General features: G+C 43.5%; 8 protein-coding genes across 9 annotated transcripts in view; 3 read left to right on the top strand and 5 right to left on the bottom strand.

Annotated features, from left to right (window-relative positions):
* Positions 1–3545, top strand: part of LOC309517381 (serine protease 27-like) — an 11268-nt gene extending 7723 nt beyond the window's left edge. Inside the window, exons 5-6 of the mRNA XM_082196606.1 lie at positions 221–402; positions 2029–3545. Coding sequence (XP_082052732.1) covers positions 221–402; positions 2029–2313 — 467 coding nt within the window. The 3' untranslated portion in view covers positions 2314–3545. The remainder of the gene's footprint in view (positions 1–220; positions 403–2028) is intronic.
* Positions 3546–5146: 1601 nt separating this feature from the next.
* Positions 5147–8383, bottom strand: LOC309516543 (olfactory receptor 10AG1-like; the record flags this gene model as incomplete). Its single annotated transcript, XM_082195308.1, has 2 exons — positions 8330–8383; positions 5147–6112 (listed from the first exon to the last, which is right to left on the bottom strand). Exon 2 carries the CDS (start codon positions 6110–6112, stop codon positions 5147–5149), a length of 966 nt encoding a protein of 321 aa, XP_082051434.1. The 5' UTR covers positions 8330–8383.
* Positions 8384–10230: 1847 nt separating this feature from the next.
* LOC309516542 (olfactory receptor 10AG1-like) lies at positions 10231–11190 on the bottom strand (the record flags this gene model as incomplete). The annotated part of the gene is made up of 1 exon (XM_082195307.1): positions 10231–11190. The coding sequence occupies one exon, from the start codon at positions 11188–11190 to the stop codon at positions 10231–10233; it is 960 nt and encodes a 319-aa protein (XP_082051433.1).
* A 5524-nt stretch (positions 11191–16714) lies between these two features.
* Positions 16715–17674, bottom strand: LOC309516541 (olfactory receptor 10AG1-like; the record flags this gene model as incomplete). The annotated part of the gene is made up of 1 exon (XM_082195306.1): positions 16715–17674. The coding sequence occupies one exon, from the start codon at positions 17672–17674 to the stop codon at positions 16715–16717; it is 960 nt and encodes a 319-aa protein (XP_082051432.1).
* A 4976-nt stretch (positions 17675–22650) lies between these two features.
* On the bottom strand, positions 22651–23586 carry LOC309516463 (olfactory receptor 10A7-like; the record flags this gene model as incomplete). Its single annotated transcript, XM_082195230.1, has 1 exon — positions 22651–23586. The coding sequence occupies one exon, from the start codon at positions 23584–23586 to the stop codon at positions 22651–22653; it is 936 nt and encodes a 311-aa protein (XP_082051356.1).
* A 5016-nt stretch (positions 23587–28602) lies between these two features.
* On the bottom strand, positions 28603–38487 carry LOC309516539 (vomeronasal type-2 receptor 26-like; the record flags this gene model as incomplete). The annotated part of the gene is made up of 7 exons (XM_082195300.1): positions 28603–28675; positions 28917–29713; positions 30905–31132; positions 34064–34897; positions 35889–36180; positions 37809–38021; positions 38483–38487. The coding sequence occupies 7 exons, from the start codon at positions 38485–38487 to the stop codon at positions 28603–28605; spliced, it is 2442 nt and encodes an 813-aa protein (XP_082051426.1).
* A 2777-nt stretch (positions 38488–41264) lies between these two features.
* On the top strand, positions 41265–47099 carry LOC309515939 (erythroblast NAD(P)(+)--arginine ADP-ribosyltransferase-like). Its single transcript, XM_082194258.1, has 4 exons — positions 41265–41497; positions 43118–43832; positions 44642–44677; positions 46182–47099. The coding sequence occupies exons 1-4, from the start codon at positions 41426–41428 to the stop codon at positions 46193–46195; spliced, it is 837 nt and encodes a 278-aa protein (XP_082050384.1). The 5' UTR covers positions 41265–41425; the 3' UTR covers positions 46196–47099.
* Positions 47100–52133: 5034 nt separating this feature from the next.
* On the top strand, positions 52134–69944 carry LOC309517183 (von Willebrand factor A domain-containing protein 5A-like). 2 transcript variants are annotated; one of them, XM_082196273.1, is made up of 18 exons: positions 52134–52365; positions 53831–53930; positions 55288–55490; positions 56553–56775; positions 58704–58876; positions 59203–59320; positions 60082–60254; positions 60750–60838; positions 62086–62230; positions 62770–62849; positions 63154–63268; positions 63921–64085; positions 64690–64793; positions 65445–65647; positions 66275–66502; positions 68666–68793; positions 68979–69102; positions 69376–69944. In XM_082196273.1, the coding sequence occupies exons 2-18, from the start codon at positions 53855–53857 to the stop codon at positions 69453–69455; spliced, it is 2427 nt and encodes an 808-aa protein (XP_082052399.1). In that variant the 5' UTR covers positions 52134–52365; positions 53831–53854; the 3' UTR covers positions 69456–69944. The 2 variants fall into 2 exon arrangements, with proteins under 2 accessions (XP_082052399.1, XP_082052398.1); XM_082196272.1 differs by having other exon boundaries at positions 52135–52365; positions 53821–53930.
* Positions 69945–70523: the final 579 nt, after the last annotated feature.

Genomic DNA, 70523 nt, shown 5'->3' with positions numbered 1-70523 from the left:
TCCCCACCTTGGGGTTCAGGGAGTCCTTCTGGTCAAACTGTTATATGTACTGAATCATTTAAGAACTCCTTGGAGAAGTGATGTCTCACTTGGGTTGTATCCAAGGGTGATCAGCTGGACAGAGCTGTGCTCCAAATCAGGTAATGAAGGGCGTCAGCAACATTGCTAATCTGGAAGTACTGTTGAGTATATGCCCAACATCTCACTTTTCTCCTACCAGCCCCCTTCCTCACTCGGATTCTGCAGGAGCTGGAGGTGCCAATCCTAGACGTTGACAAGTGTGACCAAATGTACCACAATGACTCCAGTTCTGATACTGACACTGTGCCAAAGGGCTACAAGCTGATCTATGATGACATGATCTGCGCTGGGTACCCAGAAGGAAAGAAGGACTCCTGCCAGGTAAGATTTGTAGAACAGGCAATGGATCAAGGGCAGAAGATCCCATATTTGTGTATTTTGATGGTGTGGTGGGTGGGTTTGTGTGTAAAAGAATGCTGTTAGTATGTGTTATGTTTGCTCTCAGGTCACCCCTCATTAAGCCAGTCCTTATTTATTTAAAGAATTGAGACCTCATCCTTTAGCCAAGTAGTAGGACAGTCCCCGCTCTCAGGATTAGAATCCAAAAGACATAACACACAAGGAAGAAGGGATGAGGAGGGTCGAGGGGAACTCTTATCAGATCTGGGAAGAGAGCAGGAAGACAATGTTAAGGCCAAGAGGACAGGGCTGCTCAGTTCTTCTTTCAGATAGGCAACTTGATGGCAGTTGGAATACTCTTATTTCTGGACAGGCTGACACTGCATTCCCCCTCTTTTAAATCCCATTTATTACATGTGTAACCAATCCCTTCTACCAGAAAGTTAATGCAGGCCTTGCTCCCTTTGTCCGTTGCACAAGACACCTGTCAGTTCAGGGGAGGGAGGAGAGGGAGGCAACTTGCCCAGTGTCAGCCAGGTAGCTGCAATGCTGAGCAGATCTTTGAACTTGAGTTGCCCTAGATAAATTCCAGCACACTAGCTCCACTGCAACACATTGGCTTTTATGCTTCAAATGACACCATTATTAATAATTTCCACCCCTCCTTTTCATTTTTTAGGATTAGTGTGCCTACCATCTTTGTTGTGGTAGGTTTTCATTACTAAGCTGCAAGACAGGCTGGAGCTGCTCCCCTTACAGTAATTAAGAAGCAGTAGGTTTTCTGTGCTGCCCTTGCAGGCCCAAGCAATACAGTAAAGTAGGGAGGGGACAAGTAGCCAACAGCCAAAAGCCAGATGTTGAGATAAATGAATGCCACAACTTTTTATTGGTTACAGAGAAATAAGTTTGGCATAAACATGAGGTAAGGATCTGTTACCTGCACAGCTCAAGTGCTGGTCAATGTGCCATCCATTTGACAGTGAGGGGTTCCCTCAGGTGCTGTGGAGGATGCTATCCTGTCACTAATGTTGAAGGAAGATTCAACTGCAAGTCCAGTTGGTTTCTGTAATGGAATGGGCACAAGGTGTTGTCTTGTCCTTCACCTCAGGTTAAAAATGTAGTTAGAACTGTAGAGTCGGAAGAGACCTCAAGGGTCATCAAGTTCCACCTCCTGCAATGCAGAAGTCTCAACTGAAGCATCCATGACAGATGCCCATCCAATCTCTACTTAGAAACCTCCAAGGAAGGAGTCCACAACCTCCTAGAGGGAGACCGTTCCACTGTCAAACAGCTCTTACTGTCAGAAAGTTCTTTTTCTGCTGTCTAATAGGAATTTCCATTCTTGTAACTTGAAGCTATTGGTTTGAGTCCCATCCTCCAGAGCAGAAGAAAACAAACTTGCTCCCTCTTCCATGTGGCAGCCCTTTAGATATTTGAAAATAGCTATCATATCGTCTCTCGGTCTCCTCTTCCCCAGGCTAAACATACTCAGCTCCTTTAACCGTTCCTCATAAGGCTCCTCATATGTGCAGCCCTGGCTTAACATATTTGAATGCTCGATTTTCTTCACTTGAGTGTCCCCATTTCCTAATGACTTTCTCCTTCCAGGGTGACTCTGGGGGGCCTCTGTCCTGCAAGCTGAATGACACTTGGTTCCTGGCTGGAGTGGTGAGCTTTGGGTTGGGTTGTTCGCAGCCCAACCGTCCTGGAGTCCATACCCGGGTCACCTCCTACATGGACTGGATTCAACGCACCATGGAAAAGAACACCCCCTCCAGTGGTGGTGCCCGTCTCTCAAGTGCCAACCCTGCTCTCCTCTTAACTCTCCTTCTCCTGGGCCCCTTTGCCCTGCTGAGGCACTGCTGTTCCGCTATCAGCTGGAGGTGCAATTAAAAATGGAGGTTCCACACGGCACTTAATATCATATTATATTCTCCCACTTAAACATTGCATTGCCTGGGCCCAAAGGCAAGCCCGTAAGGATGCTCACTCACCCCCATTCAGTACCTGTTCTTAAGAGGACACACTAATATTGCAGCCTGGTATTGATTTATCTAAATAATTAAAACCATCTGCCCTACTACTTTCCCATGCAAAATCCGCTCTTTTAATGATAGATCAGAATAAATGGCAATTTGGGTTAAACATGAATTGCTGTTTGCTCCAATTAAGTACTAAAGAGTGGCTTTACCCAGGAGGAAACTGAGACAAAAGGAAGTGTTGATAAGCTCTGAGATGGGAAACATGTAAAAGCTACACAACACCTATTTTAGCATTATACTCAATGATAGTTTTCTAGAAAAAGAGGTGCTGGAACTCACAATGAACACCTCCCTTGTTCTCTTATAATGGCACCCACCTGAGAGGTGCCAAAACTGAGTTCTGTCTGGGGGAAAAAGAGCCCTGATTAAAACTGCCGGGAGAGTTCTACAGATCTAGACTGAAGGGCTGGATATAAATTTTATAATAAAATAAATCTACTCCATTTCCCCCTTGCCACTATAGTCATGAAAATAGGAAAAAAGGGAAGGGTTTGCACCCTAAAATAAGCTTTTGGGCAGCACAAATGAACACGAAGCTTTGGTGTCTGTTTGTATGGGAATACATTATGTATTATTATTATTATTATTATTATTATTATTATTAGTAGTAGTAGTAGTAGTAGTAGGAGTAGTTGTCGTCAATGATGATGATGATAGCAAGTGATACATTTCCACACAACAGACACCCCAGCATTGTGATGAATCCTATGCTTCTTCTCCAGCTCCTCCAGTGATGTCCCTTATGTCAATCCATGCAGGCATAGCTATGAATGAATAAGAAGCAGGGAGATTTGAGCCCTTAAATGAGCTTTGAGCCACTAAACAGGTTTGCAAATTTGTAAGAGGACTGGAAAATACACTCGCCTACATGGGACCTGCAATGAAGCCAAAAAGGAATGAGGAGTGACGGAGCAGGGATGACTCTTCACTTCTTGTTACACAACAACAGCCGTGCCTGAGTCTATAAAAGGACTCCTGAAAGTGTCATCTTCCTTTTAGAAAAAATGTATGTTTATTAATTGTTGAAAATACAACTGTAAAAAGCCAATGAGATGTACAAATAAAAGCCAATGATGATGATAATAGCAACTGATATGTTTCCACACAGCAGACACCCCAGCATTGTGGTTAACCCTATGCTTCTTCTCCAGTTCCCCCAATTGTCCCTTATGCCAATTCATTCCTATTTATATGAATAAATAAGAAGCGGGGAGATTTGAGCCCTGTTTATCCAGAAGGACCTGAGATGCAATGGGGGAGAGTGTGCAAGGCAGCATTCTGCCCCAGACAAGTTCAGGATGCAACAGAACAAGGCAAGTTAGACTCTCTATGACATTAGTGTCTCACATCAAATATAACTAATCTGCACAAAGGACTCTGTGAACAGAATGCAGAGGTGATGTATGTACTTTTGGAACCCAAGGAAATCTTTAATAAAAACAATTAAACACAAAACAAGGCAGTTTAGGAATCTGGAGGGAATGAGGATACAGCCGGGTTCAATTTTTGCTCACGTGAGAAATAAAGGTGGTAGGTTTGAGAATGCAAAAGAGAGGGACTCAGCCAGGACCTTATCTTATGAAAGGATGTCCTTACTTGCAAGATAAGCTCCTTTCTCTTCTCTACGCTGAGCCAAGCTGAACTAATCGGAACAGAGTCTACAGTCATTTTCATTAATTTGGAGGAGACTCAAGGAATTCCACAAGGCAGCCCATTGCTCTCAGGAAGATCAGCTGATGATCCGAGAATGGCTTCTTAATCAGATAAACTGGTTTACAACGCCCCCTTGTGCTCAGAATGATTTTGGCACATTTTGAAAAGTTGTTACTCTAGGACTTGTCCACACTTGCGTTATTTCAGTATCTAAGAGGTTTTCCGCTTGTCCCATGCTTTAATTTCTCCCACCACTGAGTTAGAAAAAGTGTTAGGGCTTAGCCACACTTACCTTTTGCTCCACTCCGCAGATGGGGCCGCCTCTTCCCCCTCTGCGAGGCCCACTGAGGCGCTTTGGTGCATTCCTTTGAGATCACCAGGGTGCCTTCTTCTCAAAGGGACGCACTCCTTGGAGATCTGATGAGGGGCAATGGCTTTTGCTGGGTTGCAATATTAAAGCTTTCTGCCTCCACCCATTGTATGTGTAAATAAATCCACACCTTTATTGCTTTATTTAATTATTGCATCTACAGTCGTACCTTGGAAGTTGAACTGAATCCATTCAGGAAGTCTGTTTGACTTTCAAAATGTTCGGAAACCAAAGTGTGACTTCTGACTGGCTGCAGGAAGCTCCTGCAGCCAATCAGAAGCCGCGGAAGCCCTGTTGGATGTTCAGCTTCCAAAAGAACGCTCGAAAACCGGAACACTCACTTCTGAGTTTCACTCGTTCAGGAGCCAATTTGTTTGGGAGCCAAGGCATTCAACTTCCAAGGTATATCTTATTTATACCTATTGGGGCAAGGCTGGGAAACCTGTTGCCCTGCAGATGCTGCTGTACTGAAAAAGTAAAAGAAGAAAGCTATAACTGAGAAGCTGAGATGAGTGGAAAATGTTGTAAAATTGCATTTAAGAGCTTCCGCACACCTCCTGGGTGTGAAAACCCCAAAGATAATGAAGGGGTCATGACCAAAAAGATTATATAACAAATATCTGCCAGTTTTAGATAGACTGCAAGATATTCAGCTGATTTCTTAGCCGATCTCCATGCCTACTTTGAACTGCCATTTGCTGTTAAAGATCCTTTGGAGGGCAGCCTGCACCTCTCTGTTCCTCAGAGTGTAGATGAGAGGGTTGCAAAGGGGAATGATGACCGTGTAGAAAAGAGAGAGGAACTTGTCAATCTTCACAGAGTCAGGGGTCTTGGGGAGGAAGTACACAAGTGTTGCAGAGCCATAGAAGAGACAGACCACTGTTACATGAGATGAACAGGTGGAAAAGGCCTTCTGGCGTCCTGTGGCTGATGGCATGCGCAGTATAGCCCTGGTGATGTACACATAGGAAGCCAGGATGACTACAAATGGTCCCACAACAAAGACCACATCCTCAATATAGCTCGTCAACTCATTGGCATAGAGATCTGCACATGCCAGACTGAGTACTGGTGGGATGTCGCAGAAGAAGTGGTCCATCTCATTGGAACCGCAGAAAGGCAGGGAAAAGATGAGTCCAATTTGCACCAGTTGCATTGGGAGACTGAGGGCAAATGAGCCAATCACCAGCCCCACCCGGACTTTATGGCTCATGATTGTCATGTAGCGGAGAGGCAGGCAAATGGCAAGATAGCGGTCATAGGCCATGGCCGCCAGTAGGAAGCACTCGGTCCCACCCAGAAAAAGCAGGAAAAACATCTGTGAGGCACAGGCTGGAATGGAAATGGAGCGCTGCCCAGTGGCCAGACTGGCCATCATCTTGGGAAGAGTGACAGAGGTGTAACACAACTCTAGCCCCGATAAGCTTCTCAGAAAAAAGTACATTGGAGTTTGAAGGGCAGGGTCCCATGTTGTCACTGCCATGATCAGACCGTTGCCTAGTAGGATAGTCAGATAGACAGTCAAGAAGGTGAAGAAGAGGAGGGCAGGGTACTTATGGTATCCCAGCAAGACAAACTCAGTCACAGCGCTCTGGTTCCCCCAGTGTCTGGCCAGGTCAACATCCATCTACAGAAGAACAGAGGCAAGATATGTATGCTGGGAGGCTGCCGTATCCTGAAATGAGATGAAGATCTCACTCTGTCCAGGCTGTCTGTCATGCAAACACAGACCAACACATATGCTTGCCTAGAGTACGCCACTAACTGAATCTGACATGCCCTGGTGTCCTTCAGAGTCTCTCTTTACCCTGATGTGTCAAATGCCAATATAAAATGGCTTTAGGATTGCCTGAGCCTTGCCACTTGGATGCAAACCCTATCCTAAAATATGCCAACAACTTATAGCTGCTACCACTTACTGAATTAATAGAGCAGTAGGATCTTAATATTTCTGATGTTACAGAAAGACCATGGTCAAGTACTGAGACCTCACTCTGCCCAATCTGTCTTTCCTTTTTGAGGTGGTAAGAATATAGGAGGTTCAACCTTCCATAAACTCCAGTGTCCGCAATTTAATGGCTGGGTGAAACTTCTGGCTTCAGGATGTTTTCTAGTAGCAAGTGCTTGTATTTTAGAAAGAAGAAGAAGAAAGGCACATCTACTCACCACTGTGCCCTTCTTTGCTGACAGCTCAATTTAAATGAAAGAATTATGTCAGGGATGGGATGGAAAGAAACCACTCTCACATGATTAATTACTTCAACTGATCTCAGTTCCTCCCATTCCAAAGCACTTGGTTTTCTCCCATAAGAATGAACGATTCACAGGACAGTTGCATTTCTCACTGGCAAAGATGACCTCTAGATTCAGTGACCTGGATCTAGCTCTAGGTGTTCTTAATTTGGGATGACTGATGATGGATTGTGGGAAGAATCCTAAGATGGGGTGACTATAATTCTAACAAGAAAGGGGGTGAGTGATGCTCCATACTGAATGTTTCAGCTGGCAATGCAACACAACCAGCCCTTTATAAAACTATCCTATTTTTTCTTTATTGAAATCAGGAATTGGAATCCTGTGGCTAGAGATGGGTAAAACTGTCAAATTTTGTTTCTCACAGTTTCATTTTTCCAATCTTAAGTTCAGTTCTTATCTATCAATCATCTACCTATCATCTATCTATATCTATATCTATATCTATCTATCTATCTATCTATATCTATCTATCTATCTATCTATCTATCTATCTATCTATCTATCATCTATCTATCATCTATCTCTATCTATCTATCATCTATCTATCTATCTATCATCTCATGAAAACTCATCAGCATTTAATGGGAATTTTCACCAAACATGCACATTTTGTATTCAATTTTGCCTGATAGACACTTCTTCAAAGCTATCAGGTGTAATGGAATATAATTTTGTATGCTGGTTTCACTAATATATGGATTATTATGTACACTTTACCCCAGTATATAGATTTTTGTGTGTATTACTTTGGTAGAGGTCCACGTTGCAAAATTTGGAGAAGTGTGAATTTTGAAGGATAACTGTTTTGGCTCATGTGAGAAAGTGAGAATCATGTAGGTTTGCCCATAAATACAAACTGAATTGAATTCTGTCTCCCACCTCCGCCACCCACATCCCTTCCTGTGGCCCTTCAGATTTTGTTGGGCATCACATCAGACACAGCCAGCATGGGCAATGGTCAGAAATGTTGAGAACTGGTGTCCAGCAAGATATGGAGAGCCACAGGTTCCCCATCCCTAGGTTAGATGCCACAAGACAGGACTTCTTTGATAACATACGGAGTTGGTTCACCCAGTGAAAGTAATTGACAGTAGGTTCGCAAAGATAAGAGGCAGCTCTTCTTCACTCAAAATTAACTGATCTTGCTGGCAAAGTTTTAACTGATGAAATTGAGTGACAGGCTGAAGTTGCCAGAATGCCTTGAATCCCACCCACAAAACAGTGAAAGTGTCCTAAATTCCCAAACTCCCTAGAAGTAATCACTTCACCTTACCTCTTCACAATGCAAGGACAATTCGGATCCTGAAGAGCTGAATACTTTCAAAAGTGATCATATGTCAATGAGCAACATAAATTGTTTCAGGTAATGATTCATCAGTGCTGTGACTGCTTCACCTTTCCTGCAAAGCTCTCCTCCGCATTTCAACTTGTAGCTCAGCTAAAATTCAGGTCCACCATCTACTATCCTAGACTACATTTTCTATTTCCACATCCATTATTCTTACCAACCTGGTTTGGTTTATCTTCCCTAGAGGTCTGTTCCCTAACTAACCCAACTGAATTGGCACAGGGAAGGAAGAACATTTACCTGCTTTGCAGCTGAGGTGCTGCTGTGCTAAGCACTGGGTTAATTTCTCCTGCAAGAACCAGGGTAGGAAGCCTCTACCTGTGTCCTTGCCTAGCAACCACACTTTCCCAAGGTATATATAGAGTTGCCATTCATGTGCAGGATGGAAGAGGAAGGTGGCTGTGGGGAGTCCCAGAGGAGCAAATGTGCTAATCATGCTAAACATTGGAAATACAGTTTGTGTTGAGAACATGTAGGGATGTAAAAATCCTAGGTGTTTGGTCCCATGGTCCACAGGCTCCTCTAGCAGAATCACTATTCTGCGCCAACTTAGCATGAATCATAGTGTGATCATAGGTCTGGCTCTGTTGTTATGGAGAGTGGATGTCCCACCCAGGCCTCAAACGTGATGTTAAGATACTGGAAATGTGAATATCCCCAGAGGATTCCTGGCAGAATTGTTATAAGACAGGGTCACGTGTGCCCTGTACTGGTCCTAGGTATGGTGGAGGAGGGATCAGGAAGAAATTCATTCGAATGTGCCCAGTTCACACTTCCTGAACCAATACATGAACTGCAGAACTGCTACCCTTCAAAATCCGCACTTCTCTGAATTTTGCAATGCAGTTCTCCATCAACAACAAAATATTAAAAAGTGCTTTTTGGGGGAGTGTGTGCATATATAGTGCATATAATCTAGTGCATATAATTGTCAGCATTTCACTCATCTGTTGCTGGATATGTGATGGTTACAGCACATGCCTGTGTTTACTTTCCAGGCTTGGAAAGTGTGTGAACGGAAGTTAGTCCTATCTCTTCCGCTGTATTGTACTTGGAGAAGAAAGGAGAGACTTGCCATGATTGCTTTGTCCTGTATATATTGCTTAATAAATACTTAGAATGCACACACCAAAGTTCCACTTTGTTTCTGCTGTACTCTGCTGAGTAAGCATTCACATAGTCTTCTGATATGTGTCACTGGTGCGTGCCGGGGCTGAAGATTTATGGATGTCCCAGGGTGCGCTGCATTATGAAGATGCCTGGAGAGGTCTGTCTCATTTAGGGGGCTGTGTGTACCCCCCCGGGCGTGTTCTGACATTAATATGCATATATGGTGCATATAATGCACAAAAATGCACATTAGAGGAAATTGCTTGAAATATGTGTGAATTAGACAAAACCTCTTACAAAAATACATATATCAGAAATAAGCTGAAATATGTGTATGGATTTTCACTGGAATTTCTAAACAAAGAAAATTGCCAACTGACGTTGAAATTGAAATTGATTGGAAAAAGAAGAAACTGAGAGAAACTGAAATTGACAGATTTATGCACCCACACTGTGTGTGAGCATTCTCAGCAAGCCCTTATTCTTCGCCTTTGATCTGGGACCCCACAACAGTTTTCTAAACATGTAGTAGGCCAGATAGTTGGGTTCACACACTTATATTGGGAACGGAGTTTCCCAGTGCCCTCTACCTTTTCTAAAGCCCCGTCCGCAAATGTGCTATAGTCATATAGTGCAGTTATATCAGCATGATGTAGGGAGGAACCTCTGAACATCCTAGTGCAAATCCAAAATTAGTTTAATTAAAAAATCATTTATTCAGGGGAGCAGAGCAGAAGACAAAAGGAGCCAGGCATGTAGGTAAATAAGAGCTCCCTGAAACTTTAGTTATACGTTCTTGTTTTCTTCTTATAAAGAACAACACCCTTTTTGGTTGTAATAATTGTTAGTCCTTCTCAGAGGAGACATAATAAAATTGATGGAAATGACTTGGGTCTACTGATCTCAATGAGTCTACTCATAGTAGGACTTAGTTGGATACACCCAGGGAGACTTACAGGATCCTCTAAAAGGCAATTTAGTTTTGGGAGATAGGGATTATTTTAAAGGTTTAAGAAATGGATGAAAGTTGATTACCCTGTGCCCACCTCAAAAGCTCTTTTCCTACACAACAGTTTCGTGAGAGCAACCTTCACCTCCCTGTTCCTAAGAGTGTAGATAAGGGGATTGCAAAGGGGGATGATGACCGTGTAGAAAAGAGAGAGGAACTTGTCAACTTTCAGGGAGTCCTCTGTCTGTGGGTGCAAGTACACAAGCATCCCTGAGCCATAGAAGAGACTGACCACAATCAGGTGGGACGAGCAAGTGGAGAAGGCCTTCTGGCGTCCTGTGCCTGATGGCATGCACAGGATGGTTCTGGTGATGTGGGCATAGGAGGTCACTATGAGGAAAAAGGGGAGCACCACCACAAGGATGTTCTCTGCATACACAGCCAACTCGTTGGCATACAGGTCAGCACATGCCAGGCGAAGTATGGGTGGGATGTCACAGAAGAAGTGGTCAATCTCATTGGGCCCACAAAAAGGCAAGGAGAAGACAAACCCAATTTGCAGTAAGTGCACCACGAGGCTGATGGCAAAGGAACTGACCACCATCCCCACCCGCACCTTATGGCTCATGATGGTCATGTAATGGAGAGGCTGGCAGATGGCAAGATAGCGGTCGTAGGCCATGGCCACTAGCAGGAGGCATTCTGTGACACCGAGGAAGAGCATAAAGAACATTTGTGCGGCGCAGGCTATCAGTGAGATAGAGAGGTCCCCTAAGATAAGATTGGCCATCATTTTAGGAAGGGTGACTGAAGTGTAGCAGATCTCCAACCCTGAGAGGCTGCGCAAGAAGAAGTACATGGGGGTATGGAGAGCAGGGTCCAGCGTTGTCACCACCACAATAAGGCCATTGCCCAGTAATATGGCCAGGTAGATGGCCAGGAAGGCAGAAAAAAGGAGGGCAGGGTGTCCTTGGTATCCCAGCAAGATGAATTCCTTCACTGTGCTTTGGTTCTTCCAGCATCTGGCCTGCTCAGCATCCATCTGCAGAGGCAAGTGAGGCATTTGTGAGTCTCAGGTCCATTTTCTGGATCAGGATCAGGAGGACAGTGGTGGGTGACAAAGGGTAAAAGTGCCTGTCTCCTCCCACTAGAGACTGGATAGAGATCATCTGTCCTTTGCAGTGACAATTTATTGAGGAGAGGAGAAATAATCCAACAACCAAGGGCAAAACAATCCATTTACCCAAGAGTAAATGGTAAAGTTGACCAGAAGCAGACTTTGGTCATCTTTCACAACATGGTGCCCTTTGCAAGGCCAAAATCTGGTCCCCCAAAATGGATCTTCTCAATTATGGATCTCAATTTTGAGCACTCTTACTTCTGTGCCCTCTCTGTGTGTGTGTGTGTGTGTGTGTGTGTGGTGGGGAAACTGCCAAAATCACCCTAAATCTGACGCTGTAGGTGGGATTTAACCCAATGGAGCTTACTCCTGAGTAGACATGTACGATTGCACTGAGAGTGTGCGGCAGGGAGAATAGAAGAAATACAAAAAAGGGGGAGAGAAGAACAAAAGCAGAGAGGATGAGTGAAACAGAAAAAGAAGGTGGATATATGTGATTGAAGAAAGATTAAAAGTAGCTCATGCAATTGTTGCGGATTAGGGTTCAAGGTGATCCAGAGAAGAGTGGTCAGGTGCAAAAGAGGACAGGGCTTCTGCATCTGCATGTTTGACACTTATTTATTAATTATTTCAAATTCTAACTCACCCTTCCTCCCCAAAGAGAGCCCAGGGAAACTCACAACAATAAAAATGTTGTGTAACAGAATTCAAAGCAGCACTATAATCTATGGTCAGCTTCATAAAATTATTAGTCACAAGCCTGGATAATTAAAAAAAAATTTTTTTTACATGTTTCCTGAATGTAGGTTAAAAGGGGGAATGTCTGAGTTCCCTGCATTCCCCCAGTGTCTGGCCAGGTGAACATCCATCTACCGAAGAACATAGGCAAGAAATGTATGCTGGGAGGCTGCCGTATCCTTAAATGAGTTGAAGATCTCACTCTGTCCAGGCTGTCTGCCATGCAAACACAGACCAACACATATGCTTACCTAGAGTATGCCACTAGCTGAATCTGACATGCCCTGGTGTCCTTCAGAGTCTCTCTTTACACTGATGTGTCAAAAACCAATATAAAATGGCTTTAGGATTGCCTGAGCCTTACCACTTGGATGCAAACCCTATCCTAAAATATACCAACAACTTATAGTTGCTACCACTTACTGAATTAATAGAGCAGTATGATCTTAATATTTCTGATGTTACAGAAAGACCATGGTCAAGTACTGAGACCTCACTCTGCCCAATCTGTCTTTCCTATTTGAGGTGGTAAGAATATAGGAGGTTCAACCTTCCATAAACTCCAGTGTCTGCAATTTAATGGCCGGGTGAAACTTCTGGCTTCAGGATGTTTTCTAGTAACAAGTGCTTGTATTTTAGAAAGAAGAAGAAGAAAGGCACATCTACTCACACCTGTGCCCTTCTTTGCTGACAGCTCAATTTAAATGACAGAATTATGTCAGGGATGGGATGGAAAGAAACCACTCTCACATGATTAATTACTTCAACTGATCTCAGTTCCTCCCATTCCAATGCACTTAGTTTTCTCCCATAAGAATGAACGATTCACAGGACAGTTGCATTTCTCACTGGCAAAGATGACCTCAAGATTCAGTGACCTGGATCTAACTCTAGGTGTTCTTAATTTGGGATGACTGATGATGGATTGTGGGAAGAATCCTAAGATGGGGTGACTATAATTCTAACAAGAAAGGGGGTGAGTGATGCTCATACCAAATGTTTCAGCTGGCAATGCAACACAACCAGCCCTTTAAAAAACTATCCTATTTTTTCTTTATTGAAATCAGGAATAGGAATCCTGTGGCTAGAGATGGGTAAAACTGTCAAATTTTGTTTCTCACAGTTTCACTTTTCCAATCTTAAATTCAGTTCTTATCTATCTATCTATCTATCTATCATCTATCTATCTATCATCTCGATCTATCTATCTATCTATCTATCTATCTATCTATCTATCTATCTATCATCTATCTATATCTATCTATCATCTATCTATCTATCTATCATCTCTATCTATCTATCTATCTATCTATCTATCTATCTATCATCTATCATCTATCTATCTATCTATCTATCTATCTATCTATCTATCTATCTATCATCTATCTATCTATCTATCATCTATCTATCTATCTATCTATCTATCATCTATCTATCTATCATCTATCTATCTATCTATCTATCTATCTATCTATCTATCATCTATCATCTCTCTCTCTCTCTATCTATCTATCATCTATCATCTATCATCTATCATCTATCATCTATCTATCTATCTATCTATCTATCTATCTATCTATCATCTATCTATTATCTATCTATCTATCTATCTATCTATCTATCTATCTATCTATCATCTATCTATCTATCTATCTATCTATCTATCTATCTATCATCTATCTATCTATCTATCTATCATCTATCTATCATCTATCTATTATCTATCTATCTATCTATCTATCTATCTATCTATCTATCTATCTATCATCTCATGAAAACTCATCAGCATTTAATGGGAATTTTCACCAAACATGCACATTTTGTATTCAATTTTGCCTGATATACACTTCTTCAAAGCTATCAGGTGTAATGGAATATAATTTTGTATGCTGGTTTCACTAATATATGGATTATTATGTACACTTTACCCCAGTATATAGATTTTTGTGTGTATTACTTTGGTAGAGGACCACCTTGCAAAATTTGGAGAAGTGTGAATTTTGAAGGATAACTGTTTTGGCTCATGTATTGTTTGAGAAAGTGAGAATCATGTAGGTTTGCCCATAAATACAAACTGAATTGAATTCTGTCTCCCACCTCCGCCACCCACATCCCTTCCTGTGGCCCTTCAGATTTTGTTGGACATCACATCAGACACAGCCAGCATGGGCAATGGTCAGAAATGTTGAGAACTGGTGTCCAGCAAGATATGGAGAGCCACAGGTTCCCCATCCCTAGGTTAGATGCCACAAGACAGGACTTCTTTGATAACATACGGAGTTGGTTCACCCAGTGAAAGAGATTGACAGTAGGTTCGCAAAGATAAGAGGCAGCTCTTCTTCACTCAAAATTAACTGATCTTGCTGGCAAAGTTTTAACTGATGAAATTGAGTGACAGGCTGAAGTTGCCAGAATGCCTTGAATCCCACCCACAAAACAGTGAAAGTGTCCTAAATTCCCAAACTCCCTAGAAGTAATCACTTCACCTTACCTCTTCACAATGCAAGGACAATTCGGATCCTGAAGAGCTGAATACTTTCAAAAGTGATCATATGTCAATGAGCAACATAAATTGTTTCAGGTAATGATTCATCAGTGCTGTGACTGCTTCACCTTTCCTGCAAAGCTCTCCTCCGCATTTCAACTTGTAGCTCAGCTAAAATTCAGGTCCACCATCTACTATCCTAGACTACATTTTCTATTTCCACATCCATTATTCTTACCAACCTGGTTTGGTTTATCTTCCCTAGAGGTCTGTTCCCTAACTAACCCAACTGAATTGGCACAGGGAAGGAAGAACATTTACCTGCTTTGCAGCTGAGGTGCTGCTGTGCTAAGCACTGGGTTAATTTCTCCTGCAAGAACCAGGGTAGGAAGCCTCTACCTGTGTCCTTGCCTAGCAACCACACTTTCCCAAGGTATATATAGAGTTGCCATTCATGTGCAGGATGGAAGAGGAAGGTGGCTGTGGGGAGTCCCAGAGGAGCAAATGTGCTAATCATGCTAAACATTGGAAATACAGTTTGTGTTGAGAACATGTAGGGATGTAAAAATCCTAGGTGTTTGGTCCCATGGTCCACAGGCTCCTCTAGCAGAATCACTATTCTGCGCCAACTTAGCATGAATCATAGTGTGATCATAGGTCTGGCTCTGTTGTTATGGAGAGTGGATGTCCCACCCAGGCCTCAAACGTGATGTTAAGATACTGGAAATGTGAATATCCCCAGAGGATTCCTGGCAGAATTGTTATAAGACAGGGTCACGTGTGCCCTGTACTGGTCCTAGGTATGGTGGAGGAGGGATCAGGAAGAAATTCATTCGAATGTGCCCAGTTCACACTTCCTGAACCAATACATGAACTGCAGAACTGCTACCCTTCAAAATCCGCACTTCTCTGAATTTTGCAATGCAGTTCTCCATCAACAACAAAATATTAAAAAGTGCTTTTTGGGGGAGTGTGTGCATATATAGTGCATATAATCTAGTGCATATAATTGTCAGCATTTCACTCATCTGTTGCTGGATATGTGATGGTTACAGCACATGCCTGTGTTTACTTTCCAGGCTTGGAAAGTGTGTGAACGGAAGTTAGTCCTATCTCTTCCGCTGTATTGTACTTGGAGAAGAAAGGAGAGACTTGCCATGATTGCTTTGTCCTGTATATATTGCTTAATAAATACTTAGAATGCACACACCAAAGTTCCACTTTGTTTCTGCTGTACTCTGCTGAGTAAGCATTCACATAGTCTTCTGATATGTGTCACTGGTGCGTGCCGGGGCTGAAGATTTATGGATGTCCCAGGGTGCGCTGCATTATGAAGATGCCTGGAGAGGTCTGTCTCATTTAGGGGGCTGTGTGTACCCCCCCGGGCGTGTTCTGACATTAATATGCATATATGGTGCATATAATGCACAAAAATGCACATTAGAGGAAATTGCTTGAAATATGTGTGAATTAGACAAAACCTCTTACAAAAATACATATATCAGAAATAAGCTGAAATATGTGTATGGATTTTCACTGGAATTTCTAAACAAAGAAAATTGCCAACTGACGTTGAAATTGAAATTGATTGGAAAAAGAAGAAACTGAGAGAAACTGAAATTGACAGATTTATGCACCCACACTGTGTGTGAGCATTCTCAGCAAGCCCTTATTCTTCGCCTTTGATCTGGGACCCCACAACAGTTTTCTAAACATGTAGTAGGCCAGATAGTTGGGTTCACACACTTATATTGGGAACGGAGTTTCCCAGTGCCCTCTACCTTTTCTAAAGCCCCGTCCGCAAATGTGCTATAGTCATATAGTGCAGTTATATCAGCATGATGTAGGGAGGAACCTCTGAACATCCTAGTGCAAATCCAAAATTAGTTTAATTAAAAAATCATTTATTCAGGGGAGCAGAGCAGAAGACAAAAGGAGCCAGGCATGTAGGTAAGTAAGAGTTCCCTGAAAATTTAGTTATACGTTCTGGTTTTCTTCTTATAAAGAACAACACCCTTTTTGGTTGTAATAATTATTAGTCCTTCTCAGAGGAGACATAATAAAATTGATGGAAATGACTTGGGTCTACTGATCTCAATGAGTCTACTCATAGTAGGACTTAGTTGGATACACCCAGGGAGACTTACAGGATCCTCTAAAAGGCAATTTGAGTTTTGGGAGATAGGGATTATTTTAAAGGTTTAAGAAATGGATGAAAGTTGATTACCCTGTGCCCACCTCAAAAGCTCTTTTCCTACACAACAGTTTCGTGAGAGCAACCTTCACCTCCCTGTTCCTAAGAGTGTAGATAAGGGGATTGCAAAGGGGGATGATGACTGTGTAGAAAAGAGAGAGGAACTTGTCAACTTTCAGGGAGTCCTCTGTCTGTGGGTGCAAGTACACAAGCATCCCTGAGCCATAGAAGAGACTGACCACAATCAGGTGGGATGAGCAGGTGGAGAAGGCCTTCTGGCGTCCTGTGCCTGATGGCATGCACAGGATGGTTTTGGTAATGTGGGCATAGGAGCCCACTATGAGGGAAAAGGGGAGCACCACCAGGAGGATGTTCTCTGCATACACAGCCAACTCGTTGGCATACAGGTCGGCACATGCCAGGCGAAGTATGGGTGGGATGTCACAGAAGAAGTGGTCAATCTCATTGGGCCCACAAAAAGGCAAGGAGAAGACAAACCCAATTTGCAGTAAGTGCACCACGAGGCTGATGGCAAAGGAACTGACCACCATCCCCACCCGCACCTTATGGCTCATGATGGTCATGTAATGGAGAGGCTGGCAGATGGCAAGATAGCGGTCGTAGGCCATGGCCACTAGCAGGAGGCATTCTGTGGCACCGAGGAAGAGCATAAAGAACATTTGTGCGGCGCAGGCTATCAGTGAGATAGAGAGGTCCCCTAAGATAAGATTGGCCATCATTTTAGGAAGGGTGACTGAAGTGTAGCAGATCTCCAACCCTGAGAGGCTGCGCAAGAAGAAGTACATGGGGGTGTGGAGAGCAGGGTCCAGCGTTGTCACCACCACAATAAGGCCATTGCCCAGTAATATGGCCAGGTAGATGGCCAGGAAGGCAGAAAAAAGGAGGGCAGGGTGTCCTTGGTATCCCAGCAAGATGAATTCCTTCACTGTGCTTTGGTTCTTCCAGCATCTGGCCTGCTCAGCATCCATCTGCAGAGGCAAGTGAGGCATTTGTGAGTCTCAGGTCCATTTTCTGGATCAGGATCAGGAGGACAGTGGTGGGTGACAAAGGGTAAAAGTGCCTGTCTCCTCCCACTAGAGATCATCTGTCCTTTGCAGTGACAATTTATTGAGGAGAGGAGAAATAATCCAACAACCAAGGGCAAAACAATCCATTTACCCAAGAGTAAATGGTAAAGTTGACCAGAAGCAGACTTTGGTCATCTTTCACAACATGGTGCCCTTTGCAAGGCCAAAATCTGGTCCCCCAAAATGGATCTTCTCAATTATGGATCTCAATTTTGAGCACTCTTACTTCTGTGCCCTCGTGTGTGTGTGTGTGTGTGTGTGTGTGTGTGTGTGTGTGGTGGGGAAACTGCCAAAATCACCCTAAATCTGACGCTGTAGGTGGGATTTAACCCAATGGAGCTTACTCCTGAGTAGACATGTACGATTGCACTGAGAGTGTGCGGCAGGGAGAATAGAAGAAATACAAAAAAGGGGGAGAGAAGAACAAAAGCAGAGAGGATGAGTGAAACAGAAAAAGAAGGTGGATATATGTGATTGAAGAAAGATTAAAAGTAGCTCATGCAATTGTTGCGGATTAGGGTTCAAGGTGATCCAGAGAAGGGTGGTCAGGTGCAAAAGAGGACAGGGCTTCTGCATCTGCATGTTAGACACTTATTTATTAATTATTTCAAATTCTAACTCACCCTTCCTCCCCAAAGAGAGCCCAGGGTAACTCACAACAATAAAAATGTTGTGTAACAGAATTCAAAGCAGCACTATAATCTATGGTCAGCTTCATAAAATTATTAGTCACAAGCCTGGATAATTTTCAAATTTTTTTTTACATGTTTCCTGAATGTAGGTTAAAAGGGGGAATGTCTGATTTCCCTGAGTTCTTTCAGACGTCTTCTCAAAACTGTATTCTAGTGTATTCTAAGAAGACGGACTGGTTTGTTTGTTTTTAATCATGTTTAGCTGTGTGGACTCCGTAGCCTAAAATTCCCTGCTTTCTTTCCATTAATAGCACATATTTTTGTATCTTACCTTTCATTCAAAATTCATGCACATGAAATATGCGTTGATGCCATTATGTGAATTTTAGGCTCCTAATTAATAGCCCAGGCTTGTTGTGAGAATAAAATACAATAAAAATAAAATGAGAATGTCTGCAGAGGGAACTATGTACCTTAAAGCTTGCCTCCCCCAATAAATCATGAGTTCTATGATCAGTGGAGGGGGCCCTTTGATTACTTCAAAATTTATCCCACCTTACTTTGTTGGGGGGTGAGCAGCCCCTCCTCATTCTGTTGGGTGGCTTGGCAGAAAGGCAATACATAAATACAGCAAGTAAGTAAATTAATAAAATGCTGTAAAATAAACGTTGCCAACCAAGTCTTGCCCTGAAAGCAATACTGAGGATGTTTGCATTTTAGTAAAACAACAAACCTGTGAGGTAAACCCTACTTTGAGCAATAAGGACTGGTCCTAAGTCACCCAAGAAACTTTATGGATAGAAGGGAATTTCAACCCATGTCCCTTTGCTACCAACTCAACACTGTAGTCCTTATATTACACTGGCTTCATGAATCTGCTTTTCCCTCCTGCATGAAGAAGGAAGTACTAGTTCTGTGGTATGAGGATTTCCATTGCTCTGCAAGCTTCTGTCAGGCAGTCTGTGGTGCGCCCACATTAAAAACCCACATTGATTTTTCATTGTATTTTATTCTAATACTGTGTTTATCGGATTACAAAGAAAAGAGATAAAACGAATAACAAAAGTACAATTAAAGATCACACAAAGCATCTAGCGCAAAGCATCACAAATGCTATAAGGGGCAGGGGGGGGGGAAATTAAATGGCCCACCAAGACCCTCAGCAATTTTCAAGTGGTGCGGGGGGGGGGGGAGAGTTTGGGAACCGCAGAAACAGGACAAGCAAGAACAATGAAAAGTAGCTGAATTTTTGGGTGACAAGAGGCTGAAAGATAGAGAGCAAACAGACAGAGATACTATAGGTAAGTCAGATACCCAAGCGAACATTTCTACAACTGAATGATGTCCCTCCCCTAATTTATTGTTTTGGAGAAATTATTAGAGAATTATGGTACTCTTAAGCTATCTTAAGTGTTACCTTCTTTGCAGCTACGTTTCTGCTGTCCACAGCTCTTGCCAGGCTGCTGTATTTCCCTTGCTGGGGTCAGAGTAGGGGACTCTTAACACCCTTTAGCTTTAGCATGGGAAGCAGTGCTCTCCCAAATGCCTATTGCTGATGTGGGGAGTGTCAGAGAGCAGTTGGCTGCTAACTAACTTTGCCACCAAAGGTCATTGTTAGCCAACCCAAGATCAGCATCAACTGTAGCAGTGGTAAGATTCCAGTGGGAATAATATGCTCATTCCATTGGGTAAACAGCAGAGAAAGAAGTGCATTTTAAATCAAGAGCATCAGAAGAGCCCCACTGGATCAGTCCTAAGTCCCATCCAGCCCAGTCCAGCAGGATTTGAAGGCAATAATGGTTTCTCCCTGCAGCAACTGATTCACAGTGACTAGGTAAAGATAAGGTAAGGGACCCCTGGACGATAAAGCCCAGTCAAAGGTGACTATAGGGTTGTGGTGCTCATCTCACTTTCAGGCTGAGGGAGCCAGCGTTTGTCCGCAGACAGCTTTCTGGGTCATGTGGCCAGCAGGACTAAACCGCTTCTGGTGCAACAGAACACCGAGATGGAAACAAGAGTGCATGGAAACAACGTTTACCATCCCGCCACAGTGGTACCTATTTATCTACTTGCACTGGCATGCTTTTGAACTGCTAGGTTGGCAGGAGCTGGGACAGAGCAATGGGAGCTCACCCTGTCGTAGGGATTCAAACCGCCAACCTTCTGATCGGCAAGCCCAGGAGGCTCAGTGGTTTAGACCAGGCACAGGCAAACTCGGCCCTCCAGATGTTTTGAGACTACAATTCCCATTATCCCTGACCACTGGTCCTGTTAGCTAGGGATAATGGGAGATGTAGTCCGAAAACATAGGGAGGGCCGAGTTCGCCTATGCCTGGTTTAGTTCACAGCGTTACAGTGTTATGTCCATATATTCAATAGCCACTTAAAATATTGCCATCCATGAACTGATATAACTGCTTGTTAATGCCAGAGAAGCTAATAGCCCCCTCAATATCATGTGGTAGGGAGTTCCATAGATAATTTATGCAATGTGTGAAGGAGTGCTTTCTTTTGTCTGCCTTGTACCTGCTGTTTGAGACAATTTCATTCTCAAGCAATTTCATTGCTTTCCCTAACAATCCCTCACAAGCAATTTGCCATTCTCGTCTGTCACGAAACCCTGAATTGATGTTTCAATCCACCATGCCCTCTTTCTTGGTAAGTCACCACTAGTTCAGACCCCATTGCTGAATACGTAAAGTTGAATGATCTGCCTCAAATGTGCATTATTTTATACTTATTTTGCCATTTCATTGTGCATTTGTTCTGTTTGCAGGGATGGTTTTGGATAGGGCTATGTACCAGATTTGACTGCAACCCAAACCGAATCAAGCCAATTTGGGGAGTTCTGGACTTCAGCCATGTTAGGTTGAGATGACCATCACCCCTGTTGGCCATGCTTCCTGAGGCTGATGGAAAATAGAGTTCAGCAGCATCAGAGGGCCACAAATTAGGTATCCCTGGTTTCTAGGATCATCAGTATTCATAAGCTTGGCAACAATCACCCCCCCCACTAAGAGCAGGGCCCACTCTGAACCATGTCAGGCAGGTGCAGAGCTCAGGATACCCTAAAGCCCCTTCTGCTTCCTCCCTAGGGGTGGGGAGAGACCAACAATACCTCCTATTCACTAATAGACCACTGTAGAGTCGGAGTGGAGGAGGGCTGTGGAGAAGGAGGCAGATCTACTCTCCAAAGAGAGCTGTTGTTGCCATGGTGGCTGCTGTGGCAGCAGCAGGCAATGCATTCCCTGGAGGCCAGTTCTGCTGCCCCTGTAGATCCTGCTGCTTGAGGCAGTCACCTTACCTTGCCTCATGGGGGGGCCGGCCCTGTGTGTGTGTTGCATTGTGCAACTGACATATGTGATTGTTCCTAGCTTTCTCTTTTATGTGTGGGTGTTCTCTAGGTTTCCAGCAGTCTATATTTTTAGCCTTCCAAAGACCTGTTAACCCTTATGAGCAATAAAGTGACCAATAACCCGCCTCCAAGTTTTACAGTTCTGAAGGCAAATTTATAATTTTTGCAATAAAAAATACACTGAATAATAAGGAAGCAGACATTACAAATTTGTATTTTTTAAATCATAGATTTCTTTATTTCAGTTTCCATTTCAGTAGCAGACAGGCAATTACAAATCTGTTTTCAGTTCACCGAGGTCAAGGCTTATTACACACCTGCATTGCTCATTTCTTAAAACCAATATTAAAAAAAAACCAAATGAAAGAAACCCTTTTTTAAATTAAATAAATATTTGTCCACGAATATATATCTAAAATTGTTCTGCTGAAAATTCACAATGCTACCTCATCTAAATCTCATAATCTGTAGTAATTTATTCAAATTAACTTGCTTACAAAAATACGAACTTTCAAAATACGAACAAAAAAAATATGGGTTTATCAGGATAAATTCACACTAACATGCTGATAAATTTTCACAAGGATTCCTTAATATATATTTTTTGGGGGGGCAAATTGCTGCAGAAATTTAAGATAGGAAAAATGAGAACCTGAGAGAACTGAAATCAACAGATGTATCAACCCCAATCTATGAACTTACCATTTGTCTGTCTCTCTCTCAGCTTCTACCCCTCCAACCCACTCTTTTATAAGGGGAAAATAATACTCAATTCCTTTGTAGGGTTGTTGTAGACTAATGCATATGAAATCCTTTGAACAAGCAAGGAAATGCCAAATATTAGTATGGGTGAGATTTTGATGGTGGATTCAGTGGACGCCTGTGCCAACCTATTTCCTTCCTAATAGCTTCCTAATGGCTGCCTTCACTTCCCTGTTCCTCAGGGTGTAAATAAGAGGGTTGCAGAGGGGAATGATGACTGTGTAGAGCAGGGAAAGCAACTTGTCCACTTTCACAGAGTCGGGTGTCTTGGGCCTCAGGTATACGACTGTTGCAGAGCCATAAAAGAGAATGACCACAGTAAGGTGGGATGAGCAAGTGGAGAAAGCCTTCTGGCGTCCTGTGGCTGATGGCAAGTTTAGGATGGTTCTGGTGATGTGTATATAGGAGGCCAAAATGAGGAAAAAGGGGATTATAACAAAGAGAAAGTTATTGGTATACACAGTCAACTCGCTGGCATACAGGTCAGCACATGCCAGGCTGAGTATTGGTGGTATGTCGCAGAAGAAGTGGTCAATCTCATTGGGCCCACAAAAAGGCAAGGAGAAGATGAACCCAATTTGCAACATCTGCACAGGGAGGCTGATGGCAAAGGAGCCGACCACCATCCCCACCCGCATCTTCTGGCTCATGATGGTCATGTAGCGGAGAGGCAGGCAGATGGCAAGATAGCGGTCGTAGGCCATGGCCGCTAGCAAGAAGCACTCAGTTCCGCCAAGGAAGAGCAGGAAGAACATCTGTGAGGCACAGGCTAGTAGAGAGATGGAGAGGTTCCCTGAGATTAGATTGGCCATCATTTTAGGAAGGGTGACTGAGGTGTAGCACATCTCTAGTCCTGAGAGACTGCGCAGGAAGAAGTACATGGGGGTACGTAAGGCAGGGTCCAGTGTTGTAACCATCACAATAAGACCGTTGCCCAGTAATATTGCCATGTATATGGCCAGGAAGGCAATAAAGAGAACAGCAGGATACTCTTGGTATCCCAACAAGATGAACTCATTCACTGTGCTCTGGTTCTCCCAGTGCTTGGCCTGTCCAGCATCCATCTGTGGAGAAACAGAGGTACAGGGATGAATCATGGAACTCTAGATACTGATTTGGCAGCCACAGGATAAGATGAATGTTTATTTCCTCCAAATGTTGGTCTCAATAATAAACTAAATGTAATGAAAACTTCCTGCATCCACCTAATATAATGCACATAATTTATACATCTTTTCTAAATCAGGTTGTTAATATTTCCTTGATTTGGGACTTAAATTAAGCAGCACTTTCTGCAAATGTGCTTTTTGTCAGCATGTCATTGCTTCATTGTATATGATGCATTTTATTATTATTATTTGTGCACTAATTTGAGTTGTGTTTTTTTAAATAAAGCAATATGAACACACACACACACACACACACACACACACACACACTGTATATGTAGCACTGTGAAGGAAAATTGCCATCCATAAAGTGTCTGGCGTGCCTCTTAAGGGCCAACAATTGACGGAACACTATTCCTCATTGATTAACATGTGCATGCATGATTTTGAGCATGCCCACCTGGGTGAAACATGGCGCATCCCAAGATGGAGTTCAAAATCTGACTTGACCACTAGGACATTATATGGGAGAGATATAGCTAACCCCTAACTGGGGTGCTTGCAAATTTCTCCTTCGATTTAAGGTCACAGTAGTAACACTGTGGGTGAATAAGTTGCTATAATTTCATTTGCGCCTTTCTCCTCTTGCCCCTATTACCAACAGATAGAATATTTTTAAAAAGCCATCTTGACCCGCTTACATGCTTGATAGTATCAAGAATCGTTTTGTACTGTTTTGCATGCGTGCACTGATAAAACCCCTAACAAAGACCAAACCAAGATAATATTTTGTACTGGGCTTTAGTAATGTGCAGGGGCACATGTGTGTGTGTCAGCAGAACAGTGCACAAAGTAGCTCACAAAAAGAAAACAGAACATTAAAAAATAACAATTCCCTAATGTGCAGTAAAAGAGCACACAGAAATAATCTTGATACAAGTTTTAAAAAAGAACCTTGATACGTTCACATCAAGTTTGTTTGTTTTTGCTGTATTTTATCAATTGCCGCATGTACATTGAAAAAAGAAAGAGAGAGTTGCACATGAACTGAAGGAACTGAAATCAAACTGTACATGCTGTTAAGAATTGGCCGAAACCTGTTATACTAGCACACAAACTTCCCTTTGTATTGATGTTTGCCTTTCCCCGGAATTTTGATAATTTGCAATCACAGGATGATACTAGCCTGAAGAAATCTCTAGGTATCTGACTATATGGAACATACTGCTACAATAGGGACACATCTCCCATTAAGGCCAGCTTTAGAAATAATAATTCAGTATGAAGCTTTGGATCTACTTCCTCAGAACTCAAGAGGACAACAAATATGGACCCTTGGCTGCCCAAGAATGCCAGCTGCTGACTTGGGATGGGAGTGGAATTGGTTCCATTTGACATTTCAGTGCTAAAACTTCTTACTTTGGTGATGCCAAGGATCTTTTGCGTGTAAAATGTATTCTCTGCCAATCAAATATGATCTTTCTCCTAAATAAAAATCTTACTCATTCTTACTCAAAACCCCTGATGAATTCTATCCAGGTAGAGCTGAGCCATTTGTTATCCTTTTTCCTTCCTGTATACAGGTCAATTTAGGTTGCTGGGGAAATCAAGAGTTGTGTCCTGCCTTACAGGCAGACAATCAATTTATTGAGAAATGGAGCATTTTTATAATGTACTGGAATAAATATGTCACTCATCTACATATCTTGCTGTGAGGTTCCATAAGGTAAAGGGACCCCTTACAATTAGGTCCAGTCGTGACCGACTCTGGGGTTGCGGCGCTCATCTAGCTTTATTGGCCGAGGGAGCGGGCGTACAGCTTCTGGGTCATGTGGCCAGCATGACTAAGCCGCTTCTGGCGAACCAGAGCAGCGCACAGAAATGCCGTTTACCTTCCCGCCAGAGCAGTACCTATTTATCTACTTGCACTTTGATGTGCTTTCGAACTGCTAGGTTGGCAGGAGCAGGGACCGAGCAACGGGAGCTCATCCCGTCGCGGGGATTTGAACTGCCGACCTTCTGATCGGCAAGTCCTAGACTCTGTGGTTTAACCCACAGTGCCACCCTGTGTCCCTGTGAGGTTCCATAGGAGAATACTAAATCTATAAAGCCCCTTAGCAGATACAGTGGTACCTCTATAGTTGCAGACTTAATCAGTTTCAGGGTGCTGTTCGTATCCCAAAAAGTCTGCAACTAGAGCGCCTCTTCAGCGCATGTGTGCAGCATGACTGAGCGCTTTTGTGCATGCACAGACGGCGGACCTGGAAGTAAACACTTCCGGGCTTGCTGCATTCGTAAGCTGAAAGTCCGTAAGAAGAGCACAAAGCAATACGAGATATGACTGTATAGCAATACTAAGCTGTTTTGATTTATTGTTGAAAATAGTATAATAGTGTTGATGGTACATGCATTCAGAGTTTCTGTGCCTTTAGGATGCTAATCTGAAATTTTAAAATTCAAACCCAAATAGAATGTGATTTCTCGCCTGCCAGATGGGGTCCCCTCAAAGAAAACCAAACTAACATGGAGCTAAAGAGGGGGGAAAGCTGAATCAGCTCTGAATGGAGATTTGAACATGGCTCTCTTAGGTCCTAGGTCATCACTCTAACCACTACATTACCCTGGCTTTCTGAACCTGCAGATATGTGCAGTTCTTGTTTTAAAAACAGCCCCCTAGCCTGGGCTCTGACTCACATTGTTCCTGAACATTGGCCATGCTGGCTGGGGCTGATGGGAGTTGGAGCCCAACATCATTTGGATGAGGAGACCAGATTATGGAAGACTGCCCTAGCAGAATGCCATAGCAATGGAAGCCTTCTACCTTCTTTTCAGCTGAACTGCTCCTTATCACAACTCCATATGCGATGAGATGCTTCTGTGGCCAACGTTACAGTGGGAAATGCTACCATCTATCCCAGCAAGAGCTGTTTTCCAAGTCCTCAGTGTAATATTTACCATAATTTATCAGCATGGAGAAGACAGCTTTCTAACATCTCCAAAGGGCATTGTTAGCCAGCTCAACATTTCCCAGTCAGCACCAGTTTTGTTCCCAGTGGAGAAAATTCACTCACTGAATCTTTTTGGTTAATTAAGAAAGTTCAGGGAATTAGTTTTCAGGGGAGTAGTGGGGTGAGTTGTCAACTCTTTTGCATTCTCTGTTAACAGTTTGAATGCTAGAGCACATGAAATCCAGGAAAAGTTACATATGAATTAATTGCTCACATGACTCAACACTCCTACATACACTAACCATTTTCCCACCCTCAGAGTGAGTTAGAGGTTGGAGGTTAGTGTTCTAGCCTGCTTTCCCACGCAGACACCTAGTTTTCCATGTGCAGGAAATATTTTATACCTGGTTTTCTTAAAAAACAGGTTTTCCAACTGCACAAATTCCCCAGCACACTAAAAAGGGGGGGGGAAACCCCCAAATGAGCATAAAGTTTGCTTTGCTCCTTGCTTACACTCTGTATCTTTGCTATCTTACACTCTTGGTTAGTGATTACAGAGATAAAAATCAACCAGACCCCCCTCTTGCCCCCTCCCCCTGCAAAAGAGGAACAATACCGTACCATTTAACCACAGAAGGACTGAGCTCGCTGTGTAAAAGACTTCAGGGGTGCTGCAGTTCGTTTGTTTACTTGTGCAAATGGTACCACAATGGAAAGCATCTGATTCTCTCTTCAGCACATCAAAACACTTCCTGGGGAGTGGGGTTGAAAGGCAAGGTCCAAAGCTGAACAGTAGCATCAGGGTTGGGGGGGGGGGTCCAGTAGACAATTCAACTTCAAGCAGAAACAAGAACCCCCGAATGGACATGGGCAGTATGGCGTGCCCACTCCCACTTTGCTAAGATATTTGGCCATCAAACTAAAGAAAAACACTGTTATCATGGTGGCGGGGGGGGATGGTGGGCACATGCACTTGTGTGGTCAGTTAGGAGCAGTGGGGAAGTGCCACAATGCCACTCTCAGCTCTCCCACCTCCTCCCACACCGCCAGTAACCCGTGGATGGCGGCACTGGTGTTGGAAAGCTAGGACTGCAGCTCTGCAAACTGGCAAGCAGTTTGGGCTATGTGGTCAGGTGAATCTATATGATGCCTAGTTCACAAACAGTGTTCGGTGTCTAAAATGATATGTAGAAAGGCAGAATTGAAGCAGCTGGCCACAGCAGGAAACCGACTACAAACCCATGAACAACAAATTGTTATACAGTCAAACCTCTTCCTAAATCCGCCTCTGCTAGCATCCATTTCGCCCAACGTTCGTGGCAAACCCGGAAGTAACTGGTGGGTTTGCCACCGTTCACGCATGCGCAGGAGTGGCAATTGCCGTTTGCACATGCGCAAAAGTAGGCAATCGTCGCCCGCACCCGCACACAACAGCGCCTCTCCCAGTGACCCATTTCGACTTCCGGATGGGTCTATGGAACGGATTGTGGTTGTGAGTAAAGGTTCCACTGATAATTATTGCGTTTTCACATGCAGGGAAAGGTCCTTGCTGGGTTTCTATCAGAGGTGTCAAAAAACCTTGGTCAGCCTTGGGTACTGTGCATCCTGACCTTGTGAGGGTGTGGGGGGGGTATCATTTGCTGTTCTACCTCGAGCAACAAAACGTGTTGAGGTGGCCCTGACTACAGCACAAGTCAGTTTCACGCTCATATACTTTCTCAAATGCATGCAATGTTTGTTCTTGATGGATTTTCTCACTTTAGGGGTGCCATATTTCCGGAATTTCCCAAACATATCCGAAATATGGCAGTCGGCAGCAGAGTGCGGTTGGAAACCAGGAAAATGTCTGGGGAAATTCGGACATATGGCAACCCATGTTGGCAGCACCGTTTTTCCATAAAAATAGCTCAAAACCAGCAATTTTGTAAGCGATTTCCCCCCAAAAGCTCAAAAACATTGCCAAAAAAGCTCAACAAGTTTTCACTGTTTGAAATACGGCAACCCTATCTGATAGTACTTCTTATCACTTCTTTGACCATGAAGGTTTTCCACAATGAACCACAGGATCTGTAGTCTTTGGAAATTGTTTCTCCAAACTATAAACAAATGGAGAAGGGAGGTGCATACATATTGGTTGATTATTTTCTTCTTACTAGCTGCTCTCTGTTGTTAAGCTCTGGCTTCAGCACAATGATGTAGCATTTTGGGGTAAAAATGCAACCCAGTAAACCAGCACTGGAGCATAAGATGGAGAAGATCTCCACAGCCACCATGTATTTTCCTTTGGTGCTCAGGTAGGTTGGAACAAAGGACAACCAAACACTGCAAAAAACCAACATGCTGAAAGTGATGAACTTAGCTTCATTGAAGCTGTCAGGTAACTTCCTGGCTAGGAAAGCCACAGTGAGGCTGACAACTGCAAGGAAGCCCATATAGCCCAGGACACAGTAAAACATGGAAGCTGATCCTTCATTACATTCTGCTAAGATTGTCCCACTCAGTGAATGCATGTCTGTATCTGGAAATGGTGGAGAAGTACTTAACCAAATCATACAAATGCCAGCTTGAATAAAGGAGCCAGAAAAGACAACTGAGTTCGTCAGCCTTTTCCCTACCCATTTCCTCATCCTGGCTCCTGGTTTGGTTGCCATGAATGCCAGAACCACAGTGATGGTCTTTGCCAACACTGAGGAAAGGGCCACAGAAAAGATAATGCCAAAAACCAGTTGCCGGAGAAGGCAGGTCACGTGTCCAGGCTGTCCAATGAAGAGCAAGGAGCAGAGGAAGCAAAGGAGGAGGGAGATAAGGAGGATGTAGGTGAGGGTTCGGTTGTTGGCTTTGACTATGGGAGTGTCCCTGTGCTTAATAAAAGTCCCAAGCACTAAAGATGTGACCAAAGACAAAGAAGCAGCCAAGATAGCTAAGATGATCCCTAATGTTTCTTTATAAGACAGGTAGCTTAGAACTTTGGGAATGCATTGATTTTGGTCAACATTTGGATGCTGATCTTCTGGACAATTTTCACAGACATCTACATCTGAAAACAGGAAGAGAAATATTTCAAGACTTTGTTTAACATCATCAAAATGAATAACTGAAGGAGCAGGTGCTATATGACATATAACCAATACAAACTAGATGTAAATGTAAATTGTATGTCTTTAACAGAGCTGCTGCCTCCAAAATGTTGTGTTAATGTTTTTTTTTAATAATAATATTTACAGAAAAAAATACATTATAAAAATGAATGTTATAATTTGAAGCATCTTTCATTAGCATTCTGATTTATTTAGCATAGATGATCTGCCTGGCTCTTTACAGAGCCCTGAGAGAAAGAAGGGTTTCTGCATTGACAAGTTTCCAGTATAAAATTCAAGATGGGGGAGGGGAATGTAGATGGTGGAAAGGGTAGGCGTGAAAAAATGTATAGTCAGCTGATAACACACATTTGGGGTTACTTTCACATTTAGTGTCAAAGGCACCAGATCCTGAAATAGATCACTCTCAGGATCCCAGGTGTTTCATGTACCCTTATGTTCTAGATGCTGGTCCAGGACAAGGGTCTAAGTTTTCATTTTGATGCTATCAACATTATCCCATTATGCAGCTACGGTCTCCACAGTGAATTAGTGGATTTCACTTATTATTGGTTCTGCATCCACCTTGAGTGCAAATTTCAGGCATAAGAGTCTGATCCAGATCAGGAAAGCAGCAGGAAGCAAAAGGTTAAAGTCCCAACAACCCCACACCAGGGTTGCAATTTGTACTCCATCCCCAGACACACACTGGCAATTTGTGGAACAAAAAACTTGCACTCAAAGACAAGTTATCTAATTAATAATAGCCTTGAGACCACTCTAACAACCAGAATATTAGGTTAGGCCATTTTTGTTTTTAACCAGTGTGCATTATTTCTCCTACCCTTCTGGCCAGAAACCATCCCTTCTGGACATGGAGCACAATCATAGCAGCAAAATTTCTCTCCCTCCTTCTCTTTCCTTCTGTAACCAGGATAGCAGTTGTCATTGCACACAGAAAGTGGCAGTACCTGTCCATAAACAAAATGGTAATTAGCATCAAGAAAACAAAGGAGGTGTTTGTTTCATTGTGATCTAAGAACCTCACTGCTTTAATTAGTCCAATGCCAACATTATTGAGTTAACGCATCTCATGTTCTTTTATTTCTTTTACAAACAAGTGAAGGAGCTATGGTTTCACAACTGATACACAGCAGAAATCAAGCCTCAAGAAGACGACTGAATTGGCCCATACTGAACTTTCTGCAATTATTCGGTAGATTAAAAACATTTGCAGCTGTGTCTTACGTGATCAAAGTTCCTATGCCAGACAATCTGGTCATCATTAATGATTAGTTCTTTGCCTGCAGGAGCTTGAGGTTCCAGTTGTCCAACTTTTACTCTAACAAAAGAGCTATTTGGGAAAGTCACCCAGTTTGTAACATCAAAACCAGCAACTAATTCTCTATTTTCATCAAACTGTATAGTGTCTCCAGCACTGTTGTTGAACAAAATGCTTCTCAAAAAATGATTAATCTAGGATGAAGAAGAAAATAAAGGAAGAACTTGTTGAAATCTTTACAGTGAAGTTTATATAAAGTCTTGGCTTAGCTAAACCTAAATTATTTTATTTTGCTAGAACACTGGCTTGAGATGAAAGTATGAACAATAGCATATATATATATATATATATATATATATATATATATATATATATGCTTTCGTAGATTTTCACGGGTACAGGAATGCAGGTTTTGGTGTCTTCGGGTGTCTTCCCGTGTAAGAGTCGGGGTGTCTGTGCGACGTTTCGACGAGGTCTCACTCGTCATCTTCAGGCTGGTGCTTTCGGCTTCTTGTTACTGGAACAGAGCAGAATCTGGTGTTTGAGTTCCTATAAATACTGTGGGGGGTGTGGTGTATAGCCTCCAACGTTCTGGGCAGAGAGGAAGTTCCTAGATTAGTGTGCCTTTTCTTCTTTTGTTCCTTAATTACTTGAGGGATATCTTGAGTGATTTCATGAGTGATATTCTGAATACCACTGGGTGGGTCATTAAGTGTAGATTAGTTGCTAAAGCTTTCGTGTCTTGACCTCTTGAGCTTGTGAAGAGTTTTTCTGAGAAGATGGCTGTGCTGCATTTAGTTGTGCTCTGGCTTGGCTTCGTGTATAGGGGCGAGCTGTGGTTTTGTGCTTTGTGCCAGCCAGATCTGTGTAGGGATTGCAGGGGGGTGCAGCATCCGGAGGTGCCACTATAGTTTGGCTACTGGATGGAGTCTGTAATATGTCTGTGGAGAGGGTCTGGGTTTGGGTCTGGTGTGGTTGATTGGTGACGGCGTTCTGTGTGCCTCTGGTTCTGGTGTCGGTTTTTGTGGGGAGGGCTAATTTCCAGATGTCTGGCAGGCGGGACGTGTCGTCACGCTTGTTCATGTTGTGAGGGTGTTTCTCTATCTCGATGGCTTCCATGATTATTCTCTTGTGGTGATGTTCCATGTTAAAGAGCAATTTGGAATCTGCAAAATTAATTTCGTGTCCTGTTTCTTTCATGTGTTGGAAAAGAGAGGAAGTTTTTTCTTCTTTTTTGACGGCATTCTTGTGTTCTGCGATACGTGCATTTATTCGTCTGTTTGGTTGTCCAATGTACGTGGCTGGGCAGACTTTGCAGGGTATTTCATAGACCCCTTGGTTTTCCAGCTGGATTTTGTCTTTTGGGTTTCTGAGGATATTGGCTATTTTTTGGTTGGTGCAGAAGGCTGTTTTGATATTGTGTTTATGGAGGATTTTGCTGATTTTGTCTGTAGTGCCCTTGATATAAGGAAGGAGGGCCATGCCATTGTTTTCTTCTGTGTCTTGGTTTTTGGGGGGTGTTTCTTTTTGGATTAGCTTCGTAACCCATCCAGTAGCCAAACTATAGTGGCACCTCCGGATGCTGCACCCCCCTGCAATCCCTACACAGATCTGGCTGGCACAAAGCACAAAACCACAGCTCGCCCCTATACACGAAGCCAAGCCAGAGCACAACTAAATGCAGCACAGCCATCTTCTCAGAAAAACTCTTCACAAGCTCAAGAGGTCAAGACACGAAAGCTTTAGCAACTAATCTACACTTAATGACCCACCCAGTGGTATTCAGAATATCACTCATGAAATCACTCAAGATATCCCTCAAGTAATTAAGGAACAAAAGAAGAAAAGGCACACTAATCTAGGAACTTCCTCTCTGCCCAGAACGTTGGAGGCTATACACCACACCCCCCACAGTATTTATAGGAACTCAAACACCAGATTCTGCTCTGTTCCAGTAACAAGAAGCCGAAAGCACCAGCCTGAAGATGACGAGTGAGACCTCGTCGAAACGTCGCACAGACACCCCGACTCTTACACGGGAAGACACCCGAAGACACCAAAACCTGCATATATATATATATATATATATATATATATATATATATATATATATATATATGCAAATCATAAATCCTCTTTATTGGTTTCTTTTAATTTACATTCATAGAATTACATTATAACATGTCAGTTCTCCTATGGCTAAACATGTATTTCTAAATAATAATAAAGAAAACAAAAACAAAAACTTGTGCTTAATTGCTTGATTCATTCATATTCCTTTTATACTTGACTTCCCTCCCCTTCTTACTTGGGTCCTCAGTTTTCCTTATTTGAATGCCTCTCTTAACACGTCTGTGAGTTTGTTTTCCTGTTTTTCCACTATATTTTAGTATTTTTTCTTACAGAAGTTATTCTAAACCAGTCAAAATTTCGATTTCCCCATGATAGTCTTTCAAATATTGTTTGAATATGTTCCAATCTTTTTTAAATTTTTGTTTTGTTTGATCTCTTATCTGCCCAGTCAACTTTCCCATCTCCGCATACTCCATTAATTTGACCAACAAATCTTTTTTGGTCGGTAAACATTCCCTTTTCCAGTTCTGTGCAATCACAACTCTTGCTGCAGTGGTGGTGTACATGAATACTTTCTTTAAATCTTTTGGAATCTCATTTCCCACAATCCCCAATAGGAATGCTTCTGGTTTTTTTTGGGGGGGAATGAGATTTTAAACATCCTTTTTAATTCATTATAAATTACATCCCCAAACTCCCTCATCTTTCTGCATGTCCACCAAATGTGGTATGTTGTACCCACCAGTTAACTGCATTTCCAACATTTATCTGAGGTTTTTTTTAACACATTAAGGCAAGTCTGCTTGGTGTTAGATACCATCTATAGAAAACCTTCATATAGTTTTCCTTAATTGTATTACAAGAACAACAGCAATTTGATCATTAAACTGACATTAGTTAAACACATTAACTTGGAAAATTTGTTAGCATGATTTTGGAGGATTTATTTTGTGCAGAGCTTGAGATCAGAGTTCCATCCTTGTCTAGATAATATTCTACCCTACTTCTTTTTAAAGTAGAAATGTGTGTTCAGTTACCTCCCATGGCTGTACCTTCTGAAACATCAGCCTCTGTCCTTTTTTTAAGTTCCCGTTTTTGGATCTGGATACATACGTGGCATGCAATGCATGTGCCACAGCATAGACAGAATTGTAGACATTGTAGCTATGGCCAATCATGTTCATTTCAAACAAAACTGCAGGGATGCTCTCCAGCTTCTCTTCCTCAGTGCAGGCTTGACTGTACTCATCAGAATGTTTCAACCTACAGCCAAATGCTTGCTCCCAGAAATCATGGATGAACCCATCTTCTTTAGACCAGGAAGGTCTTACAATTTGAAGAAATGTTTGGAATCCTGGTGGCTCATTGGAGTGAACTGTGAAGGATAAAGCACCATGGAAGGGGGTTGTATCCCAAATCCTTTGAGCAGATAAAGAAGCAAATTCCCACTGAGATGTAACAACCCATACTTTACCCAGAGGTGGCAAGTCAGACATTTCTGCTGTAAACAACAGCATTCTCAAAACTTGTATAGCTGGAGGTTCTCCATATATGAGACAGACATTGACTTTCCTGTCCGTGAGGACTGGATATTGATCTAGCAGAGTTACCAATGACTCTAACATTTCTTGCATGTAAGTTCGCTTTGGAGTTCTTAATATGAAAGCATAGCAGATGCCGTTCTGGGAAAGCATGGGCATCACTGTCTGCAAAAAGTTTTCTCCATTGTCATCATCCACAGCAACGAGTCCAATCCAGGTCCATGCAAAATGCTTAAGTAAGCGGGCAATCCCTCTGTACTGGTAGGCTTCATTTGGGACCATCTGGTTCAAGAAAGGGAATAGTGTTTTGTCACCTTGGACTGGAGAAAATGATCCATAAGTTAGCTGAAAGAAATAGGTTAGAATCTTTCAGTTGTGTTCCAAGAACATGTTTCCTTATTCGTTTTCAATCATCTATGCTCTGCTCTGCTACATAAAAGATAAAAACTGGCTTCTTTTTTAAAATGAAGGCTTGTTTAGTTAAAGTACTGTCAGGGAAAAGTCCTCCCAACACATTTTATAAAAGATAAAACTGCAAAAATCCAGTTTGTATCAGGAGCAAACCAGCCGTAAATCACATGAAAGAAGTGAACTCTTTATTATGAGAAAAAAACAGGATCTGCACAGCAGTGTCAGGCCTCATGAGCACAGCTACACTTCTTGGGTAGGTCTTGCCCCTGTGAGACCTTCAGTCATGGAGAATGAAGGTCCCCGCCTTCCCAACACAGCTACCTTTGCTTTTTATGTGTCTTGAAGAATACAAAATTCAGCCATTCAGGTCAGAATCTACAACTACAGATTGATAATTTTCTACTCCTTGAAGATCAACCTTGCATTTTGAGGTTTACATTCCCTTTAACCACCAGCTAGGACCTCTGCTTTGGGAAGCCATTCCAGGGCTTTGATGCCATAAGAGAAAAGGAGCTTTGCCTCAGGTCCATCTGATGCTCATCCTGCAACGAGGAGGCCTGAAACAGAGTCTCCAGTGTTGAATGCATTGTTCAAACAGTTTCATGGAAGGTGGTCCTTAAGGCTTCATGTAAATTTGTAAAATCCCGGGAGACAAAACTGATCCTTGTAACACCCATAGGTCCATGGGTTTGGAAGAGTGGTTTCCCAGCACCACCTTCTGTGACTGCTGCACCAGAAAAAACTGGGGATCATAAGGTCTCATTCCCCTCTGTTGTAATTCTGGTGTAGATCATCTACCAGAGTGACCAGGGTCATTTCAGTCACAATTCCACGGAAATGAATAAACATCTTAATAATTTATCATTGGATGACTGGATTATGTGCCACAGTTGAGAAATATCCATAGCTTTTGCATATGGCCTACCTGTGGAGTCTTGTAGGTGGTATAGATGGTGGCCATATTGGCAGTGGTTTCAGAAACAAGCCCTCCAATGGCAGCAATTAAATGGTTCTGAGTATCACACTTGAAGTTGGGAACAAACCTATGTGGTGTGGAAAGCAGGCTGAGGGTGGCTTTAAAAGTTGTCTTTGCAACGTAGTAGCTGTTGAGGACATGGAAGCCCAAAGTGACATTTGGTAAGAGGCTGGGATTCTCATTGATCTCTTTTATGGCAAATGCCAAGGCCAAGATGTGCTGGTATTTCTTTGGCACTGAACTGCAATGAAAATTACTAGAGGTTTAGCCAAACAATGTTTAAAAATGTACTTGAAGGCTTTCGCAGAACAGTAGAGTTGCGAACTTTTGATGTGCCTGCTTTAACTGTGCTTTTAATAGCTTTTTTGTCCTGTGGCAGCTGGCAGCTAACAATGCCATGGAAATAGTTACTTACTGTTTTCTATCTGTTTGAGGGCACTTAACTTACTACAATAGCATGCTACACATCCACACCCGCCATGTAATTTCACAACTCCTTTTTTAATGTTCTGAAATTAATGAATAAATGGAGGAGACAGAGTTAGAGGAAGGAGTTGAGAGACCCTGGAAATAATTTAACTCAGCCTACTGCCCAGTGCACATAAGATATTTGATTACAGTATCAGACAGCCTTTATCGTTAGGAGGTTTCGACTAGTATTCAGCCAAAAGTTTACTTCTCTACAAATTTGAGCCTGCCCTTTGAGCTACAGGGAATGAAAGTCTTTCAGATACTTGAAGTCAGCTGTCATGCTTCCCTATAATCTTCTCTTCTTCTGGCCAGAGGTGCCAACTTCAATAAGATATGAGTGGGGTGGGGGGAGAGACAGGTAATTGATCACATTATGCAGTGCACACAAACCATTTGAATTTTTTCAATTATTTTTTTCAATTTTTTTCAATTATATTTTGTTCCTATGCTTCAGGCTAAAAATACCCAGCTCTTTCAAGTGTTCCCAGCAAAACAGATGCTGGTTAGGAAAGGTCAGGGAGCCCTGTGTGGCTCAGAGTGGAGAGGAGGTGACGCAAGATAGAGGGGTCCATGGGGGGGGCAGTGTTCCAGGGAATGTGTGGAGAGGCAGGTCTCTAGTGGTGCAGTGTTTTGTTTTACTATAAGGCCTATGCAATAACCTCTGACCATCCTGTTTGCCCTCCTCCGGACACACTCCATTTCGTCAGTGTTCTTAAAGTGCAAGAATGGTGCATCAAAGAGTAATTCAAGACAGGCTTTTCTGCACCAGCCCCTTAAAAATGCACAGGGTCTGTAAGATAAATTCTTCATAAAATGTGCCAGATGGTACAGGAAAAAAGCAGGACAGATAAAATAAAATGACAGAACAAACTAAATGTCCCCTGGAACACTACTTTTCACCCTGAAGGCTAGACCAAGTGTTTCTCAAGTACCATAGTGCTTAAATGATTTTCTGCTCTCAGATATCAAGAGTGGAACATTTTTACAGAAGGAAAACGAAGGGAGAAAGTATTTCCTTACACCGGTTTGCCAATCATAGTCTGTATTGGCTGTTCCTTGAAAGAGAGAGTCTCATAAAAGAAGAAGATGTGAGCAGCAATGTCACCGATTACAAGGTCTCCTGAGTGATAAAATTCATGAGGAATAGGGATTGGGTCGGTGTATATGCTGCAATTAATAGAATGTGCATTGTATATACTATGGCACAGCAGAAAAAGCAGCAACATGAGTGGCAATGCCCTCTGGAAGGCAAAACATCCCTTCCTTATGTGAAGCCCCATGTTTCCATCTATGAAATATTATCTGTCCTGCATCAGTTTTGTCAGGTTACAGAAGGAAAGACTGGCCAGTTAAGAGTCTCTTCTGCCCGCTGTAGTGCCTTTGTTTCCATTTTGTTACCTCTTGTCAGTCAATGCCTCAACACAGCAAATTCTCTTCACCTTTTCACATTTTCCACTCAGGATGACTGGATGTTTAGGCCCAGTGCAGGTGTCTTTTGAAACAATTCTCACTGATAGCTTTGCACCTACAGATGTAATCAAATGTGCTTGAGTCACAGGTATGTATTTCTGTGTTATAGACCATGGGGGTATCAACTTGAAAAAATCAAGCCTAAAATATAAAGGGGAAAGGACCACACAAAATGCTGTCTACCCCTGGATTTGGTTCTAAACAACAGGCTTCTTTTTAATAGCATCCTTCAGGTGTGGATAATGTTGGCCTTGCGAATAATTTACTGACATCAGGTGGTCAACACGAGAACAGTAATTTTGACAATGATAGGGCACCTAATCAAATCTCCAGAGTTCTGGCCTTTGCGGTAGGATTCCTTCTCCACCTTCTGAAATTTTCTTCATTCAAATAGCATTTGGCTTGTCAGGTACAGGCTGCCACTGGTCAATTCAAGGGACAATATTGACCAGAAGAAGACTGTACCTGACAGGCCCAATGCTATTTGGGCAGCCCAGGTTGACTAGGGCTGATGGGAATTGCAGTCACTTGGAGGGCCACAGGTAGGAGAGCCAACTTGGGCCCCAGGTTATGGGTGGCCAGTGGGTGTGACATCACATTACGACATGACGTCATGACGTCACGCCTGCCCCCTGGCCTTGGAACCGGACTTCTGGTGCCACTGGAAGTCGGGCTCTGAGACCTTGCAAGACCTTGGAAGTTGTGTGTGTGTGTGGGGGGCCCTGCAGTGTGGGTGCTGAACATCCACAACAAAAATATTGTGGGTGAAGCCCCTATAATTGGCGCTCCTGGCCACAGGATCCCTCACCTCTGCTTTAGAGCAACACTGGGAAATATAAAATTGTCAATAGACACAAACAACTTGGTGCTCCTTAGAACATTGCTGCCTGGGCTGAGGGAAAATGACTAAAGCATCCCAAAGCAGTGGCAAGGTAAGGTGGTGGAAGAATGAGTGGGAAAGGTGGAGTCAGTGTCATTGCCCTTCCTTAGGTGCCCCCTTTGATAGATTTCCTCCATCCCCTGTTATACTCCAATGGGCCAGCAATTCTTTAATAAACAAGTGCATGCAGGCCCAGCTCCCTGGCACTGACACTTGTTCCGGTATCTGAGTTTGCAAGCCACCATTTCAATGTCACACAATGTTCCTGACACAGTGTCACTGCAGGTATTTGTGAGCACTTGGCCGACGGTCCCCTCAAAGCTGGAACTGGCCTTGGATGCACATCTTGTTTGATCCCCTCCATTTTCTCCACACCATTCAGCTCTGTCCTGATTGTTTCTATGGCTGCCGTCTGTTAGCAGCTGTGATGCTTGCCAGTGGATGTTATTAAACAAAAAGTGTGTGAGAGGCAGCAGTTGTGCCCAAGGAACCAAAGAGTTGCTGGACTACCACTCTCTTCATTCCTGAACATGTTGGCTGGGGCTAATGCAAGTCATAGTCCAGCAACATCTGGTCAGCCACAGTTTAGCTACTTCCACTGTAAGTTTCTAGGGGGGAAATTTAGATCTCTACCTTGCCCTCCAATCCCCCCCCCCCCAGGATAGAAATCAACAAAGGAAACAGAAGGAGGAGGAACGGGTAAGCATAACGGCTTAAGTGATAGTGGCAATCTGTCCATCTCAGTGACCGTTTTAAAATCACTACCCTCCATGCACCCCATGAGATGATGCGCTGATATGTTAACAGATTTGGAGGTGTTACCAGAGACATGAGTGTGTGTGTGTGTGTGTGTGTGTGTAAGAGAGAGAGAGAGAGAGAGAGAGAGAGAGAGAGCGCATTCAATACATGCAAACATAGCAATCCTGTGTTGTGTTGTGGGATAAGGTAGACCCCGGAAAATCAGTGTTAAAATTGCCGCTCAAGAGAAATAACAAAGTCATGGACCAATAAATGACAAGAATAAATTTGTGATAAGGTACATGTAAAATGGAGGACTTAATATAAGGCAGGCAACCCCAACCTTTGGCCCTCCAGATGTTTTGGACTACAATTCCCATCATCCCTGACCACTGGTCCTGTTAGCTAGGGATCATGGGAGTTGTAGGCCGAAACATCTGGAGGGCCGCAGGTTGGGGATGCCTGATCTAATGCAATACAACTATATATGCCAACCAATGCATGATTTGTTTGTTTTTAAAAGTTCACTGACTGAGAAAGAAAACATGCAGGCAATATTCTACATCAAAGTGTGACACAGCCTAAGGTGTTTAACTTGACCCGGTGGAGATATGATTAAGAATTACAAGTGTCAGAAATATATCCCATGAGCATGCACAGAGTGCACCTGCCTCCCCTATGTTTGTATTTAACAAGGTGATTCCACAACAGTAACTTCTGCCTGAAATGTAAACTTTTTATCGCCAGTGAACCACATGATACGTGGAAACACTGCAATTCTTATACCAAAATGCCAAGGGAGAAAACCTTTTAATTACTATTAAGGATACCACATTGCGTTCCCTTCGCTTCTACAAAAAATGGGGTACTTAGTGTGTCTGCAGTGCACCTAGATTGTGGCAGTCTTTGCCTATTAATGTTAAGCAGGCACCATCAGTAGTTTGTTTCAAAAGCCTATTTAAGACAATTCTGTTTATATAGCTCAACCACCAGTTATTGTGTATCAGTGTCAAGACGTTTACTAAGCATTCTGATGCTGGTTTATGGCTGTGATTCTTACCACCGAGATACTTTGTTTATTGTGCAGTGTATAAGCCTATATAAATAAATAAATCAGCAGATTTTTGAATATTCCATTTCCAAATTGATTGTGCCCCAATAAGGTGGGAGTTCATGAGTTTATACACTACGTTTTATTCCAATGTGACATGTCATATAACTTACCCTCTTCTGACTAGTTTGCCAGGGTGTCTGGATGAAAGACTGACAATGTATTGTTTATCAGGTCCAACAGATCACCAAACAGGTGACTTAACCTTTCCTAACTGGCATGCCCATATGAAGCTGACTATCTTAGTTAAATTGGAGAAATTGCATATTTTGTATACAGCTATTTGCTTTATGTATTTTGACCTGAATTTTGACCTATTATGGTCTTATGATGATAATAAAGGTATTGATTGATGGACTGGCTAATTGAAAGAAATGATTCGCTGCCTCACTACTATTTTGCTTGCATTAACTTGGAGTAGGCCTCAGCCATGATGGTGCAAAGGAGCCGTTTTAGGGAGCAGCATCAAGTACTTCTGAAAAAACGGACAAGCACATGGCCAGAGACCACTGAGATAATATACAATGTCCCCATGTCATGAGGAAGTGGCTTTATCAGCACACATGCTCTACCTATCTTGTAATCTTCCTAATGGCTCTAACTTGTGTCATATGAGCTGTACTGTGGCTTTATAGCACCATGAAGCTACATTTGGAAGGCAAAGAGGGAAGATCCTCATTTGTCACAATACTGTCTCTTCAGTTTGGGTCAGGATTTCCAGATAGGTGAAAGCCTCAAAGATATCCACTGCTCCAGTCAACTTACATTATCTGACACAGTTCTTGTACAACTGTGGACATACTGTGGAGCATCAGGATGGAGAACCCACAGCATGTTACATTTCTGCTAGTTGCTTTCATTGTGTCATCTGCTCAAGGGACTGCCAAGGTAAGTCCTATGTCCTTCCCTGCTTTGTGTGGCTATTGATGAACAAAGAATGACTAATTAGAGGAGGTGCAGAGAACCTTTGGCCCCTCATATGTTGCTGAACTACAACTCCCATCATTCCTGGCTACAGGCCATATTTGCTTGGACTGATGAGAGTTGTAGTTCAGCAGCATCTGGAGGGCCAAAGATCCCCCACTCCTGAATTAGAGAAAGCTAGGCTTTCTCTAACCCAAGGGTTGCCCCAAGTTTGGAAGGAATCTACTGTGGTAAATCTTGGCAGTGCTAAGGAGATGGCTATGGGCACTTAGGCCTTGCGAGAAGGTCCATGGGTTCAGCAAAAGTTCCCTATATCTTGCCATTGGATTAATATGTGATCAAATGATTGCTCTTCCAGAGTCTTATTCTGTTTTACTCACAACTGATTCTTAAAGATGGTGAAATTGAGAGACAAACAAAATTTAGAAAGAGAATGGAGTATGCAGTTGTGAGCTGTCTCCGGTTATATGTCCCACGCCTCTTTCTTTCTTTTTTGCATTATATGACTACTGACCAAACTAAGACAATAGCCTTTGTTTTGTTTTTTTGAAGCTGTCTGGGTGGTGTTGTTAGGAATGAGCAGGCTGTCTAACGGGACTTTTTCCAAGTCAAATACTCACCACCTATGCTGCTGTCATGCCCCCACTTTTCTCAGAGAAGGGAGATATAGGAGTTGATAGTGGAGGGTGGATGAGAAGATGAGAAGTCTAACCTCAGCTGTACCTGGTGTGTCACACATCATTTCCTAATGGAATACACATCACAGTGTGTATTCTTGGCAGGAAATTACATGCAGGGCACATAATTTGGAAAAACAGAGCAGCAGCAAGGTATCTCCTTGACTGCACATTATTTATTTGTTTAAAGCATTTGTATTGCTCCTTTAATCTGAAGATCTCTGGGTGAAGTACACAACTCCAGTAAATTAATCAAATCACATCTATAAAACCCATAAAAATATATGGCCAAAGTATATCACAGGTGATCCTCAACAGCAATCACAAAAAACCATGCTCCAAGCTGGTGTTTATCGGAAGACAATGTAGACATCAGCTGGATTTCAAGGCGCAGGGAGTTCCAAAGCTGAGGCAACACCACAGAGACCCGTCAATGTGTCTCCAAATATAATCTACAGTTCCTAAACATGATATGCATGCAAGACCTCTCCTTGGCTGTGTGTGATGTGTGATGTGCATTATTACCTTCCAGGGATCATGGGGCTTTGAATAATGCTGCATCCCATTAAGTAATGATATACAGAGCATGTAAATTACAAACAAGGAGAGGCTCAGGCTCCTGCTCTCCTCTGCATATTACCCTTTCCAAAGCCCATTTTGGGTTGGACCAGTCTCCTGCTCCTGATTCAAATGAGGCCAGCCTGTTTGAACATTTTAAGCTCGTCCATTCTCTGCTTGGGGTGAGGCCATGTGGTGGAGGTGATTCACCATTCAGTCAACAATGCATAGGATGCAGCCTCTTGTCTGCATAATGGATTGGGAGCCTTGTGTTGTGAACAGCAAACTGTCACACATGTTTTCTGAGAGGCCATATGACTCACATGATGCAATTATCAATTTGCTCCAGGCTGGCTCCAGTGAAATGTCAACAACTAGATCCCAACCGATATTGAACATGGCACATTACTCCCTCGATGACAAGTATGAAGGCTGCCTGGAGAGCATGCAGAGCATCCTGAAGTCTCTCATTCTAAGTGAGCTGAATATGTCTAAGATCTATAAGGAAGCATGGGAGGATGGACTGTTTAATTGGCAGGAGAACCAGTCCAAGTTATACCCCAAGAATATGGAAGAGCTCTCTGAAGTGGCTATCTGGGCATACACTGGAGAATACCCTTTATTCTACAGGACGTTCAATGCTGCCACCCGCACAGCAGGAAAAGGGCCTGAGGAATATGAGGCCTACCCTTTCAAGTCCGTGCATTTCCTCTTAACCCAGGCAACCCTGTCATTCAAACGAAAGGACCACAAATGTGTTAAGGTCTACAGGGGCACTGGTGTGAAGTTTTCCATCAATGACCTCTTCAGGTTTGGGCAGTTCACTTCCACATCAGAGAACTCGAATAAGGCCAAAAAGTTTAAGACTGTAACCTTTTTCAAATTGTTCACCTGCGAGGGGATTGATATAAGTGAGATGTCACTTTGGAAAGAAGAGGAGGTGTTGGTCCCTCCTTATGAGATTTTCAAGGTCACATCAGTTGAAGACACCCCAGATGGCCAGACCGTAGATGCCAAGTCAGTGGGGAATTGCAGCTACCACAACTGTGCTTTTGAGGGGAAAGGTAACCAAATGGAAGTTACTGGGCTTTTCATTTTGTGGGGCACCACTTCTAATTCCCCATCCCTCCCTGTCTGGGTTGGGTTTGGCGTAGTTGGGTGGGTGGGCAGAAATAAATTTCATGAAGAAATTGGATGTGTGATTTTTTTCTTAATCAAATACCATCCTAAATGGATGAGGGGAAAACATGTTTTCTTTTCTGTATAGGGTGTATAATCAGTTCTAAAATCCTCCTCCCACTATGAACTAGACCAGAGGTTCCCACTTTTTTGGCCTACTACCCACTTTTCAGAAATTGTTTTACTAGTGGCCTCTGGAAATCTACCTTCTTTAAGCATTTAAAAGCCCATGGGGTGGCGCTGGTGTCACAGACCACCTGCCATTGGCCCAACAGGCAGGCAAGCCGTGATCTACATCCTGGGCCTGGATAAGGCCAAAAAGGGTTCACCCAAACCTCTCACCTCCAGCACGACCGCCAGATTCAGGGCAGGTGTTGACCTGGTGGTTGGCATCAGGTAGGCAACAGATGAAACATGTAAGAACAGTTTTTCAAAATTTTCTTATCTTCTTTCTTTATCCTTCCACAGCTCCCTTATTTTTATTCACCAACCTGAGGCTACTACCACCCCACCGGATTGTTCTAGCACCCCTCAAGGGGCGGTATCACCCACTTTAGGAAACACTGAACTAGACAAATTGGAGAGACAGATATACAGAATCTTGCCCCTTCTAAGGTTCTCAGACTATAAGATGGGAATTGGGAGAATGGTTGTTTAAAGGTGGGGTAAATACTTCTCTCTCCCTATTCTATAGGTTGGGATAACAACCAAGCCTGTCCTGAACATCAAGGTATGTGACAGCCTGAGATGGAATTAAAACTTGGTGTTGGTGGTGGAGGGGATGACTAAAATGGATCTATATGGAGTGGTTTTTGGAATCCCTAGATTCCTTAGCACAGGAAAGGTTAGCCTGCAAAAGAAGATAGTTAAAGGTGGGGGCCTTGGGGCCACATTCCTCCTGGGAAACCTTCTAGAGGCCGCATGCCAGTGATGGGAGGGTTCAAGAACGTAAGTGGGCCGTGCTGCAATGGATGAGACTCTTACTTTTGTTCACTTGGCTCCATTCCAACCATGCAAAAAACCTGAGGTTTCTACACCCATAACCACACTTTTCGATCCTCCATCAGGCAAGCAAGAGGTACCAGCAGTACAGTTCAAGTACACATTCCAGGAAGGCAAAAGCACTCATGAGCAGGGCTGGTGAGGAATGTGGCCCAGGGATGACTGGATAAAGAGATCCACAGAGTCACATTTGGCACGAGGGCCTCAGCTACAGTTCCTAGCATTCCCTGGGAAGAGAGATTAAACCCCTCTGGGAATTGTAGCTCTGGGCAGGGGATGGAAGTGTCCTGACAACTATCAGCACCCCTAACAAACTACGCTTCACAAATTCCTTGGGGGACGCCACAACTGTTCAAAATGGTATCACGGTGCTTAAGAATGTATGGTGTGAATGTGGCTTGTATCTCAACCCATGTTGTTCTTTTGTTAGAGGGATATGTCACGTTTCTCAAGAGCAGATTGCATTCTTCTTGTGTACTTGTGGAAATGCATCTCCACACTTTGCAGTTCTAGAATCACAGAATTGTAGAGTTGGCTCCAAGGGTCATCTAGTCCAACTCCCTGCAATGCAGGAATCTCAACTAAAGCATCCATGGCAGATGACCATGCAACCTCTGCTTAGAAACCTCCAAGGAAGGAGGGCCTGCAAACTCCCAGCTTTTACTGTTCGACTCCTCTGAATCTTATGTTTATGACAAACACCACATTTCACAGTAGCTAGAGTTTTTTTATTTGTTTTTCAAGGAAGGGTAAAGAATAACAGCAATAGTCTCCATTATCAAACTCACCATAAAAAACTCATGAAGCCATTGTTTCAGGCAGCAGTCTCCAATGTTCCTTCTCCCTGTAGACTCTCTGCCATCAGATAGAGCAGGAGGAGGAGAGAAATAGTTTACAATAGTCCACACTTCATTGCTGAAGTCACTTACAGGCAGGTTAACAGCATATTCCTGTGCATTTTGCCCATTGTTTCCCTCAGGTCATTCCTCCATCATCAGGTTTTCTAATGCTCAATAAGTGCACCTTTATTTTCCACATTTGTTGCACACAATTCCCCCCTTTCTAAACATGTAGAATAGCTCTTGTCATGGAGCAAGAGCTACATTATTTTAGTTTGTAGGTGGACTAGCCACATTCTCTGCTAACCCTAAAGCTTTGCAATGTGAGGCTGAAACCACATCAGGGTGTGCCCTACTAACTTCTGAATGCACTTTCTGTCTTTTCCTCCACAGTGCTGTATTTGTGAGACCTCACCATCCCAGTGATGTCAGGTTGTGGCCTGCCAAGAATTACGCTTTGCAAGAATCTCTGTGGTTTTTCCACATTGTCTATGTCTATATTTGTAGATGCAGGGTCAAGAATCTGAAGGAATGCTGGCCCCAAATGTTCCACAGCAATTTTATTTTCCCTTTTACAGGTAGCAAAATGGAGGGGGGGGGGAAAGAGATATTTCATCACTATTTGAGAACTGCAAAAAGAAGGGCAAAGGGAGTGGGGGATGTAGGCTTTATTTGTGGCAAGTGCTTTGTTTTTCTAGAAAAATAGGTGCCAGTACTCACCATGAAGTTGTTGCAGTAAGTGTTACACTTTTAAACAAAAACAAAAAAAGAGAGGTGCTGGTACTGCGTACACTAGAGTACCCCCTGAAAAATGCACTGCTTGTTGCAATGCCCCTCCGTATGGCTGGCAGCCATAATTTTTCCCTCTGCTCCCCCAACATTCTCTGGGAATGAAAATACATGACAATGACTTATGTTTTCCCCTTGGGCCATGTGGCAAGTGGTGGAAATGTTCTCTCTCCCTGACCCCAGTTTCAACCCAGATAATTTTTGGCTGAGCCTTAATCTAAAGACATGTGCATAAATATTGAAGACCACCTAAAGCAGATTAACAGCACAATCCTATATATACACACCCTCTATATATATAGTATATCTGTTCCCATTGAGTTAAATGGGGCTAAGCGGGTATAGAATTGTACACTGATTTTCTTCTTCTTTTCTTTTGCTTTGCATAATAATCTCCTGCACAGCTTGAGTTTGGGGCTTCAATTTGTAAAACCACTTAATCTGACGTGTATGAAATAATTTTCTGAATTATCTGTCAGGGTTTTGATATAACCACATAATAAAAAGCACTTTTAAAGACAACTTAAACTGGTGTGATTTTTGGTCTCTGCAGTTTGAAAATGCCTGTTGCTGCTATGCCTCTTAAAGGAGTAAAAAGTGTGAGGAGGGTTTTCCTTTGGAGGGTTTGGGGGGCATAATTCATAATCCCTACTGTTATCTCACTGGGATTTTCAGGAGGCAGATGTTTGCCTATGTTACAATTGTGAAAAAAAATACCCGGGCAACAAATAAAATAGAGCATTCGAAACCCTACAGTCAGAGGTATTTAACTCCATTTGGTGGTGGAGTAGAAAACAAGCCTTTTGCCAGTACTGAGGGAACAGACAGGTATACAGGGTAGGAAGGGAGAATTTTCCTCAATGAGATGTAGTAACTTGAGCTATCTCTCTGTTTGGAATTTTGCTTACTAAAAAGACCTACCTGGGTATACACAACCTGTCCCCTCTGCTTTTTGGGGTTTTTGTTTTTTTTAACCACAAAGAGTATCGAGAGGCTTCAGAAGAAAGAATATTAGATTGCATGTGGATGAAACAGGGCTTCTTTTGGAATTGTCCCGAGGTTATAGTTGGCCTTTCCAGGGGAAATGCAATGTAAGACCTTTATTTTTAAAAAAGTGTATTGTTACGCTCAGTGCTATTTTCTGAGTGTTGAGAAATTCCAGGGGCATGATGCTTACATTTGGTTCCTTTAGCAAAGGAGTCATTGGAGGCTTATTTGCATTTTGTAATTCTTATGTTAATTTACAAATATAACAGCTGAGCAACTCCAACAGCCAAATTCTAATACTACCTCCCACGTCAGACAGCCTCCCAAATTTTGTTAGCTTAAAGGTAAAGGGACCCCTGACCATTAGGACCAGTCACGGATGACTCTGGGGTTGTGGCGCTCATCTCGCTTTATTGGCTGAGGGAGCCGGCATACAGCTTCCAGGTCATGCGGCCAGCATGGCTAAGCCGCTTCTGGTGAACCAGAGCAGCGCATGGAAATCCTGTTTACTTTCTCACCAGAGCGGTACCTATTTATCTACTTGCACTTTTACATGCTTTCGAACTGCTAGGTTGGCAGGAGCAGGGACTGAGCAAGGGGAGCTCACTCCATCGCGGGGATTCGAACCGCCGATATTCTGATCGACAAGCCCTAGGCTCTGTGGTTTAACCCACAGCACCACCCATGTTAGCTTACAGTACCCTAATTCAGTTCTCCTTAGCCATTGTGTCAAAACTGCAGTCTCCCTTCACATAGACATCTCACCATTCTTAGGTATTTCAGGTATTTATTGGCCAGTCAAAAAAGAAAAAAAGAAAAAAAGGAAAATGCTCTAACAATCCGTTCCTTTGGAAACACAATGCCACACTTATAAGGAATAGATATTTTTATTGTGCCAGCCCTGCACCTGTATTTTGGAACCCCCTGCTTATTGACACTAGGCTTTTGCTGTATTCTTTTCAGCGCCTGCTTAAAACAGGTTTGTTTAGGCAAGCCTATCCACACATGTAGAAGTCACATGCAAACTGGAACATCTAAATAATTGTACACCAGTACAAATGACAAGTATACTGTAACTATGTGCAGTAAATGTAGAATGTTTATCAAGGCAAGCACATCTCTTTTGTCCGGGGCCTAACTGCCCTCACACAGAAGTAAAAAGAAAGAAAGAAAGGGATAATTCTTATGTATTGAGCTCCATGGGTGAAGAAGGGTGGAACACTAATATATTAATATAATAAATAGATACATGGCGAGACTGAGTCAAGATATGATTAATAAACTATATGGTGAAAGAGGATTGCTGATGTATTATAGATGGGAGGGAAGTTTGGAGGCTGTGAGAATGAAGCAATATATTTATTTATTTAGAAAACTATTTAAATATTACCAGTTGATAAATACAGTGGTACCTCGGGTTAAGTACTTAATTCGTTCCAGAGGTCCGTTCTTAACCTGAAACTGTTCTTAATCTGAGGTACCACTTTAGCTAATGGGGCCTCCCGCTGCCACCGTCATGCGATTTCTGATCTCATCCTGAAGCAAAGTTCTTAACCTGGCAATATTTCTGGGTTAGCGGAAACTGTAACCTGAAGTGTATGTAACCCGAGGTACCACTGTAGTTCTAGACACAGTTCAATAGAGCTTACTCCCAGGTAAGTGTGTATAGGATGGCAGATTTAGTATAATGGTGATGCCAAATCTGTAGCAACCTTCACAGCAGCAACAGCTCATAGCAGGCGGGCAGCACTAGTGTCCTCTTTGTGGCAGCGGTGCTTTGCTCCTTAGGCCCCAAAGGGATGTAGCAGTGGTGAGGCTGGGAGAGCTTCAGGTTGGTGGCAGCAGTCCCACAGAGCCCTGCCACCAACTTGGAGCCGCTGCACTGACCTTGCTGCCACCTCACCTCACCCCACCCCTATCCTGACAAGTATAGCACTACCGCTGCTATTTCAGAGTGCAGTCCTCTAAATTCCAGCCGAGGTCAATCCTGGCCCTTGTACGCATTCAATTGGACATTTGCTAGCCCTCTAGCTATAGCACAGAGCTTTCCAGACTGTGTGTCATGACATGTTAGTGTGTCAGCTGCAGTGTGCAGGTGAGTCACGAAACACTCCCTGCACTACTCCTGGAGCTGGAAAGGGGTTAGTTAGACTCCGGTTTGCTAGTAAACCTGAATTACTGTGTTGCGAAATGATGCATGTCTAAAAAGTGTGTCACCAACATGAAAAGACTGGAAAGCTCTGCTATAGCAAGTCACAAGTGAGGGGTTTTATGTGTGTGTGGATTAGGCTTAAAGCACTTGCTGTTTCAACTGATTTGTAATGCCAAACAGGCCCAAACATTCATTCACACTATGAAGGCCTTTATTTAGTTTTGCTTTCTACAATTGCACCAGGTTAATGTCTAGCAAAATTTTTTTGCCTGCGTTTCTGAGTACAGAGTATACCATGAGAAATCACACACACTAGAAAAAGTTTGAAACTCCCCCCTCCTCTGCCCTGAACGCTTCTGTGTTTCCCTTATGACACCAGCTGTGTCATTTGCTTGTTGGTATTATTAAATGGAGATGGCTGAGAGGCAGCAGCTGTGTCTAAGGGACTGGAGAGTTGCCGTACCTGATAATCAGCTATTTGGCAAAGTTCATTCCAAACTTAGTTTGTGCACCTGACAACACCTTTTAATTGAGCCTGTCGCCAGTGCTGCCTCTGACAATTAAGCCTAATTGCAGGATCTTGGCTTGGTTTCCGCTTTGGGGAGGAGCCCCTTTGGGAACTGACACTAAATGGCAAGAACGGCATTCAGGTAAACACAAGTTACAGTAAATGCCACTCACAAAGTTAGACCAGAGTTTGGGGCTGTTTCTCAATACAGATTAGAAAGTTTTAATCAAAGCGTTTGAGCTTGGGTGGTTTACTCATTTTACTTTATGTGAGGCCACTCAAATAGTGAGGGCAATGGATACTTTGTGCTCTCTGACTCCATGTGTTAAAAGCAATCTGAATTCTGTGGGTTGAATAAAGAAGGCAAATTCACACATCACTGCTTCTGTCCCATCTAATCCCCTCTCTCCACAAATAACCATTTTGTTTGTCCCTTTTTCTACCTGACCATTATGAGCGTATGTGTGAAAGGGAAACAGTTTGATCATGGCAGTAAATATGATATGGCCACACATGGAGGTCACTGTAACTTGTTTTCTACATGCCAGCATTGACCACTGTAACCACATTCAAGCATTACTTTGTTAACTCCAACACGTGAGAGGGGGCAGTGGGGACCAAACACATTAGATTTGCCCCTCGCCATTGTTGTTTCTGTCACATTTCAAGTCATGGAAGGCAGCAATCTGAAGCTGTGAGACTTCAGAATCTGCATGGTGGGATTCTGTAGGAGAGAAGGAACTGCCAGAAATAGTCGAATTGGTTCTCTTTGTTAAATTAATTGCCTGAGCCAAGTCTGTTAAGCATCTCCTTGCATTACTGAAAAAAGCTGGCCAAGCACAGGTGTGTTGTCATAGAAACTATGAGCTCAAGATGCTTCCCAAAGATGGGGGCAGGCCGCTGCCTAATCCCCGACTGGAGGTGATGTCATCCTGAGTGGAAGGAGAACAGCAGGCCAGGGTCCAGTCTGGTCTTATCTGGGGCTGGGAAGACATGGAAGCTTGACTTGCTCTTTGTGCAAAGAGTCCAAGGCTTTGTGTTTGCCCCCTGCCTCAGAACCTAATGAGGGAGAGAGAGAGCTGTTTGGGTGTTAATGCTGCAAGCTCATCAAATGTATCCTCAGTCTGGAAAGCAGGCAGCCTTATTATTATTAAACTTTGTATACAGCCCTTCATCCCAAAATCACAACACAAAAATACAAAATGAGAACACAATGATCTATAATAAAACAAAAGCAAGAATAAAAACAAACCAATAATCCCACTCTCACAAACATATTTTAAAGGCCATAGAATGTCAACCAGCCAAATGCCTGGCTGAAGAGAAATGTCAATAATCTGCCTGACTCAGCCTTAACTTTCATTTTCTTTTTTTTAAAAATACAAAATCAACTATTCAAAACAATGTTTAGCTGTTCGGGATTAGAACTCGTTTTGAATGTTACACACCACTTCCAGACAGGAACTTTTTGTGGAATCAGTGCTGCTCACACAGGCAAGTTTCCCCCAGTACCCAGACAGCACTGTCAAGACAATGCCAGACAGTGCTAGCCTGCATTTTAATCTGGACTGCCCCTACACACACACACACACACACACACACACACGAAATAAAATGAAAATATTAGGAGGCATTTGCTCTAAAATGCTGGTGAATTTTATTCTACAAGCTGATGTGGAAATTTTGGGGACTGAGTTTCAGATTAGAACAATGGGAAACCTAGGAGACATAGAGCTGTACTTCCCACCCTTTTCAAATGCTGCAAATGCAGCTCAGTAATGCAAGTCCCCTTCCTTTCTCTGCCCATCCAAACCTTCCTCTGCTCAGGATGGGCTTTGTGGATTTTAGTTTTTGTGATGAGCTGCTGGTTTGCCAGGAGAGGGAGCAATTTTCCAGATGACATTGGAACATTGCCACAGTCATTACTCTGGAAAGCAGACTGACTGTGACTGAACTATACGCGTGCATTTGGCAGGCATTCCCAGACGGGGGTGGGGATGACGGGACTGGCTGCAGTGCTGATGCTAATGGCGTCACAGGAAAAAAGGAAGCACTGTAGCATCAAAGAGCGTGCAACATCCCTGGATTCTGGTTGCAGGGAGAGCTTTGGAGCCTCAGGTGACTAGATCCTCTGCCTCGCTGTGAGTATAATCATTCCCCTGCATGGAGTCCCTTTGAATTCTGAGTCCTTCCCATTAATGCTGCACTAAACAATCTTCATGGCAGTCTAGAGTCTAGACCATCTTATCCTCTGCACATGTAGCTCCACTGCCCCATTCTCTTCATCATGCAAAGCTTCTTCTCTTGAGAAACTCAACCCCTGACCTAGACTTGGTATCCAAAACTACTGCATTCTGAGTTTCTCTGGAAGGGCCTTAGAAATGTGCCTTGCCCTCCACTGCAGCAAGACCCTTCATCCTGTTACTGCTTTCTTGTTCCAATGCGGGAACCTGCCGTATAAACTGAGTGAGGTCATTGATCCATTTAGCTCTGTATTGTCTACACTGTCTGGCAGTAGCTCTCCAGAGTTTCTGGCTAGGCGTCTTCTCCAGCCCTACATACAGAAGCTGGGGATTAAATCTGGGTCCTTCTGTGTACAAAGCAGATGCTCTACCACTGAGGCAAAGCCCTTCCCCAGCCATTATTATAGGACTGATGGAAAGAAGCAGAAATCCTTACCTCCTCCTATTGCCCGGGCATCCCTTAGAAATTCCTGAATGTTTAGTAAGAATCCCTTGAGCCATGAAGAGTGGTGCTCAGTCAGACCATTTTAACTCTTCCTGTCACTGAGCTGCTCTCCCCCTCTTCCTCCTCTCTGTTAAGACTGGTGATTAAATGTGCAAAAGTATATGGCCCTACTTATGCATTTAAAACAATACATTGAGGGTTTGACTTGAGGAGGGGGAGAGGGCATGCTAGTCTCACCCTCCCACATTGCTGCACATGATAGACCCTCTGCTCCTGTTTTCCAGGGACAGTCCTGGATTTACAGAAGCCGTCTCAGTTTCTGATTACATCCCACTTTTCTTTAGAGTGTTCTTATTTTCATTGGAAAAATGTTGGAGGGTATGGAGTTATTCGACCCCTGAGCCAAGAAGGTAAATAACAATACAACCTTTAGAAGACATCTGAAGGCAGCCCTGTAGAGTTTTATTATGTTTTGATATATGTTGGAAGCCACCCAGAGTGGCTGGGGCAGCCCAGTCAGATGGGCAGGGTATAAATACGTAATAAAATTGTTATTGTTGAGTCGGATGTCCCTATTTTCATTGGAGAAATGTTGAAGGTTATGACATGACCATCCATGCTTGACTGATGACTCTTCCAATTCTACAGTTCTATGAGTTTATATCACAGGGAGCCTTGCTGTTACTGGAAGTTGCCTTGCACACACTTTATGAATTGTATGTGTTTTGTGTGTATATTGTAACATATTTTTGCTAGGCCTGCCCTAGCAAATTAATTAATGTGGGTGTTGTTTCTGTTTTTGTGTGGGAGAAAGACTCTGCCATGTCTGTATGCAGAGAGATGCCCCCATTTATGTCAATCAACAAAGCAAGGTCAATCCATCTTGCAATGCATGCTGCTTAATTTGGCTCACCACAGGTACGGTCTCTTCCCCGAACAAGGATGGATGAAGACGCGTGGAATGAAAGGCCTCCACCACCAGAAATGCCAAGCAGAAGACTAGTATATCCTCAAAAAGGTAGGTTGGGGCAGTGTTTCGGATGTGTGTGTGCATGCTTAACTGTGCACAGGAGTTGTGGTTATTGGCTTATGTAATGCGGTAGGAGAGCTGAAAAAGCTTCACATCTGGCAACCAAGACACACCTTTGGTTTCAGATAGTACATGGATAGACAAGTCTAAAAAACCCAGGACACAGTTTTTTTATAGCCCTCTAGTGTCTATAGTGGCTCATTTACCAGAAGTAATTTATTTAGTGTTAACTCTGGAAGTGTATATTCGATTCTGATCAAACTAAGTCTCCTGATGTAAATTGTGACTTAGGAGGCTTAGTTTTTCTTTTTAACCAGATGGTATCTACTGTTGTCTTACTGATATTTCTAATTATGCTTTAAAGATATCTATACATTGATTTTATATATTTTTTTTTGGTGTAAACTGGCTTGATTTATTTTATGAAATGTGGATGATAAATATTCAAATAAATAGCCTGCTCAGGACCAGGTTCCTTGAGAGACCTCCTTATCTCATAGTTTTCCAGTAGGTCACTGCAGTCTGCGGGAGAGCTGCTTCTTTAAGTTCCAGAGATCTCAGACTCCCACTTCACAGTAACTGGGAGAAGGGCTTCTGGTGTGGCTACTCCTATTATGTGGAATGGCATTTCTGTGGAGATGTGACATGCAGTGCCGGATTTGTGTATAAGCTAAACAACTATAGCTTAGGGCCCCACTCTCTTGGGGCCCCCCAAAAAATTAAAGGAAAAAAAACCTCTGGATGTACATTTCCAAAATATAAGATAAAAAACAAATAAAATAAAACCTACATACAGCAACATTTCAGTTCAATGATTACTTTGATAAAATCCATATTTTGTTATGTGCAAATGGCTTTAGATACTTATTAGGTCCATAAATTACCATATAGCATATATTCAACACAAAAAACAGTTACTGTTTGTTGTTGGCTAAGGACAGCTGGACGTATAAAGGGCCCCATTACCTTCAGTAGTTTAGGGCCTCATCAAACCCTGGTGACGTGCACCCCCTAGTTGCAATTTTCAGAAACAACTGAAAACATTTTTGTTCTGACCAGTGCTCCCCCCCCCTAAAATAATGTTTAGGGGTACTCTCATTTTGACTCAAGAAAATCACCATTTTACAGTTCAAATCGGGAAAAATAAATACAGTAAAATCGAAAAAAAGTACAAAGATTCACAAATTGTTTAGGGGTATGCGTACCCCTGTGTCCCCCCAGAAAAAAAGCACTGGTTCTGACAACCTTTCCAGCAAGGGTGTGTAGGTTTTTGCCGTGGATGTCTGTCTGCTTTGTAATGTACATAAATGTATCCCTCTTTTAAAGCTCTATTTCTGTGCCTCAGTGCCCTTGCAAAGCATCTCTGTAGCTGTGGCGATCAAAGGCTTCGTGGCAGATGTTGTGTCTGAACTTCATTACAAGAATGAAGAGAAGATCCCTCTGGAGGTTGAATTTGTCTTTCCCTTGGATGCTGATGCTGCTGTCTACGCCTTTGAGGGTCTAATGGGTGAGACAAAAATTGAGGCCCAGATCAAGGAGAAGGAACAGGTGAGAGGGCTCAAGGTAGTGTGGGAGGTTGGGGTGGGGATGGAGGTTCTGGGGATGCTGAAGGCCATGATTGGCATGTCTCCAAACCCTTTGAATCAAGAGTTTTAAACCATTGTTTAAAAATGTATTTACTGCACTTATAGGTCATCCAGTAACAAAACGTTCTCTAGGCCGCTTGCTGCCACTTGTAACAAGCAACAATTTATGCACTCACAGTCAACAAACAACTTCAGCACAGTGGAATTAACCGTCAATCAATATATAACTTATTGACTAAATTTTTGATTGAATTTAAATCCTCCCTCCCTCCCCCCCCGCCAAAAGTAGCTCATGATGGCAAACATACTCACAATTTGAAAACAAAATTCAGAAATGATTACAAAACAGTGGTACCTCGGGTTAAGTACTTAATTCATTCCAGAGGTCTGTTCTTAACCTGAAAATGTTCTTAACCTGAAGCACCACTTTAGCTAATGGGGCTTCCCGCTGCCGCCGCACCGCCGGAACACAATTTCTGTTCTCATCCTGAAGCAAAGTTCTTAATCCGAGGTACTATCTCTGGGTTAGCGGAGTCTGTAACCTGAAGCGTATGTAACCCGAGGTACCACTGTATTCTAAAAACAACCACTGTTAAAAACTACATAAACAACACCTAATGCACAGCATGCAGCTCCCTCTCCCTTTGTTTGTAGAGAAGAAGTATGATAGGGTTGCCATATCTCGAAGAGCAAAAAAGAGGACAGCCCGAGATGCTGCCAGCCCGAGCTGGGGAAAGAGGCGTGCGGGGATGCGGGGGTGCCTCTGCTGCACATGTGTGCCTCTTTCCCTAGCTCAGGCTGGCAACAGCCATGGTGTGCAGAGCGGCCTGAGCTTTATGACTTTATGATAAGATTGAAGAAATCAGAAAGGCATCTGAGGTGAAATTAGCAGCAACTCCCCTCCAGACAAGTTTCTGGCTGCCACTGCGACCCCCACCCCATCTATTTCTCCTTGTCCTTGTCACATCTCTTTCCACCTTTTCACATCTCTTTCTTTTTCTTTCTGGTCTCTCAACATCTTCAGGCACAGGCACTGTATGAAGATCGGTTGGCCGTGCTCGAAGCATCTGTGTTTTTTGTGAGGGACCCCAAATCCAGAGACATTTTCAAATGCATGCTGGGTAATCTTCCACCAAGTGGAGAGGCCACACTGAAACTGTGCTATGTCCAGGCACTGGCTCCCGAACCTGATGGGGCAGTCCGCTTTGTCCTGCCAGTTGTGCTGAATCCTCGCTATGCACTTCAGGGTAAGAAACAGTAGCTGCTAATCTTTGCCCCAACAAAAAGCCTGCCATCAAGATGATTGGCTGTGTCCCAATTGGCTGCCAGGTTAAGCAGCTGTGTGTCCCATTAGCAGCACTGAAGTGTCCTCCTCAGGGTGCAAGCCTGGGCTGTGCGTGGTTTTTTTAAAATTGTGCAAGGGAAGCCTTGCTGTCCTCAGACTGCCTTGTAATTGGATTCTTAGGGTTGTGGATTCTAAAGTAGACTATTGGTCCAATCTGGGTCATGTTCTGCCTGGGTAACATCTGGTAAGTCTGCTTTTGAATCTGAGCCCCGCAAATCCCATGCCATGTGAACCTTCCTGGGGAGAGTATTCTATCATCCAGAAAACCCTTTCCCTTTTAAACTTGGCATCTTTCCCCTCTGCAGGCTGGTCTGCAGAGTCAAAAGAAATGTCCATTTGCAGGTGTGGGTTGAATCCAAACCTGTTCTACAAATGGACAGCTTCACAGGGTCTCATTTCCAGTATCCATCAGTGGATGGGCACTGACAGTGAGTCCCATTGCCTGCACTAAGAAGTTTAAACTGGTAGACCCCCTTCTACAGCTGATCCCAGTGAGACACACCATTGGTATGGATCAGATCATGGCACTGTCAGTGAGCCTTACTTGCCAATGAGCAGTAGAATGCATTATGCTCCTGATTGTTCCTTTGCAGCCTCATCTTTTCTTGCTCCACATCTGTTGTCAGGTGTGGGATAGGTAGTGGGAGTGGGTCAAAATGGTCTCCTGTTGCAGGGATGCCAACTTGAATAAAACATCAGGGGGGAGGAGTAAGCTCCGCCATACATAATCGATCACAAGACGTGGCACATGCATATCATTTGAATGACAATGCTTATCAACTTGGGGAGGGCTGGCCCCTCAAATATTTCATGGGGGAGGGGACTGGAGGGACTTCAGCCCCTGGGAGTTGGCTCCTGTCAGCGGCGTAGCGTGAGTTGTCAGCACCCGGGGCAACGCAAGTAATTTGCGCCCCCTAACCCGGGGCAAGGCAAGTAATTTTCGCCCCCCTAACCCCTAACCTGTGAGTTGCCGCTGGCGCTGCCGCCCAAACGACGCCGCTTGCCCGGAGGAGGAGGGGGGCAGAGAGGTGAGGAAAATGCAACGGCCCAGCAGCTGCAGCAGCACCGGCGGAGGCAGGGCTGTGAGGAGGGGCTGCCTGGCGCGCCCTCCGCGGCGAGCGCGGAGAGCCGCTGCCTGCCGGGCGCCTTCAGCCCGGACGCGCGCACAGCTCGTCGGTTCCGCGAGACATGCGGCTCCGCTACAGCCTGCGCCTGAGGCTCTTCGGCGACTCCGGAGGCAGCGAGTGCGCCCCCCAGATGTTGCGCCTGGTGCGGCCGGCACCCCTGGCACCCCCCACGCTACGCCACTGGCTCCTGTGCTGCTATGCCTGTTTTGACCCACAGGTCAGAAGTTCCCTAAGCCTCGTCAATGCTATTTGTATCTTCCCCAAAACTCCACCAATCCAGTTTCTCAGGCTAACATTTGCCTCTGTCATGGAACTACGAAGGGCAGGATTCTGCCTTCATGGACCTGAGGGAACATCTGGAAATTGGAGAAACTATTGTGGGCACCACAAAATATCTGTTCCACAGAAGAAAACCTGGCAGTCCTCAGAGTCTCCTTTCCCAAAGAGGCAGAAAACAGCACCTGAAAATAAACAATACATGCCAACCTCCCGCCCACACAACCAGGTAACTTGCTCAACAAAACAACACAAAACTCACCTGAAAACATTTTTTTACAATTGAGAGGGGCAGGGGCTTGGTGGGCATCAAGGACACATTGGTTGAAATCCTGGATGTAGGACAATTTTTCAGAACTTAGTGTATACATCTGAGAAGGTCATTTTGCTCACGTTCTCTCATGGCATTGATTGTGTCCCTGTGCAGGGTCAGAAGAGAGCAGCTTCGTACAGGACATACCACGAGTGCCTGAGAGGGAGCTCCCCTACAAGCTCAGCCTCAGTGCTACACTGCATTCTCCATATGGAATCTCTCATGTGAAGTCAAATTGCACCCTCACACCCCTGCAGTATGCAACAGAAGACCACACTACAGCCCAGGTAAAGGATGCTGAGGTGGGGTGGTATTCAGTGCTACTCAGAATAGATCGACAGAAGTTAATGAACATGACTAATTAGGGTTCATTAATGACACTGGGTTGACTCTGAGTAGGTCTGGGTTTATGTCAGCCCATAGTGAAGAGTTGGCATTAAGGGCTTTCAGGAAGGGCATGCTTTTCTTCCTGAAGGCCTGAATACAACTTGACCTTATAGGTTCCCTGTAAAGGGAAAACTGAGCTGCTACTGCTGCTGCAGTCTTTTGGAGCTAGCATGATGTCATACCCAGGTTTCAACTCTTGCTTTTGCTTATTGTACCCCTGCCAAAGATTTCCCTCACTGAAGGATACTGCCTTAATCGAGATGTGGAGCTGCTGATATATTACAAGGAGGTGGTTCGTAAGCCCAGTCTCCTGCTAGAGGTTGGGAAGCCAGGAGCAGATCCAGGTGAGCAAGGGCTAGAGTTAAGGATGAGCAAATCTGTCAGTTTCAGTTTCTTGTTTTCCTAAGTTCAGTTCACCACTTTTCTGTATTAGTTTACAATTATTTTTACTCACAGTAATTTTTTTAGTACAGTCATACCTCGAGTTGAATGAGCTTCAGGTTGAGCGCGTTCAAGTTGCGCTCCGCGGCAACCCGGAAGTAACGGAATACATTACATCCGGGTTTCGCCGCTCGCGTATATGCAGACGCTCAAAATGACATCACACGCATGTGCGGAAGCAGCAAAACATGACCTGCACACGTGCTGACGCATCTTGCGTTCCGTTCGGGATGCGAATGGGGCTCCAGAACGGATCCCGTTCACATCCCGAGGTACCACTGTACATTTTCCTAATGCACACTTTATTTTGAAAGCATTTCTACCCATATAATACATTTTTCTATGCTGTTTTTACTAAAAAATATGCATTTTTATGCACAATTGATCCAAATGTATGCATTCTGTACACTTTTTAAAATGGAGAACTGCATTGCATAATTAAGAGAAGTATGGATTTTGAAATATAGCTGCATTTTGGTTTGTTAATTGTATCACAAACTGCAAATAACTGAATTCTTCCCCATCCTGGTGGAAAGGGAGGTCTTGGAAGCAGAGCTTGGGCTGGGTACATGAAATGCAGCTTGTCCAGTACAATGACTAGGGAACAGCCTTGGGTGGAAATGTCTGCTTACTCCAATCTCTTTTCCCCTGTCTCATAATACAGGTTCACTGATGGGAGACCACGTGCTTTTGCTTACCCTGTATCCCAGTCCTCCTGCCCCAAAGCCAGGCCTGAATGCAACAGGCGAATTCCTGTTCTTGATGGATTGCTCTAGCAGCATGAGCTACAGCACCAGAAGTAACTCTGAAGCCACAACCCGCATTCAGAGTGCCAAGGTGCCACCTGGCAAGATGAAAGGGATGTGATGGAAGAACCTATAGCCAAGGGAGGATGATATGTTGGGTTTACAGGAGAGGAGATTAAAGGGAGGTGGTTGAACTCACAGCCATAGACGACTAGATTGCATGCAGACTGAACTTCCAGTTTCAAGCTGAAATTTTCCATTACTCATTTATGGAAAAGACTTGGGATGGGATATCCCTTTCTTCCTGCTTGACTATGATGGATGTTTTGTGTTCTTGCTTCAAGAATTAGAGTGGCAGCCAGTTTAATGTAATTCCAGACAGGCTGATAAAGACTATTTAGGGATCTGACTCTCATGGGTAGAATAGAATTCGGTCCTATAGGCAAGGTGAGATCAGATGGGCAGAGAGTGATGCATGGAAGTGTATGGGTCTAGGTTAGGACTGAGGGCTTTATTGCTGAGACAGTGTCAACAGTCTAGTTTGGGACGGCTAGGTGACCCAGGGTGACAATACCTTTTGCCTTAGGAGACCCTGATTTTCCTTTTGAAGAGTCTTCCTCTGGGATGTTACTTCAACATCTATGCATTTGGATCCTCCTATTACTCATTCTACCGGTAAGTGACCAAGTATTATTTATTTATTTTGTTCATCTTCCCAAAGGAAGCCCAGGATGACCAACAGCATAAAAAGATACTATGCATCATAAAACAACAACAGTACTACGTAATACCATCCACTTGTCCTCCCTTCTCCATCTCTTGCTTTCTGCAGCTTTGCTTCCCCTAACTGGTGTTCTTGGGTTCCCAGATGTTGTTGGGTTACAACTCTCAATGGCCAGGGATGATGGGAGTGGTAGTCCAACAATGTATGGGACCCAGGATGAAGAAGGCTGCCTTGAACACAGCCTCCAGTTTATCAATGTTTGTTCTTTTATTTTTTTACTCCTCTTCCTACTATTAGTTTGCTTTCTTATTTGCCCTTCATCATAAGATCCCAGGGTGGGTTGCAACCATGCAAACATACAATATTAAAATTGGTTAAAACAATTTAGTCAACTAATATACTGCTTACTGTATATAAAACATCTCAATGTAGTTTGCAGTATAAGGAGCCAAAGATTCTAAAATATCAAAATCTCTAAAACATACATGGGGGTGTAGAGTAGACCCATGGAAATTAATGCACCCTAACTTAGTCATCTTTGTTAATTTCAGTAGGTGTACTCTGAGAAAGTTGACTACTACCCACAAGGTGTAGGGTTTATCTAATTGATCTCTGCTTTTAGCAATTTCATTGGGGGGGGGCTGAACAAAGGGTCCTAGAGGGGCCTCCACCTCCTTTCCAAAGCTGGGAAAGAGCCCTCATGTCTCTTTTCCAAAGCCCAGCACCTCACTTGCAGGGCTTGGGGAAAGTAGCATAAGGGCTGGTGGGGGAGATCAAATGTTCCCGAGGACCACTAAAAACGCCTTGAGGGCAGCATGCAGCCTTCAGGCCACCCAGTTCTATTTATTCAGAATTGTCCTTTAAGGCACCTTCTTTGATTGTTCATAGTATACTAATTAAGCAAATTTGATCCAGTGGTTTAAAAGTGGACAATTAATTAAAATACCTGTTGCCAGCATCTATTTAAGAGAGAAACTGGCAAACCTAAGTGGGTTGGCTTTTGATTTCATTAGGTTCTGGGGAGCCAAGCATCCACAAATTCATTTTTTTAAAAAAGCACACTTTTTAATTATTATACTGATATTGGGCTTTGTTAAATAAAGTATGCAGCTCTGGGATTAATGGGTGTGTGGAAGTGGGAATATAGTACAGGAGAGCAGTCCTTTGCATTACTTTTACTCTCTGATGACCTCTGCAGGAAGAGTGTCAAGTACACACAACAGACCATGTTGGAGTCCCTGCGGGGAGTGTTGGACCTGCAGGCTAATTTGGGTGGCACAGAGATTCTGCAACCACTGAAGGCCATTTACAGCCAGCCATGTAGAGAAGGATATGGCCGTCAGGTAAATTCATCACACCTTCATGTATGTGAAATAAATTAATTGCAGTTCCATGTGGCTACATAACAATTGCCTTTAATTTATCTCCTCTCTTCATGGTATAATCTCAACCAATACAACAAGGGCAAAAAAAGTAGTCTCAGCTAGTTTCATCCCTGTTTGACAGGTAGGAGATGTAACCCCCACCGCCCAAATTATATCTGCTCAAATGACAACACCCTGGCTATTCACTTAAAACAAATGATTTCCTTTGTTTGATTTTAAAAAAGAATTACAATCAGTTGGTATATACAGTTAATGAAATAAATTAAATAATATACTACTGTATTTTAGAGAGCCAAGTTATGATCTCAAGAGGGATTTGGAATGTATCCAGTGGGCTGGAAAATTGATCCTAGTTGCTGTGAACTGCAAGCAAGTCTGAACCATGCAACTTTGTTCCTCCCCAAGGGATAGAAGAAGTGTGTGTGTGTGTGCGCGCATGCGCGTGCGCGCGTGCACAGACTTCCAAGTTAACTTTATACACCCCTATTTTTCTCCAGGTCTTTGTTTTCACAGATGGAGAGGTATCTAACATAGATGAGGTCATTGCTGAAGTTCAGAGTCACAGTAAGTCCCACAGGTGAGAACAGGGTGTGAGATTGTGGTAGGGTGACTGACATTTAATTTTAAGTAAACTAGCCCTGTGAAATGGGGTTGGAGGAAGAGTCTGGTTGAGCATGGCTGGAAACTTGAGGAAGCAGGAAAGTATGGGATGGATCGTGCCAGCCTTTTCAGGTCCCAGTGGTGCTTACTTGAGAAACACTCAATTTTACCCACCAGGAGTGTCACGATACTATGGTTAGCAAGCCTTGATGGTGGATACTTCTTGAAACATGCACAATGGGATAGAGTAGAGCATTGACCTTTCCCCCACTGTCATACAGATGCTTCTCCTTTGGGATTGGTGAAGGGACTTCCTCATACTTCATAGGTGGCATTGCTGAAGCAAGTGGTGGCAGAGCTGAATTCATCAGGAGCAAGGAGCAAATGCAGGCCAAGGTGAGTGTCCTGGTGTTTTGTCTCCATCACCATGATCTGACAGACCCCATCCAACACTTGGGTGAAGAGCCAGGGCTCAGTGGTTGAGGGCATGCAGAATGCCTCAGGTTCAATCCCTGCCATCTCTAGGTAAGTCTAGGAAAGACTTCTGTCTTAGCTTCTGGAGAGCTACTGCCAATCAGAATGGACCAGGGATTAAGACCTTGTGGCTCTCCAGTAGTTTTTGGACTTCTACCTGGCAGGGTGGAAACAAGGTTTTAAAATGGTGTTTGAGTTACACCACCCTTTTTGCCAGCTTAGGTTACACCCGGTTGCCATGTCTCATTACTGAGCTGAGCAGGCTTGGGATACAGCCCTCTATGGTCTCACCCCCAAACACCCCCCTTTCAGGGCTCACACATAAGATCTGCTCAGCCAATTGGGTCCCACCCAAACCAGGAGAGGGAGATACGTGTGTATTTCTTGGCTGAGCCAAGGATGAGGGAGTTAAGCTGGTGTGGTACAGCTGTGTCAGGGACCTCATACATAGCTCAGCCAGATATCCACCAGATCCTATCCCTGCCCATCCCAACAGATCTTGCTATAAGTTTTCTCCCCAAGCTATGTTTGATCTCTCGTCCCCCTTGATTGTGAGATCATTTGTGTTTCACAGGCACTGCGATCTCTGAAGTGTTCTCTGCAGCCGGAAGTGAAGCACATTAAACTAGAGTGGCATTTGCCTCCTGGCCTCGAGGCTGTGCTTCTGGGGTCAAGCACTCAGGCCATCTTTGCAGGGGAACGCTGCCTCATGTACGCTCAGATCTGCGGGCAGCAACAGGCAAGTAGGCCCAGTATAATGGTGGGATACATACCCGTAGTTGGTGGGCAAAATCAATGTGATGCGTGATGTGTGATGAGGTGCACCAGAGTTGGGGGCCAAGGTGGTGGAGGAAAATGATATGATAATGTTGTGGAAACTAAACTTATCCAGGGATAACACAGGGAAATAGGTTGAGAGTGGATGGGGATGCTCTCTCTCTTCATTATGGGGAAGGCCATGTGTTGTTGTTTAGTCGTTTAGTCGTGTCCGACTCTTCGTGACCCCATGGACCAGAGCACGCTAGGCACTTCTGTCTTCCACTGCCTCCCACAGTTTGGTCAAAGAAGGCCATGTGTAGTCTGTACTAAACTTAAAATTAACTAGAAATTGCTGCCCCAATGCATCTGTCTTCTAAGGTAACTGCATCAGTTTGCCAAACGGCAGGGCTGGCCCTGCACATGAACATTCATGCTCATTTCTCTAAATCTGCCAAAATAAGAAGGTAAAATGCTAGTCTCTCTTTTGGCTTTGTCCCTGTGAGCTACTGGCCCTTTTACACCAACCAGGGTACCCACCATTGTCAAGCACTACTTCACCTGATGCTTTTATTTCTTTCCTGCAGACCTCTGACCTCCCAGAGGGTTCTGTTGTGCTCCAGTACAGCATGCAAGGCCAGACTTTCACAGAGAAGATGGACTTTCGACTTGAGGCAGAGGAGAATGACAGGTTGGACTCCCCACCCCGCTTTCCCCCTCCCCACTTTGCTCTTTACATGCAGCTGCATTGGAAAGTACTGTCTAACTTTCAAAAATGTATTTGTTCCTGAAAGCTAAAATTTGAGACCAGATATATTAAACAGAAATTATAAAGAGAGGAGGAAGGAAGAACCTTTGGCCCTCTGGTTGTTGTTGGACTCATTCTGCCACCAGCACCAGTCAGGATGGCCAATGGCCAGGGATGATAGGAGGCGCAGTTGACAGAGGAGACTCAGGCAGGAGCTTCATCCTGTCTAATGATTAGGAACATATTGTCCTGTGAGATGATGCCAAAGGCCCTTCTAATCCAGCACGGTGGCAATTCAGATGCCTATAGGAAACATGCAGGCAGGATCTGAGTCCAACAGGATTCTTCTCACTTGTGATTCCCAAAATATCACCTCTGATACTGGAGGGTAGTACACAGTCGTAAAGGCTAGTAGCCATTCATGGCTTTATCTTCAATGAAATTGACCTTTGAAGTTGGCAGCAGTCTATTATAATGCTGTCCACCCCCAGGGAATACCAGAAAGGGGTGGGCCATGAAGCCATCACCACCCACCACACCTTCCACTTCAAATTCTACCTTGCACTTTCCTCCCCACCCTTTGTCTCTCTACAGGCTTCCTGTTCACCGACTGGCAGCTCAGGCTGTTTTGAAAGAACTGGAGGAAACGAGATCGACAGCAAAGCAGCAGCTGGTGCTGGAGACCAGCCTGAGCTCTGGGGTGCTGTCTGCTCAGACTGCTTACGTGGTAGTGAATATGGAACGGGGCGAGCCGCTTCAAGCCCCTGTTGAATTCAGAGAGATTCCATATCCAAATAGTACGGAGCACTGAAGCGTTATAGGGGAGGGGAACAGTGAAAATCAACAAGTACTGGGACTTGGAGGAAACTAGCAGAGCAGTGTGATATGACAGCAGTAGATAAACTTCAAGATAGGGGGCCTGAGATTTATACTGAAACAAATAAAAGGGGCTTTGGTGATGGCATGAAAGCTGGAGAAGAACTAAGAATGACTATAGAGATTTTTTTGTGTTTGGTAGGATGGATGTAAAAGAAACTGAAAGAATGTTGTAGACTGGCTTCCTCACCAAGGCCTCACCACTTAAGGTGGCTATTTGTCCCTTTATTTCAGAGAGAGGCAACCTAAGGCCCAGGGGCCAGATGCAGCCCAATCACCTTCTCAATCCGGCCTGCGGATGGTCCAGGAATCAGCATGTTTTTACATGAGTAGAATGTGTCTTTTTATTTAAAGTGGTTTTTTTGTGGGGCATAGGAATTCATTCACCCCTCCCAAATATATTCCACCCCCCAACAAGGTCTGACAGACAGTGGACCAGCCCATGGCTGAAAAAGGTTGCTGACCCCTGCTCTTTTTTCTTTGTCTTGTGCCTGGGATATGGTGGAAAACACCAACTTCAGTATTACTTGTGCTCTATCTCTTTTTAGGCTCTTTGTGGGCTGCTATACTCGAAAGTGATCACTGCCGTTATGAATATAAGTGCGAACCTTCCAGATGTGAGAGTATTTTGCGGAGAGCTTTAGAATTTTCCTCAAAGCTCTATTTCTCAGCATCCACCCTTTTTGCCAGCAGTACCAGAGGTTGGAGAAGTTATTCCACTACTGGAGAGTTCCTTAATGATCAGAATGCAGTGTTTGACCATGCCAGTCTCCCAAGTAAGTGTAGGATTGCAACAGGATGTGAGTTTGCACTACATCCTTGTTTAGATTTATGTGCTAAGAAACCCCAGATCATGTTGGATTTCTTAGTCTTAACATTTACAGATTCTCCTCCCTCCTTTCCTTCTTATCAGTATCTTGGTCAAGAACTTGGAAGGATAATGTCTATTGCAGGGAGAAATCAGGTGCAGAGTGCCACCAATTAGAAGTCATTGCCAAGAGACTAGGATCTGTGGCAGGAGATTTCCCACCCTCTGACCACTTGCTGCCTCCAGAGATTAAGTCACAGAGATCTTCAGAATCACTATGTGGTGTACAAATGGTTGGGCATGCAAAATAAGCATGCTTGAGAGTTGAGACAATAACTTACCTCTATTTAGCAGCATGTATAGTTGATTAATAATACGTTTTTGGAAAAAAGCAGAAGGTTTAAGTGTCCATGCATAATAAAATCCCACTCTTAAATCCAGATTCTGTCACACATCTTATCTCTTCAATATATGGAAAGAAGGAAAGGACTATGTAAGTGAAGGAGGGGAACTTTGCAGGTGGGGATGACTCAGTTCATTATGATTCATGTGGAATTTATTCTGTTTGCATTTATCATTTATATAATTTATAATTAATTCAAAGTCCATCCAGGTGGCTCTCACAACATATTAATCTAGAAAGCTGCAATCTATTAAAAATACACTTGGACTAAAACATCAAGGTAGCCAATAATGAGAAATTGAAAATAGAAGTTAAATACAGAGCACTAAAATATAGATTAAATGCAGCTTGGAACAGAAAGGTATGCTTTTAAAGCTAACACTATAGGGCTCATATTTACTTATTTACTTACTTATTACTTTTACTTTTCAATTCCAGAGTGGGGAGCAAAGTAATGAAAATAATTAGAGAAAAACAGGATACAAAAATTATAAGCAGGTCCAATAAACAACAATTTATCAAGGTAAACAAGCAAAACAGCAGTAAAAATTAATATTTCAAATTTAACCAAATACCTAGATAGAAACAGACTGAAACAGATTAAAGAATGAAAAGTCTTAGCAACAGGTCTCACCTCATTTCCCCACTTTGGCAGTCACCCCCTCTCTGTCTCTCTCACAAAGAGGGCTCACTCTGTGCCAACAGACTCTCACCCTGAGGCTTTTGAGTAACTTAACATCTTTTACCCCTACTCTCCAAACTATCCAGGCTCTCACCCTGAGCAGTATAGTGAATGCCCCCTAGCATTCACCGTAATACACTTCTCTCCCTTATCCACAGTAGCAACAGAGAAAACACACACACACACACATACACACACACACGGGGTAGCAGTAAGCTACAGCTGGTGTTTCTCTCTCCTTCCCCATCCCAAGGAAGCTCACAGACATCAGGGTCAGTAGAGCTGTCAGCTAGAGACTTGCATATGGATTTGATGGACTTTGCCATCTCTCTTCTCCTTCCCAGCTGGCACAAACAGCATTCAGAGTTTTGCCTGTACATGCTCAGAGAGGGAGACCGTAAGCTGGGGCCACCATTGAAAAGGTGCTATGTGTAGTGCCTGCTAATTTGACCCTACTTGACACCAGGTCAATGAGCCTTGGAGGCCAATCTTAAAGAATGGTTCAAATGGGTGCAGATACAGAAAGAAATGCGCTCCAATCCAAGGCATAATTTGGTGGGGAACCTCTGGCCCATGGGCCAAATATGACCTACTAGGCCTGTCCATTTGGTCTGAACCATGGTCATGTGCCCCATACCTGATGTCATATATTACCTGTTGGGCAGGTATCAGTGTGGCTTTAAAAAGTTTCCCACCCCTGGTTTAAGGCATAAAGTAGATCTGGGAAGCCTGAAAGCTCAGCTACCATGCCCAGACCTCGGGAGCTGGCAGTGGGGTAATAATTCTCTTTGCAATCATGTGGTACTGAATCCGTCTTCTTCTAAGTGTCCAGCATTCAAGGCTTCCCAAAGGCTCCCACAACATGTATCAAATGATTCCAGAATGGTGTTGTAAACAATCCTGTACACTTTCATACATTATTTCCTGAGTTCCACAGATTGTGACCTTTCTTTGTTTTCATGGATTTTCAAAACCCTTTGGAGAATAGAGGAAGAATAAAGGAAATGCTTGCAAGGTGTGCAATTTTTTCTTTATTTCCCCAACAGCAAATGAATCCCTTCTCTTGAGGCTAGTCTCCCTGCAGAATGCTGATGGTTCCTGGTCCCTTGATGCCAACCTGCTCAGCATACTAGGTCTGGGTGAAGCAGAGATTCTGGGGAAAATGCCTACTCAGGTAGGACATTTGGAAAGCTCGTACGCTCTTCTGTGTCTTCACCTGGATGGGCCCTTGAAGATAGAAATCATTCTTGGATCCATCCAAGGTGGGGGTCCCCATGGGGGCAGGCATTGGAGGTGTCCCTGACAGGATGAGTGAGAATCACTTGCTGTTTTCCTCCCCTTCCCTGCACATAATCTCAGGTGCTCCAAACTGCATGGACAACAGTTCTTGTCGTTCTCTGGCTACATGTCCACTTTGCAGAACGTAGTGATATCTGGCAGCTATTAGAGGCAAAAGCCGTGGGATGGCTCCATGAGAGCGCAGGTGAGTGTGTGTGTGTGTGTGTGTGTGTGTGTGTGTGAGAGAGAGAGAGAGAGAGAGAGAGGAACGGTGGAGGAAGGAAATCAAAGTGTGCATTTTAATTTGTCATTTAGCTTGCAACATAAATTGTTTATTTGTTTATTTATTTTGTTCTTAGTGTGATTTTTACTGCCATTTTTACTGTGTTTGCTATGGATAGACAGCTTAGGGGTCTGTCAGGAAACTGCTTGCTGGTGCCATACTGAAATAACCATCTTGTATCCCTTTTTGTTGCAGGGCCTAAACTTGCTGAGTGTGTGAAGGCTGGGAATACCTTCTTGGGATGTGACGTCAGTGCTGAGGTCTTTGGGCTCTGAGCTTCCCCCTCTTGCCAGCATAATCCTTATATATTTCACTGGAGTTTTGGCACTTGCTTTTTCTTCCCTTCAAGAGTATCTCATTGTTCCATCTGCATGCCTATTGTACTTTCATGAGCCTTCTGTCTTTTGGACTTACTTCAGATGTGTCTCTTTTCCTCAATAGGGTATCAGTTCTTCAAAGATGCTTTAACTTACTGCAGTAATATCAGTGATGTTCCCTATGCACTCCATTCATAAACATGTACTGAGAGAGCGGAAAGAGAACTGTAATAGGCAACTGGATTGTGTGTGGGAAATGTTTTGGGAGAACATGTTCACAGTTTGAGTTAGGGGTTGGGTGAGTTTCAATAAAGAAAAAGGTGTGCAGGTATTTTATGCAAAGTGCAACAGTTACTTGCCTCAATGTTGTTTGGTCATATGAAGTGTAGGCAAAGAACTTATCAATTGATATGTCATGGTGAGCTACAAATCCCATGATGCTTTTTTTTTTAAAAAAATAATAATATTTATTGAGTTTCCAAAAATTTAAACACTACAAACAAACAAGAAGCAAAAAGAAAAAAACAAACAAAAAACAACACAATACAATACAAAAACACTACAAAACACTAACACATAAGACAAATAAAACAAAACAAAGACCATTTAAAACACATTAAACAATTTCAATGTCATATCTTTCATTTGCTTATTTCCACGACTTCCTCACACCTCCCTTTTTGTATTCCACATCAATTAATTATTTCAGCAATTCCTTTCCATCTTCCTGTTGAATCCTGACAAGACAGAAGTACTGTTTTTGGGGGACAGGGGGCGGGCTGGTGTGGAGGACTCCCTGGTCCTGAATGGGGTAACTGTGCCCCTGAAGGACCAGGTGCGTAGCCTGGGAGTCATTTTGGACTCACAGCTGTCCATGGAGGCACAGGTCAATTCTGTATCCAGGGCAGCTGTCTACCAACTCCACCTGGTACGCAGGCTGAGACCCTACTTGCCCGCTGACTGTCTGGCCAGAGTGGTGCATGCTCTAGTTATCTCCCGCTTGGACTACTGCAATGCGCTCTACGT

Source organism: Podarcis vaucheri (assembly GCF_965113315.1).
Source record: "Podarcis vaucheri genome assembly, chromosome: 13".
NCBI classification, from domain to species: Eukaryota; Metazoa; Chordata; class Lepidosauria; order Squamata; family Lacertidae; genus Podarcis; species Podarcis vaucheri.
Note: the sequence above shows the minus strand (reverse complement) of the source record. Positions and strands in the feature narration are given on the sequence as shown.

Coding starts and splice junctions, on each gene's coding strand:
- LOC309515939 (XM_082194258.1), top strand. CDS start 41,426: ATGGAGAACCCACAGCATGTTACATTTCTGCTAGTTGCTTTCATTGTG. Junction 41,498..43,117: donor CTGCTCAAGGGACTGCCAAG/GTAAGTCCTATG, acceptor AATTTGCTCCAG/GCTGGCTCCAGTGAAATGTC. Junction 43,833..44,641: donor CTGTGCTTTTGAGGGGAAAG/GTAACCAAATGG, acceptor CCTATTCTATAG/GTTGGGATAACAACCAAGCC.
- LOC309517183 (XM_082196273.1), top strand. CDS start 53,855: ATGGATGAAGACGCGTGGAATGAAAGGCCTCCACCACCAGAAATGCCA. Junction 55,491..56,552: donor AGATCAAGGAGAAGGAACAG/GTGAGAGGGCTC, acceptor CAACATCTTCAG/GCACAGGCACTGTATGAAGA. Junction 68,794..68,978: donor TGGGGAAAATGCCTACTCAG/GTAGGACATTTG, acceptor ACATAATCTCAG/GTGCTCCAAACTGCATGGAC.